At 46.0% G+C, this 60,907-nt stretch overlaps 1 protein-coding gene across 3 annotated transcripts; it reads left to right on the top strand.

Moving 5' to 3' along the window:
- Positions 1 to 8,194: 8,194 nt before the first annotated feature.
- Positions 8,195 to 50,639, top strand: CCDC50 (coiled-coil domain containing 50). 3 transcript variants are annotated; one of them, XM_021536851.2, is made up of 12 exons: positions 8,198 to 8,370; positions 26,073 to 26,135; positions 27,464 to 27,593; positions 31,435 to 31,525; positions 34,233 to 34,350; positions 37,961 to 38,659; positions 40,174 to 40,280; positions 40,865 to 40,909; positions 41,448 to 41,552; positions 42,468 to 42,547; positions 43,537 to 43,634; positions 44,631 to 50,639. In XM_021536851.2, the coding sequence occupies exons 1-12, from the start codon at positions 8,322 to 8,324 to the stop codon at positions 44,648 to 44,650; spliced, it is 1,605 nt and encodes a 534-aa protein (XP_021392526.2). In that variant the 5' UTR covers positions 8,198 to 8,321; the 3' UTR covers positions 44,651 to 50,639. The 3 variants fall into 3 exon arrangements, with proteins under 3 accessions (XP_021392528.2, XP_021392526.2, XP_021392529.2); XM_021536853.2 differs by lacking the exon at positions 43,537 to 43,634 and having other exon boundaries at positions 8,195 to 8,370; XM_021536854.3 differs by lacking the exon at positions 37,961 to 38,659 and having other exon boundaries at positions 8,206 to 8,370.
- The last annotated feature ends 10,268 nt before the right edge of the window (positions 50,640 to 60,907 follow it).

Raw genomic sequence — 60,907 nt, 5'->3', positions numbered from 1 at the left:
GCTAGGCTTTGTTCTTCACTTGTCTTCCTGCAGAACTGAATCATCTGTACTTGTTGTGGTTTAAACCCAGCCAGGAGCTAAGCACCACAGAGCTGCCAGCTCACTCCCCCCGTGGTGGGATGGGGGAGAGAATCAGGACAAACTCTGATTTGGACATACACTCCTAGTGACTCACTGTGTGTGCTGTTTTGACACCACATCATGCCAGATTACCCAAAATAGCTTCATCTGATGGTACCTGCTCTTCATCTCAACCAAAAGACAGTATCATTTCCATGTTTGGGCTTTTGGCTTTAAGAGCCCAGCTCCCCTTACAACTTGTTCTGTGTCTTGGATAGGTATTGAATGACAAGCATTTTAATAACTCTTGTAATATTTTATTATTTGATATAGTATTAACAAAAATGGAGGGGGAGAGGCTCAGATTTTTTTTTGCGGGATATGCCTATAAAAATGAATGTGATGCCTTCATTAATGAAGAGTTCTCTACTGAGAAAACATTCCAAAATTTTCCCTGGAGATATAATATGTACAAATTAACCAAACTCATGGTTTCCCTCAGACTTGTGAACTAGTGGGCAGCTATCTGAAGTGCTCACCTTCTTCACAAAATTCTGTTTAGACTGAGGGACATATATGTCCTACTGGAACACTTTTCTAGCCACCTCCATCTCCCTAAGGCGCCAGCTGCAAACTGGTCAGAGGTGAGCAGCTCTCATGAAGCGGAGGCCATAACTTGATGAGAACCACCTTTGCACAGGAGTCCAGTCTCCTGGAAAATAACAGTTCTGACTCAAAACTATACCCCTAAGGGAAGGTCAAGTCTGTTTTAATTTAGTGCTAAAGGGCTAAATCTCAATCTGTCTTGAGATCTGCTGTGAAATAAACTTTGCCTGGATACAGAAAGTGAGTTTCTCCATCTCATCTAAGTTTAGGCAAAATCCACAGATCTCTGACTGTTTTTCCCTACCTTTCGATACAAGATCTCATGGGCTATTGGCAGGCTCTTTCAGGAAGTTGAGCTATTCCTGGGATTTCTTCTTTCGCTGCAGAGAATCTTCAATTCTGGATCACTGCAACTGTTCAGCCCCCAAAGCAACTCATGCAGAGAGTGTGCCAGAGCTTTCAAGTGATGGCTTTGGTGAAGGTGCAGAACTGCCATGCTACATTTACGTATGAGAAGGAAAATCCACTGTGAGGAGTGGATGCTTTCAGGGGATGGATTGGTGGAGAGAAACCTTGCAGTTGCTGCAACAAACTGGTGCAATTTTTTTTATTTTTTGAAGTTAGAGGATAATTGATTTGTACTATTTGGCTTCTCTAAGGTTCCCACCTGGAAAATTCCTTTGCTTTTACCCCATTAGTCCAGGTGCTGGAAATAATATTACATTTTATTGTTCTTATGTATTTTATTTTCCATAGGAAAACAGCTCAGTCTCCACAGTCTTTCATTCACTGATAATGCCTGATAACTGATAATGTCATTGATAATCATCCATTTGTGTCTGGAGTTCAAGGATAACGAGAACATGATGTGAGCTCCATCTCTACTTCCCATGATCCCAGTCTGTCCCTTCATGCAGAAGTTTCTCTTTCCACAAAGCTACTCAGACTTCAGGTAACCCAACATAACTAAACTAGAAATTTGACAAGGCTCAACAGCCCAGAGAGCAGGAATAGAGAAGACTTGGTTCAAGCAGTGCCACCAAATCCAGCTGCACCTGCTCTCAGTGTGAGAGAAATGAATAGGAGTGTCAGTGCCTGGAGGGTGTTAATGGTCCTGAGTGTCCTCAGGTGAGCCTCACCACCCTCTCTGCCCATCAGCTCATGAGACCCATTTAATCTCAGCCTGATCATCTGCTTTCAGGCCATGGTTTGCCAGGAAACCATTCTGCTTCTCAGAGAACAAGGTAGCTCCAAAGTGTTGCCCTGGAGTGAGAGGCTGAAAGAATAAATCACAAATCTAAAGGTGTTGGATGTGGGATGAGGCAGCCTAGGGAGAAAACACAGAGCAGGGGCAGTCATGCCCCAGTTCTCACTTCTGTCTCTTAATCCTGAGCTGAAGCACCTCCTCCAGAATCAGCCTCCCTACTGACTTGGCTGAGGTTCCTGGTGAGGAGAGGAAGGCAATATGGAAACCTCTTCTGCTTTGAAATGTGCCATGATCTTCTGGTCTCAGAGACACTTCCAGTGATGCTTCTGAATGGTAAATATTGGTGCCTGTGTAGGACTAGTCTGACCTTCGTGCCAGGACAGTGTCCTGAAGAGGCATGATCTGGTATGACCTGGTTAAACCACCAGATTTACCCTGAGCTTGACCCCTCTCTCTTCTGACTTGCCTTCTCCAAGTTCATCCTGGGTGATGAATGTAGCTTGTGCATGTATTACTTTTAATAAAGACAGGACTGGGTAATTTCCTGCTAAAAATACCAGTAAGGGCACTTTTAAGATTGTAGAGGTATCTGCTAACAGTGCCAACTTTCACTGTCATCCTCCTTTCCCTCTCTTCCTGCTCAGTTACCATCTGGTGTTTTGGTTTATTGATAAATGTTGCCCATTTTTTTTGGAAAACTGTCACTACAAGTCACCCAAGGGATGACTTGGAGCATACACAGAGCTGTAGTGTTTTGCTGAAACCTGTGCAGATAACCATAAACTTTGCCTTTTGTAGAGCCTGTCTTCTAACTTAGCTTTTCATTTGCACCCTGATCTAGAGAGACTCTGTGAGAGTTCTGCACATGCAAAAGGGTGTTTTGTTGAATGAACACCAATATTTTATGGCTGTAGACTTGCACATATAAAGTGACTTGAAATGAGGGTTCCAGCTGAGGCTATAGGACATATTCATGCCTTACCACCCTGCAGCTTGGGAAGCAAAGCTAGCACAAGTGATAACACTGGAAATTTTTTTTATTTTTTTTTTAATCTAGAAGAGGAGGGGCAGGTGCAATCATATTAGATTTTTTTTTGTTTTTAGGTAGACATACATTTTTCTGAGTGGAATATAGCAAAGTCACTACAAGGCAAGAACTGCACTAACTTCAGCCCTCATCAAACTCCCTTTTACAACATCAGTTTGTTGAGGTTTCATCCAGGTAGTAGTGGCTGTGAATATCTGAGAATGACCAAGGTGCTTCATCACTAGCTGCCACATTTGTTATGCTTCTTATGTCTTGATTGCATGGGCTTGCAGGCAGCTCCCTGCAGTGCACTAAGTGAATAATATATTATTCTGGTGGGTTCTGATTTTCTGACATAAGAGTAAGGAATGACACATTTAGCTACTTTCTTCTTCTTTCATCTACTATGTAACACTTTTAATAATACTTTCCTCTAAGTGAAATTTTTGGAAGGCATATCTCACTTCAGCTTGCACATGTTTACTTTCCAACTTGACAGCCAAAAAAGCCCCTTGATCTGTTGTGGCATGGCTCATGATTTTCCTAGTGCTCCTGTTATGTTACATGTAAGCACAAGTTATGTTTCCTCTGCTCATTCTTTGCAATCACCCCATTCATTACCCCTGGTGAGCTTTATAATACCTTAATCCTTGCAGGCTTCTGCTCTCCTTGTTCTTCAGGGAGCCTGAATTCCCAAAGGCACCATTCAGCTACCTAAGGAAATTGCACACCTGCTTCTTGGCGCTCTTTGCCAATGCTGTAATGTTAGCTTCCTCTCATCCACCCCTTCTGGCACAGGACTTCAAACCTCTCTTGAAGTGTCTTAGCTTAGAAATGCAGGGAGGCTGATGTATGAAGTGTTATTTTTTTCCCCTGTCTGTTTTATCCCCTGCATCACTACATCTCCTGTCTCCCTCCCTGGGAGGCCCTGCAGCATCCTAGCTCTGGGCTGGGCACAGGTTCTGTTTGAGCCCCCAAACCTTGATTTTTATTTATCAAAGGGGGGAAACAATGCACTCGCATCCTTCAGGCTTCCTGCAGATTGAATGGAGTCATGCACTGGGTTTTATAGTTTTATACAGGAATTTGACTTTGGAGAGAAAAACCAGAGTCCATGTCCCCAGAAGGAAGTTCCCTGGCATCAGTCATCTCTGACATACTAGTTTTGGATATGGGCTTGTGCAGTGCCTGATAGCATGAGAGACCCAGTTCCATTTTTCCCCATCCCTTTGCATTAACCATTAATGGATGCACAAGTTCCTGCCTGTAGGATTATTATCCTCTGTGTCTATTCAGACAGCAGCCCCATCAGCTGGAAGTGAGCTCCGCCATCATTAAAGAGACTTTAACAAAGGCTGTTCTGTTGAAAGTGAACATCTTGATGAGACTTAATTTATTTCACAGTTGTTGTTATCCTGTTGACCTAAAATGACAGCAGGAGACTTGGAGAGGTGCCCAGTTTATTTAAGAAGCAAGTACAAAACAGTCTTTCCCTGCCTGGAGAAAGAACTTAGCAGCATAAAGCAATCCTAGCTCCTAGTCCCAAAGCCCTGTCTAGCAGCTCCTGCCCATCAAAGCTCACTGTGACTTTTCTGATGGGCAGTCCAAATTGTGTTGCCTTTTTTTTTTTTTTTTTTTTCTGTTTTTAACTATCCCAGCCTATCCTTTGTGCATCCTCTCAAAAGTGTTTTCATTGCTGTGAAAGCTGGGAAAGTGTTGTGTGGTGTACCAGCATAAGAGTCTGGGTTTATTCCAGTGTTTAGGGGCAGATCAGATGCCTGGATGCAGGTAGGCAAAGTGCCTGATGCTGGAGCTCCCTGGCATTTAATTTGTGTGGTGGCACAGTCCAGCTGCAGTGCCAGGTCTGACCCCTGCCCCAGCTGTGTGCTGCAGCACACCCCTCACCGATGTGCCTGGTATATGTGGTCTGCCATGGGGACAGGCAGCTGGAAAGCAGAGCCAGACTGGGCACACAGTGCAAGGACAAGGGTCCAGATTTGCAGGCTGCAGCCAGAAGTCCACCAAGACACAAAGAGAAAAATCACAGTGGGAGGTGGTGTGATCTTTAACCTTGGAGATTTTCAAACCTCACTTGGGGAAGGCACTGAGCAACCTCATCAGATTTTGAAACCAGTCATGCTTTGAGCAGGTGGTTGTGCTCTGCAAAATCTCTTCTAAATTAAATCACTCCATGAGAGAAGAGTTAAAGTCAGATCGAATTCTGCTTTTTTCATGGGAAACAATATAGATTTTTTTTCCTCCAACAGAAGGTCCTGTGAGAATAAGTACCTGCTTTTATAAAAGAGTGAAGGGTCATTGTCTTGTTATCTTCAATAAGAGGAAGTGGTTACTTTTCTCAGCTTTATTGGGATTCACCTACCCACTGCAACACATACTACTTGTCAAGGTAGCTGCTGTACAATTTGCACAGGAAAAGCTGATGACAGTCTCTCAGACAAACACCTTTCATGCTTTTTGCCTAGAAGCTGCATTTTGCAGACACAAGGGAGAGTTGGGAGGGTGATTTGAGATCAACCACACCGAGGAGCCCTTTGGGGGAGCCTAAGATGCAATGCTGCTGCAGTGCTAGTATTACATCAGCAACTCATCCCCTGGTTCCTGTTTAATTTCTTCTTATCCTCAGTCCTGCTGTGGTCATTTTTGGATCTTCTATAATCAAGTGATACATGCCATCTTCCAATCTCAGAGACTTCATCTGAATAATGTCTCAAAAATCAAGCTATAATGAGAGAAATCTGATGTCAAGAAGGCAAAGAAAATATTTGGTGTGTAATAGACTGCCTTAGGGAACAGGTTGACAGTGTTGACAGGGTTTTGCCTGTGTTACCCTTCCCAGGAGTCTGCTCCAGCCTTTCTGTGCTCTGACAGCTGGAGATGTTCCCTGCATTTCCACATTTCCAGCAGCAAGAACAAAATGTCATTTACTTTGTGTTCCCATAGTTTCCTTAGGTTCTAGCAGAGCTCACCATCCACTGGCTATCATTGAGCTTCAGCAGACCTTGCAAGATAAAAAAATATAGCTACAGGAAGGTATTAGGAGCCCATAATTTGTGTATTAGAAACCTGAAATCAGGAACTGCTCTGCTGTGACTTTGAGCACTGGGTACCAGATCTTATTTTAGTGAAGTTAAACACATGCAGGAAGACAGTTTACTCACAACAGCAGCCAAATCCACATCATCCCAACATGGAATCTCTTGAATGCAGTGCAGATTTATGACTATTTATGTTGCTGTTTTGGCCCTAGACAGACAACATGGTATAAATTCATTACTGAAGACTAGAGCAAAGAGCTGTGTGTGTGGAGTAAAGTGTAGGACCATTGGGATGGACAGCTTTAAAGTTTTGTTCATAAATATAGGGCCATAAAGTGGCTCTGTTGCATTAAAGCTCCTGTGTAATGCTCCAGGATTTCAGCTTTTGCTGCTCTGACTTGAATACTTTATAACGAGAGAAGGACAGGAGAAAACCATACTTTTGCTTGGAAAGGTGTGACCTATGTCAGATCAGTACATTCATTGCCACTTCTCCTGTATAGTCCTGGTTGCTTGGCCTCTTTTTTGTCCTCGCCTTTGTCCAATAAAAAAAAACTTATTAAGTGATCAAAAAGCTTGATTATGAAAAAGGTGAAGGATGTCCAGAGGAATATCTGAGTTCAGAAAAACTCTAATTTAGGAGAAACTAGAAATGGATTTTAGACCTGTCATTAGCCCAGAGCTGGCTGAAACCATGGGGATTATTTGCAAGAAGTCCAGTTGTACTGCTTGTGTAGATGGCAGGGGGATTAGAAGGAGGAGCTGTGCAGAGCTGGGACTGTGACAGGAGATCATCTATGTGAGCTGCCCCTTGGAGGGGCTAGACCCTGTGACTAATCCCCATCTGTGTGATCATATGGACAACCTGTGGAGTGGGGCTCAGCTGTGCACTGCTCACCTCTCTGTAAGTGGGTGCTACATCCCTCCAGGCAGGAGGCTCATCAGCTCTGAGTGTGCCAGCACACATGAGAGGTGTACTAGGTGTGTGCAATGTGGGAAGAGATCACAAATACACCCAACTCCATGTTTTTTTCTGTGCAGGAGGCTAAGAAGTTGAAGGGAAGGTGAAGGCAGTCAGATTGAATTTACTCTATGCATACCCACATTGGGGTTGGTGAAGTATTGTTTGAAAGGGGCAGAATTTGGGACAGACAGCTCCTGAGTTTCAGGAAACAGGATTAGAACATTCAGAAGCAGCACAGGGCAAACCTTCTGGAAATAAAATTTTTTGGTCATTTTCTTCAATGTTTTTGGTTTTTAATAAAATGGAGATATTATTCCCTTTGATGTTTTTTTCTGACATCCTCCTGTCTCCCTCTCAGCTCGCATGCCAATCACCCACAGGGCAGAGCTTCCCAGAGCCTGTTGGAGAGGGGGAGCAGCAAATGGGCTCGGTATCCCCCTGCTCACCAGCAGCACAAGAGCCATGGGTCATTGGAACAGATGCTGGGAGAAACTAATTTCAAATGTGGCAATATTCTCCTCAGCATCACGCATTTTTATCAAACATAACAGCTGACATGACTGACTGGTTGTGCTGAGCACAGCCCAGAGAAGCTCAGACATCTCTAAACCCAAAATCCTCTTCCTCTTATCTTCTCCCCGTTGCCCACGGAACATCATCTCGTTCTGTTTCTTTGCTGCCGAAAACCAGGGTGGGCAGCAGCTCTAGGTCCTCCCGTGTCCGCCGGGAGCTGGCACCAGCCCGTGTGCGGCAGAGCAGCGCCGAGAGCCGTGCCGGGCTCCCAGGCCTCTCACGGCGCTGCCGGTCGGGAACCTCTCCCTCTCCTCGAGGTGCCCGTCCCAGCACCGGCACCGCCCCGCCCTCAGGGACACGGTGCGGGGCCGTGACACCGCCGGGCGGTGGCTCCGAGCCTCCCCGGGACACGTCTGCGTCCCGCAGGCCGGCGGAACAGCGCGGGCACGGCGGTGCGATGCCTTGGGCATGAAGGGGCAGAGGCAGCCGGACGCGGCACGGGAGAGCGCCGGGGCACTGGAGCTGTCCGAGCAGTCGTAGCCTCCAAGCGGCCAACACCCATCCCCGCCAAACAATAAAACAACAACAATAATAATAAAAAAAAATTAAACCTCAGGTGTATAAATAACTGCCCTCGGAAGCTACCCGTCCCGCTGAGCCGCCGCCCGAGCCCCGCCGGCCAAGGGGAGGGGGAAGCAGCCCGGGACGCCCCCGCCGCCTCCCCGGAAGAGGGGCGAGGGGCGGCGAGGCGGCCCCGCTCCGCCCCGCCCGGCGCTTTCTGTCCGCTCTCCCGCGCCGTACGGCCCGGCCGCGCCGGCTCCATCCGCTCCCAACTTGGTGGTGCGGGGCGCGGGCGGCACCGCCGCGCTGCCCTCAGCGGGGCCGGCCATGGCCGGCATCGGCATCGACCACTCCAAGCTGCCCGGAGTCAAGGAAGGTGCGGCTCACCCCGGCAAGGGGAGGAGGGGGCGCTGGACGGGACGGGGCGGTGTGGGGGAAATGAGGAGCGAGGCGGGAGAGAAACTGTTGGTTTGGGGTGTTTTTTTTAAACATGATCATTTTACAGTTTCTAGGCGCCGCTGCGGTTCGCGGCGCTGGCGGGGAGCCGGGTCCGCGGGAGGGGACGGGGCGCTCCGTGCTCCAGCCGTGGCCCCGGCGTTCCCGCGGCTGTCCCGCTGCCGGTGCGGGGTGTCCGCTGGCGGGAGGGGACGAGAGGCGGAGGCCGGCGGCGGAGCAGGGGCAGTCTCCGGACAGAGCCGCAGCCGCCGGACAGAGCCGTGGCCGCTCTGCTGGCCTCGCTTCCGGCTCCCCTCCGCGGGCAGCGCGGGGGTCGGGCGGGCAGCGCCGCTTGTCCGCGGGAGAAGCGGAGCGGCGCTGGGGCAGGGCGCAGCCCTTTGTCTGCGCCGGGCCCGAGCCGGCGCCGGCGCCGCCGCCGCGCTCCCCCCGCCGCGCCCGGGCTGCCGGGCTGGGGGCGCCGGCCGGGGCTGCGCTCCCGCGGGGGATGAGCCGGCCCGGGCACCCTGCGGGACATGGGCCGGCAGGGATGTCTGTCTGTCTCTGTGTGTCTGCCCTGGGCACATACGGCTCGGCTGGGGTCCGGAGGCTCCGCTGGGGCCGTTGGAAAAATGAGAGCAGAACTGAGAATATTCACAGATTCGGCGATTTGAGGGGGTTCTGGTGATTTTGAGGCCCCGGTTACAAACACTTAACCTGCTGGTTTTTATGAAGACTGGCCTGCATTGAGCTTGGGAGCGCCAAGCAGCCGCTCCCGCCCGCAGAGCCCCCCTCGTTTTCAGGGGTCCCGCTGGCTTGGCCTGTGCTCAGAGCACGGATTCACCTTCTGTCGGGCCGGACTGGCCCCGGCTTCCCTGTCAGCACCGCGTCTGCCTCACACGTGTGCCTTTGGGCTCAATTAAATGTGCCCTGGAGCTGCTTTGGGTTTAGAAAGCTTTGTAGGAGATAGTTTGTTCTTTCTGACAGTGATTTGTGATATAAACCAGTAGAAGCTCTCTCATAATCAAGTTAGTTTAGATTTACTCTCTAGTAATAGAGAGCAATGGTTTCCTGACTAAAAGAAGCCAAACTTCCTTAAACTTGTTTCTCTTGCCGCTGGTAATTTTTTTTTTCCCCAGATTTCAATTCTTACAAAATAGCAATTGTGAATTTGATGATTTAGCAGCCAAGAGTAGAAAACCTATTTCTGTGCAGGCAGCTGGGGGTTCCTTTTGACCTCCTATCATCCTTTAATGCTTCACTTAGCGTTACTGGAACAAAAGCTGAAGCTGACGTTTTAGGGGTTAATGTTCGTCCTGTTAAGTCATTAGCAGAACTGTTATTGGCCATTTTAGTGTGGTCAAGAGCTCACCCTTAGAGTTTGTCCACACATGGTTGGTAATTCAAGAAAATGAATCCAATTAACCTTTCCAGTGGGTTCATTAAAGTGAATTAAATCCCTGTGTAGATGCTCATATTCACAATTTAAGTAGGCTGGCTTTTGCCTTTGTTAGTTTTTGAATTGAACTAACTGAACTGAGCTAAGGTCGCATACATGCTGAATGAAAGTACATTTACCACGTTGCAGTGTAACTCAACCAGTCCCTGGGAAGTTTGCACCTATGGTATAGTGTGGATTAAGCTTCTAGAGTGTCCTGTTACTGGGATCTGTTGTTACTTGATAGCAATGGGATTAAAGTAGTGTGCCAGAGCAACGTGCAAAGTAGAAGAGGTTTGAGCCATGTTCTGCAAAGCCTCAGGCATGTGTCACGCTTTTAGTTTAATGGCATCACTTGTTTTTGTTTTGGAAAGTGTTGAGACTGAGCTATGGTTTGGATTAGGTCTTTTCGTGCTCTGTGTCAATGCCAGCCAAGGAAAGAAAAGCATTGCCTGCCATACCGAGGGAAATATTTATTGTTCCTGATAGAGAAATCACTGTTGATCTTTCTGGAAAAAGCATTCCCTTTCTTTCCTGGGGTAAAGGTCGGCTTAGTCATTCATTAACAATGAAGAACAACCTTTTGGTTTGAGTATTTTGTTCTTCACCAGCTCTGCATCAGGAGAGGAGGTGTAGTGTCTGAGTTCTCCCTGTCTGCAGGTAGTCAAGACTGCTGAACGACAGTGTCATCTTCCTCTTCTGGAGTGATCTCAAAAGCTCTTCTAAAAGTGGGATCATTTCAGTGCAGCGATGGCAGTGAAAATCTGATAACTAGCTAGGTGCTGCAGGAAGTCTTGTGTTACTTTCCTCTTTTATCTCTAAAAACATTTTTATCACCTCAAGGCCTGATGTTGATGGCATTTTGCTGGTGAAAGTGGTGCCACTTCAGCTGGTCCAGCTTATTTTGTGGGCAGGGGTTTATTGGTGTATAATATACCCTCAAAACACACTTCCTAGTATAAAGTACACCTTGCTGCTGCAGCCTGGTGTTACAGATTCATTTTTCTATGTGTAGTAGAGGGATCTGACTGCTGTGGCCAGTAAACCTCTTGTAAGTTATTTGTTGAAGGTTTTGGTGTTAGTTGCAATCTGTGTCTGTGCTTTTCTGACTGCATTTCTGTTCATCTCCCAAGCGTCTGTGACATACTTGCTTTTCACAAAGCAGCCTTTGCTATTTGCTCTTTTGACCTACCTCAGGAGATTGCTCAGATTTGTGTGTGTAGGTCTTTTTTACTAGAGGTGTCATTTGTGAGCCTTTTGGTGATAAAAACATCCTAGAGACATTATTTTTATTAGCTACTTATAAAGCAAATAAAACTGTCTTGGGCTCTGCTTGATCTCTAACTGCCTCTCATCTCTTGTAACCTGGTGAATTACTAGGAGCTGTGTTTGGGAAGGGCTCCACCCTCTTTTGCCTGCCTGCTGTGAGTGAGCCTTTGGATTTGAGAGGCATTTCTGGCTGCATGGAGGCAGGCTGAGCTGCACGGGAGGTGTTTTGGAGCTGTGCAGACCATACCCCTCTCTGGAGGATGTACCTGTAGCCCTGTCTGCTGTTGCCTTTCCAAAGGTCTGAGGCAACATCTTTGTGAAGGGAATGCCTGTCTGCTCAGGCTGAGGCTCAGTCCCTCATCCATTGCAGTGTCCAAGAGCCATCAGCTGTTGGCAGCAGCAGAAAAAACCCAGGTCCAGGCATTCTCCCAGGGGCTCCTCATCGTCCTGCTAGTTTGAATCCTCTGTGGGGAGAGAAAAGGGAGAGGTGGGGAAGGAGAGGGACTCTAAATTCTGCCCCAGTAGTGTGCAGCTCTGGAGAACTGTGGAAATTTGCAGTGGTTGAAGTGTTTTTATTGAATTTTATTTTTAGTGGTACTGTAAGGAAATACAAGGGCAGTATGTCTGGGCTGATGATTAGAACTGACCCTGCCACTACTGTCTGGAGCTCCAGCCTTGACAAAGGCTGATTGTGGCACCTGTGCATGGAGAGACACAACAATGCTTACACTGCTTTTTACTCTTTGTTCAGCACCTGATATGACTTTTGGGAGTTGTACATTCAAATGCTGCTGGTTGTAATCTGCTGCCTGAGGGGCCAGTATCCAAACGTGGTAGTAAAAAACACAGCTCTGACTGCGACCTTGGGGAAACAGGAAGAGCTTGAATATTTTCTGTCTTGGCAAGGTGTTTTCTGGGGCAGGCAGTCTGGCTGGCTCTCTTTTGCCTCAGCATAAATTGAATAAAAGTTTGCTGTTAACATCAGTCTTCCTCTTCCTCCCAGCTACAGACCTTTCTGCTGACCTGCAGCTTAACATGACCTCTGCTGAGACTCCTGCAATAAAAACCTCCTGGCTACTGACCCTCCATGTGACTGGGGAGGCAGAGGAGGTCTGAGGTGCAATGTGTCAGGCTTCCATGGAGCAGACTGAGGTTACTGGCTTATAATGAGGCCTTTGGTGCCTCTCTGTGCTCAGCAACATGAGAGTGGGCAGGAGAAATTTGATGTCTGCCAGAGGTGGAAGAGGATTGAGAAAGTGTGAATGGCTGGCATGGTGTCTGATGAGGAAAGATTCTGCTTAGAGGTTTTTCAGAAGAATGGTTTTGAGGGGTGAGCTGTCAGCTGTGTTCATCTGAAGGAAGCATTGGCCTTTAACTGGATTAGTATAATCAGGGCAACAATTTTGAGAGCAGCTGAGGGTCAACCGGGTCATTGTGAAGCCACCTGCCCCATGCCCTTTGGCTCCAGCTGGGATTTTTCCTTGCAGCATCATGTTTTTCTGCTTTGTGACTTCCTTGAAATTCAGGCAAGATGGATGGCTTGAGGGCAGCGGGAGGTGGAGAGTGATGGGACATAGACACAGGTCACTGGTTCACATCCAGCTCTTGTGGGTAATAGGAGATCTGTTTTTCCAGCATGCATGAATTCAGTAGCTGAGGCTGTGGCTGTGGCACTCGTTTCACTTCTGGTTAAGGCTGGCTGAAAGTTTTATTTTGCATTGAGTGGTTCTGGGTCTGCAGTGCTTGGCAGAGATGGGCAGGATTAGCATATTTTGTACTCTTGGCTCTGAAAGGCAGCTGAACAAGCAGGTCTGCCTCCTCCCATCCCTAAATCCTTAACATTTGTCTTCTGTGAGCTGCTGTAGAGGTTGAACTGAGGCAAAAAGACTGCTCGAAAAGCTTTGGCAGAAAGACGCCCCAAGACTCCCATTGATGCCTTTTGCAGAGATGTTTCCTTGGCTCCTGACAGATTTTTGGACAGGGGTAAGAGGGGACACAGCCTATTTTTGCACTGATTCCTGGGGATACTGGGATAGCAGTGGGGGGTTTTCTCCTGCTTATGATAGGACATCATGTCGTCCATCATGGTCTGGTCTCTGAGGAATGCTCCCAGCTGAGCAGTGTGTTTACGGGCACCATGGGCCTCTGTTTAATCTTTCATTTCCTGTGGCCATGGGAAACATCAGAGGATGCCAGGCAGAAGTTGAAGATCACTGCTGCAAGGAGCAGGAAAGGCCAGTTCTGCTCTCTCTGGTGCAAGAATAACCTCACTTGGAAAAACAATGGGATATGCCTTGGAGCTGTGTGAAACTTCTGTTTTGCTGGAATAAGCTTTCTTTTTCCTGCTCAGAGTCATCCAGTTCACATGAATGTGCTGATTTATAGGACAAAGTGACAAGTTCCCTGCCTGCTTACTTCTCCCCTTTCCAGAGTGTCCCCAGCTGGTTGGCTTCCTGCTCTTTCACTACTACTCCTGTGTAGTGCTGGTTTGAAGGCTGAAGGACTGAGGGAGGAGGTTGGTCTGTTGGTGAAATTGCTTTAAAACTTGAGAAGCTTTAGGTCCATTTTCTGGTGTGACATTCACTGCTGGCTTGACCTTCAGCTGTTCTCCAAGAAGGTGATAACGACAGCTGCTGTTCTGCTGCTGCTTGGCTGCATTGCAGGGAGCAAAGGCCATGTTTGCTGGACATTTCCACCGGGAAAGCTGCAGCCTCCCCTGAGGCTGACGTGTCAGCGATGCTCTCTGTTCACCTTACAGCACTGGCTTTTCCACAGAACATGTATAGGACTTTATGAAGGTCCCTTGACACTTCATTTATACTTCTTTTTTGAGAAGTAGAAATTGGAGCCTTCCTGTTGTTTTCTTTCTCAGTACTTGAAAAGATACCACAGAACTCGCTGAGTGTTGTGTGGCCTTGACACTGTAGGGCTGCTGGGATAGACTTTTAGCTGGGCAGGGGAGAGAACAGGAGAGTGCAGTGTCAGGCTGGCTGTATAAGGGGTGCAAGGCAGTGCTGTTGTGAACCTTACTTTGAGCAAAGGGGATCAGTTAGGCCTTAGTGCTCATAAAATTTACCCTGTAACCCCAGGCACCGTGTGAATTAAGTTTGCCAGAAGTGTTACGCTTCCTGAGGAGAAAGGTGTAGATGAAAGCTTGCTCAGAGCCTAGCACAGCCCATCTGCACCTGCCCAATTATTTTGTGTCAGGCTCCTGAAGCTCAACTGATGGCCATTTTAATTGCACACCAACCCATGTTGTCACCGCCACAATGCTCTGTCACCCAAACTAAAATAGTGAGATTTTTTTGTCTTCGGCCTGGCTTGTTAGTAGTTTGGTTTATGTGCACTTGGTAGCTCTACCCTGCATTATGTGCTCTTCAGGACAGAAAGTCAAAGTGGGTTTGTGAGTGAGTCACTTTTCTTCACTTCTCTTTTCAAAAGAGGTGCAACAAGTCATGTGCAGTAAAACTGAGTTCCTGTGTGCATTTTCATTCATCCTTTCCCGAGACCTTTTGCTGAACCAGAACTTGGTAGCTAGAGGAGTCAGCTCTAAGGGGAAATGTTATGTGGGCTCAGTATGTGGTGTTCAATAAGTGATGACAAAGGGGAAAAGGACCTAAGTAAGGAAATATTTGCAAATACTGAAACACAGACATTCCATAAGGACACTGACAGGAGTGACATGAGAAGTAATGGGGAAAAGAGAGGAAGGAAGTTTATGCAAACAGGATTATTTCCTGTCAATGAGAAGGCAGTGGTTTTAATTCCTTTCTGCATTATATGTGTAACATTGGCTCATAATATCCAGACAGGACAAGAGGTTGGAGTGTGCTCTGGCTGGAAATGCTCCTTGCAGAGGGGTTGTTGCCACTGACTTGGACATGGGTTGGGGTAATGCTGGTCTGGCTCAGGGGAGCCTCCTCTTGTGTGGTGGAAAGCTTTTCCATTTCTGCACAGCACAATGACTTTGCACTGGAAAAGCAGCTTATTATATCTGTTCTGGTTACAGCAAGCATTACTTGTAGCATCCTGGTGCAAAGAAATGGCCTCTCCTTCTGCTCTGGTATTAGTTTTATTATTGGGATGCTGGCTGGTGGGATGGGAAGGATTTATGACCTAAATTCACCAGCAGCTCCTGAAGCCTTTGGCAGTGCTGCTGAGGTGAGCACAGCACGGTGGTGGAGCACAGCATGGAGAAGGTCTGGGAATTTTCCAAGCCACCAGGGAGTTGGCTGTTTTCATGGCAGGCAGAGAGTTCTGCTGTTCTCAGGGCTGTGCTCTCCTGCAGGTGCCAGGTTTCCAAAGGAAGTTGATGCTGGGAAGAGGCTGGGCTCTCCTGACCCTAATTGCAGTGCTGGAAGGACTGAGTCCTTGGCTAGGGCTGCAAAGCCCTGCCTGGATTCTGCACATCCCTGATGCAAGGTGGAAAAAGCAAGCTTGTCTCCAGCTCGGTGCTCAGTTACCTGCTATTCCAGGCAGCTGACATTGCCCACAGCATCCACTCTGGCTGTGTAACAGGTGAACTTAAATTGGTCCTGATTTAACTGTTCATTTTTTTTACTTTTTCATTTTTTAAGAAGCTGTGAGTATGCAATATCACCTGAAGGTAATACAGTTCCCAAAGCAAAAAAATTTACTTTTACTGACCTGGAGCTCATTTAGTGCTTTTGGGGATGAGAAGAGGCTGCTAGCCTGATTCTTCCTCATGCTTGGCAATGTGGGCTGAGATGCCACAAAGCAGTTTGCTTCAAAATGATGCAGGGTGCTCTGCCTCCTGTCCATCCGGTCTCAAAAGCCAGAGGCTTATTCTTACCCTTTTATGCCAGCGTTTTAAATCTAAAGTTGCACTTAGGGCAAAGTGCCAACACAGGGCTGTGACAGGAAAGGGAACATGTATTGTTAGTGCTGTAACTTTACTGAATTGTGACTTGTAGATGGATGTGGAATTTTGACTGATCTGGGGCCAGCTTTGGTACTTTGTGTTCCCCAGAGCTGACTAATAAACCTGGAGAACTTAAACACAGGAAGCAAGGGGGGAGAGAGGGGAGAGAGTACCCGTGAGGAGCTAGCGGAGCAAAGGAAAAGTGTTTTGAAAGAAACCAAGAGCCTTGGTTGGTTGAGTGGAGGATAGTTGTTCTTGCAGAGTAGCTTTGCAGTGCTTGCAGCAGCTGAACAGGTGCCAGACAGGAGTCTTTGCTTGCATCCTAGCAGCCACCTTTCTAGGGAAAAGGAAGCTGATGGGAATCTGTGCAAGAATTGGAGCTGACTGCAGGGTTAGTTCAGATACCTTCAGCTTTGAATGCAGCAGCTGGCAGGGTTTCCATCGAGGCTGGGAGGCTGCTCAGAGGCTCATCCTCCTGGAGCTTTGCTTCTCTTAGTATGTGATCTGGAGGAATAAAACCTGGCTGGTTGGAATATGCACTGATGCTGTGGTGTGTCCTTTCAGCTGTAGCTCTGATTCAGCTGCAGGCCATGGAGCAGTCTCAAGCTTGGCTCTAGTCCAAAGGCTGAAGAGAAGGTGGCATCTCTGGGGACTCTTTATTCTGCTTGTTTTTTCCAGAAGTTATTGTTTCTCTGTACAACTGCAGGTCACTGTCATGTAACACTGTGGGTTTAGAGAGGAACTTGAACCTTTTTTTGGCACTTGGCAGCTTCTGTGTGGGTGTGAGGTTTCCAGCAGTCAGCCTTTTGTAAGCAGTCGCCAAACTAAGTCAGGGCATGAAGTTGTACCAGAGGGGCGTTCAAACCTCCTTTTTTGCATCCTGTCTCCCTTGTATTTTTCTACATTATCTTTCAGGATAAAGCTAGAGGATACCCCTATGAGAGCTGACACTTTGCATTACCTCTGCTCTCAGCTGCCTCTTTGGAGCTGCTGTGTGAGGTTATTCACTACAGCCTGAGGGCTGAGAAATGCTGGTAAAGTATCTGCAATCTAGGGTGCCACCCTGAACCACAAAGTGGACCTGCCAGCTCTCTGCAGAGAAATTGCTGGACTGAACAAGGGGTTTAACTGTGCATTCATTGCCTATCTGGGAAACATAGTGTGTGTTAGAGAATAGAAATTTTGCTTATCCGGGAAACTCAGTATGTCCTTCTGAAGGATTTGTGTGGTGTAAAATTAGGTAAAATGCTGAAATAAAAGCTGAATTAAACAGATAAAACAACAGAATACAGTGATTGCTATTGGAGATGGGTGTGGGGTAAGGGAGTGTACATACAGTGCGAATCTCTTGAGATGCAAGCTCCATGCCCCAGCAGTTTTCTGAGTGGGTGGCTATTTTGAGTTGCACTTTTTATAAGACACTGTTTTTCTATTACCCCTCCCTTACACCAATTTAAATGAGTGGTGTTGGGCTTAAAGCTAAAGGTGCCATGACATTCTGTTTGCAAAACAAACCAAAATACCTTCCAGACAAGGGGTATAATGTGATCCATGGGGCACACCTAAAGGCATGTCTAACAGTTAGTGATGCTCACAGGGCCTGTATGGGCCAGGGATTTTGACCTCTCCTGGTGAAGGTAACTCCTGCCCTGCTCTCCAGTTTTGTGTATGGTAGTTTGCTTTTGGGGTAAAGTGTAAAGCACAGCTGTTGGAGTCCAGTGTTGTTTGTTCTGCTGTGGTCCATGGTTGGGAGGTAGTGGTTAAAACTGACTCTGAGGAAAGCTCCCTGCCTTTACTGTTGGTTGTTCCTTTTGCACATATGGTATTAGCTGAGTCAACTGAAGCTGTGTCAAATACTGGAGAGGATGAACCATACAAACAGCTTTTGTTCTCACTGATGATTGAGATTATCTTCTTCCATACACAGACTCGGTTACAATATCAGATGTTGTGAGTGAAGTGTTTGGCTGCCTGAGGTCTGCTATTTGACTGGTGTCAAACCAGCCAAACCATCCCTGAGAAGTATACCTACCTTGAAGTTTTTGTAGTAGAGATCCACCTGGGTGTTACTGGTGGGTCCACAGTGTAATTACTGAGCTCACTGGTGATCTTCTGGGTGTAGCTAGTCCTGTCCAGGTAGATGGACATTGGGGCAATCAAGAAATTTCTATAGAGATGAAGCCTGGCAGGTAATGACTTGCAGACATTAACACATATCGTATTATCTATCTGCTCTCTGCTTTAAAGTGTTAATATATTCTGTGTGCTGAGTCCCTGCAATAGAAAGCAGCAGCTGTAACAGCAATGTTGGCTCTAGGACTTGGGAGTATTGGACAGTTCTTTTTACTCAGGGTACTCTGTCTGGGGACCCAACTGGACACGGCTGAAAAGGGTGAATTTTCAAAGCATGGATGTCAATTCTTCTTAAGGCTCAATGCCATTTTTAGGTACATCTGAAAGTCTTGGCACAGAGTGGCTGGAAAGCTGCCCAGTGGACAAGGACCTGGGGGTGCCCAGGTGGCCAAGAAGGCCAGTGCCATCCTGGCCTGGGTCAGCAGTGGTGTGGCCAGTGACCGTCACCCTGTACCGGGCAGTGGTGTGGCCAGTGACCGTCACCCTGTACCGGGCACTGGTGAGGCCACACCTCGAATCCTGTGCTCAGTTCTGGGCCCCTCACTACAGCACAGACACTGAGCTGCTGAATGAGTCCAGAGAAGGGCAGTGAAGCTGGGAAGGGTTTGGAGCATAAGTCCTTGAGGATCTGGAGGTGTTTAGCCTGGAGAAGAGGATGCTCAAGGGAAACATTATTGCTCTCTGCAAGTCCCTGGCAGGAGGTTGCAGCCAGGTGGCCACTGGCCTCTTCTTCTAAGTATCAAGTGATGGAACAAGAGGAATTGGCCCAAGTACTGCCAGGGGAAGTTTATATGGGATGTTAAAAAAAAAAAAAATCTTCAGCATAAGGATGACCAGTGGTCGAAACAGGAAAGTATTTGGGTCACCATTGTAGGAGATACTAAAAAGATGTGTATATGTGGTACTGAGGAGTATCCTTTAGTGGTGAGCTTGACAGTGCCAGATCAGTGGTTATACTTGATGACTTAATGTTTTTTTCAACCTAAGTTATTTTAGGATTTTGTGATTGAAATGTACCAACTCAGCATTTTCTTCTGGAAGTCAAAGAGATGGTCTTTAATATTCTCAACCTATGGGTTGTGTTTTAAGCTTTGGGAATAAGATTTGCTCGTATTTAGAAACATTGCAGATGAAACCAGGTAGATTGGAATTAGTCAGTGATGAAAAGCATGGCAGCCTTCTGTAGAAAAGCAGAATGATAAATCTCATCAAATTTTGTGGCTGGGGCTTGCTCAGAGGATAACCTTTTGTGGTGCCTTATGCTATTTTTCCACTATCTTGAGTATCTCCAGCTTCCTGTTTACACTGCAAGCACATCACCTTCCGCTTTGAGGTCTTCAGTAATACTCTCTCAGCTTTAGGACTGCTCTGTGGTACAGTGTGCAGGCTTCTTTACAGAAGTGAGATTGCCAAATCAGTAGCCTTGGAAAAGGCACTTTGTGAATGTTGATGATTTCTGTTCCAAGGCAGATTAAAAAAATATAATGGAATTCTGAGGGTTTGATTCCAAAATGCATAGTCTTCCCTTCTTAAAGCATTCTTCATTGTTAGGCAGGTGAGAGCTTAATGTTGGAGAATAGTGCAGACAGAGCACAAAAATCTCATGGCCTTGACCTCAAGGCGTTTAGCTTAGAGCAGAGAGGATAAACTCCTTCCCAAATCCCAAGAGGTTCTTAGCTTCCAGGCCAAGACTGCTAGTAAAAAAAAAAAAAAAAAAAGATGGTTTGGTGATTTATTTATTTTTAATTATTATTTTGCATATTTGCATTTTGAGAATTAGGCTGAGACCCCTCAATTTGGTTCCCCATGGAGTCACCCAGTATCCTTGTGCTGCCTCATAGCTCCCAGCTACGTGTGATGCTCTGGTGCTGTGGCTGAGGAGCAGAAATTGTTCCCTTTCCCAGGCTGCCCAGACCTGCCCTCTGTCTGGGATCCACCTTCTCCCTGCATGATTTTCTGATTTCCTTGGCATGATGGGGCCTGGTGAGCAAGGCCCTAGGAATGTCATCTGTATAACAGCAGCCAGACATGTCCTAGCCAGCCTCTGCCAGCACCCACTGTGGTAGCAGGAGCTCCTGGTGTGATGGGAGAGGCAGGGCAGAAATGGGAATTGCTGAGGCTGGGCCATGTATCTCACAGAGCAGCTTTGCTGGGCTTGGGAAGAAAATGTCCCAGCTGTTGCTCTTTATCTGGAAGCTGCCCTCAGGGCAGCCATTCACCTCCAGCTGGGTGGCTACTTGGTCAGGTTGGCTTTGCTTCAAGGAAATAATTCCCAGATTTTGGAGGCTTATCTGTCTTTGAGTGGCCTGACCAGTCCCTGCTGGTACGAGTCTGTAAGAGATCCCAGTTTGCTTTCTAATCTGCAAGAATCTACATAACTCAGGCATCCTACTGAGACTGCTGGTTTATAAAAGGCTGCATTTGCTGCTTGCCATTAATTTATCAGCTCTGTAGGTGCTAAAAATAATTTTTAGCTGATGATACTGCTTTTTCATGTTACTTTTGTCTTTCCTCTTCCTCCTGTCCTTTAGATTAGAATTCAAGAACTGCAGATGCTCTAAACTAAGCATGACTCACACCTAGTTTATTTTGTGAATTACCCAGCACACAGTACTGTCGGGAAAATGGCTGGATGTGGAGGGGGTGGGGAGCAAGAGATGGTTTTTAAGACCCAAAAGGAAATGCTTGGAACATGCATCTGTGGTCCCTGGGTCATTGAACTGGCATGTATCCTGGACACGTTATATGGGCCACGTGAACTGAGGGGGCCCTTGGGACACACAGTGGATGTCAAAACATGATCTAAGACTTCAGGCAGAAGTGAGGGGGGTGTTTTGCTGTGAACCTCACTTGAAAAGCCAGTAGGGGCTGACCTCTTGTTGAGACAGTGCACCACAACACCCATTCCTGGGTGTTGCCTACCTCTTTGTCACATACCTGAGTATCACTAGCAACATCTAAGAGTGCCTTTGCTCCACTCTTGTGGTTACCTTGATCTGTTTGAAACAGTTTGGGGTGGTAAAAATGCTGAGCTGTGGAACTGAGGTAATGCTGGAGAAAGTTAATGAAATGGGTGGCAGAATATAAAATAGAAGAGGTTACTTAATGAAATTTTGCTTAGCTGTGGTACCTAGGGACTTTCTTATGTCAGCCATAAATTCAGGGCTGCAGCCACGTTTCCAAGAATGTCAGATTCACCAATGCACAAAAAGGCATATTTCCAGTGAGAACTGCCAGAGGAGAAGACCTGTGCTTGGAGCTTGCAGATTCCTCAAGCTTGGGGTTTCCTCAAGACAAGTGAGCTCCCTCTTCCATGGCTGGATTTTAGATCCTGTCACTGTTAAGGGTGATGCTTCTGCCCTCATCCTCCCCAGCTGGCACCTCTGCTGGCCATAGCAGCTACTGAGATTCCTGGGCAGGCATTTCTTTATTGACAGCTGTGCTAGAGTGTATTCCTGGTCTGCTCCCTGCTGTGCCAAGGTAGATTGGCTCAATCAGTCTTGGTAAACCTGTTGTGAATGTTCCACGCTTCGCTGGATTTGCCAATTGTGGCTGCTCTGATTGCACCCCTGCTGCTTGTTTGACTGCCTGGTGGCTCCCAGCCAGGGCCCAGGGATGGGAAGTCAAGTTAATTTGCAACAGTGACGGTAATATTAATCTCACCTTTCATTTTTTAGACATACAGTTAGGGAGCAAGGAAATGGATTTTGTTTTTCCCTTAAACACAAAGCCTCTCAGAGAGGAGAAATTGAGTCTGTTGTCCTTGAGGCCATCCTATTTCTCAGCACAAACCCAGTGTACATAATACCTAGTAATGATTGTGCTGTACCCTGCTGAGACTGGGCGGGAATTAGAACTAGTGCTGACGAAACTTCATTTCAGACCATGCTTGGACAGTCCACATCTCCAGAAATTTCATAGTTGCCTCATTGTTGGATGTGAGTCTTCAAGGATTGGTTTCCTTGGCCTCACTTGCAGCTGCTGTCATGCTTGGCTTGGTGCCGTGGGTACTGGGTCTAATTGTGAGGGAATGTTCTGCACTGCCATCAGCCCCAAATCTGCTAGGGAGGTGCAGGTGTCCCCATCCTTTGCCACCTGGCTGTCTGACAGTGCTTCGTTGTGTTCGTAATGGGATGTTCTCATCTTCCATAGCACGTTGTTCTCGGGCTGATGGGGCTTGAGAATAATGTGCTCAGATGAGCTGGAGGCAGCCAGCCCAGCCAAGTTTCTGACAGTGACGAAAGGTCTTGTGCTGCCTGCCCTGCCAGCAGCCACGGCAGCACAAAGAGAGGGCTGTGTGCTCAAGCTGTCTGCTTGGGTTTGTAACAGGAGAGTGTGTGAAGCCAAATGGCTTCTTCAGCAATGCTCAAATAATTCAAAACGTGTGAACAAACCCAAGGCTTTCTGCTGCCCCACCAGTCTGCTCCATGCTGTGTCTGTCCTCTGTGAGATGGGAGCACCAGGGAGCCCAGACACTGAGAAGTGTCCAGTGTGCAGGTAACTGTGCAGCTTCCCTCTCTCTGCTGGTGGGTCAGTATCACTGGTGTAAGACCCAGCCCCTTTATTCATGTCTAAGCCCTGCAACTTGGTGGCTCATCCCAGGGCAGCATTCCCACTTGCTTTGTCAGTGTGGTGTGGATGTGGGACAGGCGGTGGCAGGGCACAGCCCCAGGTCTGGGTGCTGTGTGGCCGTGTTAGGGATGGCACTAGGTGGCTTTGGGCCAGGAGCTTGAAGTTGCACCAGGGAAGGTGGTACTCTGGCCTGTATGTGCTTATTGGCCCAGTCACTGAGCTTCAAAACAACCTAAACAGGAGCCTTTGTCCCTGCTTTATGTCTGTGACATCCAGCAGCTTTCAGCTGTAGCCTGTAAGAACTGAGAATTTGAAGTTTGTTTTGCTTGTTTGTTTGGAAAGCCATGGACTACTTCCAGCACTTCTCTGGAGGAGCATCTCGCAGAAGCAGGCCTGTCTATGCAACACAAGTCTATATGGACTTTGCCTTTTTATTTTGAGCCCATGCTTTCTTTAGGAAGTCTTTAGTGGCCTGTCAATCCAAAATGGTTACACAATCATTGCTGCATTGTAGGAATAAAGCTCAGTGATAGAGGTGAGACTTTTCTGGAGTGGGTGCAAGACTGTCAAAAGACAAGAAACAGTGTCCTACCATGGCCCTCCCACTTTCTTGCCTATGTGCCAAGCATGTTTCTGTAATGTATATTTTTTCAAACAGAGAAATGTGTCTGGGTGTGGGCAGAACAGAGTAAAAAAACAAAAACAAAGCTAAAGTCCTCCTATGCTTGTGTGCCTCTCTGGGGAGGGTGGAGCAAAGGTCTGCCTGCACTGTGACTGACTGACAAGTCAGAACTCTTGAACACCACAGGGATCAGAGCAGTGTGTGAGCCTGTGCAGGATGGATTTGGGAAGGGCTGTGATGTACTTTTTTAAGCATTTCTTGTAGCAGTGATCCTTATGCACAAAAATGTGTAGCTCTGAAATGTTCACCCTTGCTCCTGTGCTGCCTGCCTTGTCTTGCTGGTACAGCTGTTCAGGCAGCTGTGCTGTGGACTTGCTCAGAGACCTATTGCAGTTAAAATAACACTTCCCTCCCATCTTCCCATTCTCTTTTTTGTGTGTTTATTTGTTTGTTTTTAAGCAGTCAAGAGCAAGTGCTGCTTCTTGAATACATGGCAGTAATAACAGCCCTAGATTTGGGCAGACTGGCTCTGTGCTGAGGTGTCTTTGATCAGCTCTGAACTCATGGCTCAAACCTCTGAGTTGGATGTGTTGGATGGATCCTCCAGCAAGCCAGATCATGCTTCTTGTGAGCAGAAGGTGGCTGTTCCACAATCGTTCTAAAAAGCTGAAGTAGTGTTAGGATCACAGCATTAGTCTATAGGGCAAGATTCCCTTGCCCTATCCTGTAAAAATCATGTGTTGGCGACCACCAAGCACTCTGGGTTTGTCACCTGTGAATAGCTCTGCTGCCCATGACTGAGCTGTGGCTGTTCCAGATCTGATGCTCAAGGCAACGTTTCTTTCTTTGTACAAAAATGGCCACTGGAAGCACTCAATGCTATTGCGTTTCATATCATCTTTCCTTTTTTAAAAGAAGTTGCAATGAAAAAAAGCAACAGCAAAACCTTAATTACACCATCCAGATTTATTCATGCTTAAAGTGAGCCACTGTGGGATCATATAACTGTAACCTTTGTCCTCATCTCCACCCTGCTGAGTGTCACTGTCCTTCCCTGAAGTGTTGCTCTGGCTGTTAGGAGCTTTTGTCATCTTAAAACACCTTTCAATGCAGACTGAACCAAAAATTTTATTGAATATGGTAAAACTTTATCTGATCTCTTGATACAGACAACTAGAAACACTTCCAGATATTTTATGAAGGATACCTGGGTGTGGAGTAATGTCTAGATGCTTCTCTAGTGGAACATGTGCGTCTGTGAGAAAAAGGAAGGCTTGTGGGATTGTGGCTTAGGAAAATGCAGCTACTTTCTCATTTCCTTTGTGGTAGTGGAAATGTTTTATCTTTTCTGACTCTGAATGCTTTCACAAACAGAATCCTCATAAATTTCCCTTGTACTTTTGATGCATTCTGGGGGTTTTGGGGTTATTTTCAGTTTATCTTTTAGGCTGTGCCTATGCTCTGCTAAAGAGAAATCTTGGTCTTCCCCAGAGGTTTTGCCAGTAGAATGCAGCGGAAGGAGTTTGTATTTCCCTCTGTGGCTTCAGAAGCACCTTGTAGCTCTCTGCTTTGTGATGTGTTTCAAGTGGGAGATCCCCTCTGTGGGTGCTGTTAAGCTTCTAAGCTTGTCACATTGAGGGAGAAATAAATTACAGACCTCCCTCTGTAGTGTAAATTTTTTGGTGCCACTGTCTTAAACTCCCCTCAAAGCAGGCAGAAGCCCCAGGTCTGGCAGATCTGTGAAAAGGGGCCCCATTCTGCAGTCTGGGGGGACAGGTTACTGTCTGTCTTTGGTTCACAGAGAAGCTGATGTGAACCTGCCACCAAAAGGCTGAGCCTGATGCTATGTGTCTGTCCCTGTCCCAGTATGTATGAGGCTTGTGTTTTGTTGCCCTACTGCCTATCATAACAAGTTAAAAATATACTCTGGTGTTTTTCTACAGCGTAGGTAGCATTCCTTTGAAAGTTCAAGTAAGAAAGTGATAGGCATTGGCAAAAATCTGCTGCTTTTAAACTGGTGCCAAAGGGACTTTGTCTGTTTCCCATTTCACTTATTTCAAGGTCATTTTCATCATCTTTTGAAGAACCTGTCGTTATCCCTACTTACGCTATGATTGATCCCATATCTGGGTGCTAGATGCAAATCCAGCATCTGCTTTTAGACAGTCAGTGAAGCTTACAAGAAACAACTGAAAATGATATCTGAGCTGATAGAAATGCTTTACAGTGAGAGCCATGGAGCTCAGTCTGCTCAGCTTTGGAGAGGTGCCAGTGTGCATGTACCCTTTGTGCCATGAAAATACTATTCTCAGACTCTTTAACCTGGCACAGAAAGTCACAGCAAACACAAATGCTTGCCCTTGGTTTTAGCTTAATGCAGTCAGTGTGGGCATTGGTAAAATTATATAATATATATTCTGTTTGACTGGAATGCAGAAGTTTGTACATAAGGTCTGATCCAGTGGTAGCATGGACTGTTCTGTTCTTGAAGTGGAGGTCGAGGGGACAGTGGAGAAGGCATTTTATGCCAGCAAGGACAAAGAAATGAACGCACACAAAAATAGACATGATGGCAGGAGGGTGGAAAAAACACAGTTCCAGACCTTGGCTAGTAGAAACTGTCAGAAGTTCATATGCTCCCCTGACTGCCATAGTTTGTTTGATGCTTCTTTTTTTGTTTGTTTTTGGTTTTTCTGATGCTAATTCTCTTTATTTTGTTTCCCTGTTCAGTGTGTCGAGACTTTGCTATTCTGGAAGATCATACCTTGGCCCATAATTTACAGGAACAAGAGAGTAAGTAGCAATGATCTTCAGAACAAACTGAAGCAAGCTTGTCCCAACAGATATCTGGCTTTATTTGATTTTGCTAAGAAAAATGCTTCCTGCTTTTATTTAATTTTTTTCCTTTTAATGGAATACAGTTTATTATTGCTGTCTTCACTATCCTGTAACGCTGCACTTCTCTCTGCTCCAGCTCTCATTGTACCCCAGAGATAGCTGCATTTTATATTTCAATTTTGTGCTCTCCTTTAGAGTTGAGTTTGTTGATGCCATTTATGATAAAATTACATGTAGGAGTGCACTTGGGGTTTTGTTGCTGTGCAGGGTTTTTAGAAATGACTAGCAATTTTGGAAGCTTCAAGTTTTATAGTCTGACCTGAAGTACCACCAGAAGAGGTCTGTTTGTTTACTTATTTCAGAATTACGAGTGTCTGCCTTTTGAAAGGAGCCTTCCTTTTCAGACATTTTGAGGTAGGGCAGCTGTACAATAGAAGAGTTTATAAAGGAGGAAAAAAAGGACAACCAGAAACTTCAAAGTGACTGGTGCCTTTTTTTTTTTTTTATTATTTTTTTACATGCTTATCTGTTACTTTGAGGATGTTTACGTTGCAGTTTCACGTGTGGTAGCTTCTCTAATCAGCTTCTCATGGATTTGGTGTCTGCCAGTACCAGGTGCTAATGCCATTCTTGCTGCTCCACCAAGTGTGCAGCTGCTTATGCCCTTGGTGCTGGAACCTGAAACCATTGAATTAAAGAGGACTCTGGACTGCAGCTCATGTAGCCATTTTTTCTGGCAAGCAATATCCATGTATGGTAAAGGACTCACTGGAGCCCTCAGTTGCTCTGTTGCTAAATATAAAAGTAGGGTGATTTTTGGAACTGATTCTGCTGAGAGTAAGAGGAGTTTTCTTCTTCAGAGGTTATTGAGAACAAATTAGGGAAGTATCCATAATAGTGGTTTAGGTCAGCTCATCCTCGCTGGCCTCTGGTGAACCCTCCCAGACCTACTTCATTTGACTAGGGTCATTTTCTGTGGTCAGAAAATGAAATTCAAAGCCTGAAAACCATTCCCTATAAACCTGGATGTGTTTAAGATATGCAGAACTTGTTTTAGTATCAGAACCGTATACAGCCCCCTCAGTGCTGAAAAGAGGCAATCTCAAGCTGCTAGCATAATTTCAGTTCAGGACTTTCCCACCTTTAGAGAGATTGCTTGGTGTTTCCCTGCCAAGATCTGTCTTCCTTTTTAGGCTAGAATCTCCCTCCCACTTGGTTTATCTTGTTCACGCAGTGAAGTTCTGCAGCCTGATTTGAGGCTTCTTGTCTGTGTTTATTTCCAGTTGAGCATCACTTGGCCACAAATGTTCAGCGTAATCGTCTGGTGCAACATGACTTGCAGATGGCCAAGCAACTGCAAGAAGAGGAGGATAAGAAAGCCCGTGCTCAAATCCAGAAACACCAAAAAGACTTGTGAGTTTGTGCTGGAGATCTTGGAATGGGAATGCTAGTTCCATTTGGTCAGAGCACTAATAAAGCAGCTGCTTTGAGTTGACAGTGTGTGAGGTTCATCAGCCTTTTGCTTTTGTTTCTTTTTTTCTTTGGCTGTCCACTGCTGTAAAAGTAGTGATACCAGGCTTTGGCACAGAGGAATGAGAGCAGTGTGGGAGCAGGTAGTCTTGGAGCCCCTTCTGCCTTACTAATACTGTTGCCTGCCCATGAGAAGGAGCCTTCCCATTCTACTGCTTGTTGTGAAAATGGGACAACTTGGTCACTTGTGTTGACCTTGTCCCTAAGTTTGAGAGTGAAGGAACTGTGCCACAGAAATACCCAGTGCTACAGGGAATCTGTCTCATAGGGAAATTGCAGAAATTGGTGTGTTTGTCCTGTGCCTGATGAATGCTTTTGAGGAGCTGGGTGTGATGCTTTTGGTGTCCTGGTGCACCGACAGCCCCTGAGTGTGCTTGCAGCTATTCAGTATGAAGTGACCTGGGAAGGGGAATTGCTGCTCCAGGGCGGCTCAGTGGGGATGGGTGCTGGGGGACTGGCCTTTTCTTGCAGTCACTGACTTCTGCAGTAACTGTGGGAGGTTGTTTAATGACTGATCCAGTTTGCTCTGCAGGTTTGCTCAGTCCCCACACGCCACATCTTAACCCTGTGGTCTGTGGTTTGGCTCTCCGTGTGCCTCAGCTGTGGAGCTGGTGTAGAAGTGAAACATGGCAGCACAGGGCAAAACAAACTGCTTTCCAATCCAGAGTGGACTTGCAGAGCACTGGATGTAACAGATGGTTCATGGGACAGGGCTCAGCCAGATCCCACTCATGAGAGGTGGGTAGATGGGGGTCCCTGCACATACAAGGTCTGCAAGGCAGGATGCATCTCCCAGCAGCTGTGCTGCCTCCTGGCTTCTGTTGGGTTCTGGAATGCCACCCACCAGGTGCAGTTGGTGGCAGCTGATGAGCCTGGGTGGCTCATCTGACAGGACCAGTGACAGAGCAGAAGAGCTCTGTGTTGCAGATGTGGGAGATAGAGGACTGGCTTCAAAGCAGCAGCTCATAAAGCTTTGAAGCTGGGGCGTGACAGATCAGCCACTGTTTTCAATGTTCCCAGCACACTGGGCCAGACCTTGTGTACATATGTATCTCTCAAATCTGTTCTTTTTTTCAATAGTTTTGTCTCTATTACAAATTAGAGATGTGAGTGAGTAAATGACAACATAAAAATTGATTTTGTATGGCAGCCATGATTCTTCTTTGTTACTTGCTGGGAGCTGCAAACAATTTTCTTGTTGTAGGACTCTGTAAAATGGGATTTACGAACTTTGTGAGCCAAAGCACAGGCAGAATTGCTGATGTAAAATGTTATGTCAGCAGCAGTTCTGCTTCTGAGAGCAGGAGCTCTTCTGCAAGAATAGTAAAATAAGTTAGAGGCATCCTTTTGTAATTGGATCTCTTTCTTAATTCTTTGTACGTTTCCACTGTCTCTTCCCTGTCCAAGAGTAGCATGTTCTGGCAACAAAATAATCCCTGTTGTTGCTTTCTGTGTCATCTAGGACAGTTTGATGCTACAAGGTGATGGGAGGAGTAAGAGGGCAGAACTAAGGGGACTTTAGAAACAGGAAACAAAAAAGCTCATCAAATTTATTGGTTTTCTTCTCTTTTTCAAATCTTAATTTCTCTTAGAAAGACTTTGTAAAGATAAATGAGAGAATAGAAACATTTCTTTTTAAGAATTCAGGGAAGCATCAAAACTGATTTTCATGCTTCTTAAAAAGCATTTCTCACATCTAGCTGAGCAGCCTGCACACTGCTAAGCATAGTAGCAAGATTGCTAAAATAAAATAGTGTGAAAATATGTTCTTTCCCTGTTTTGCTCCCAGTGCTGTGATAGTTCTATTGCACTGATGTGAACAGTTCCTTTGAACAGTTCCCTTAAACAATCCCTTTTTTTCCTTCTCATCTGGCAGCAACTAGTATCTGCAGTCCCTGTGAATGGGAGGGAGCTTTCTGATCACACAATCTTTTAGGTTTTTTTCTCTTTTTTGTAAACTGATGTAGAATTTTCCCAACATTAACACTTCTGGCTGCCCAGGAGTGAAGGACACATGAGTTGTATGTTCAGGAATGGTGGTGTTTATGTTGCTCTGGCTGATTTCTGGGGTCTGATTGGCACTTGAGCTCACATTAAGGAAACTGAAGGGCAAGAAGAGCTGTCAAAGCTTTTGAACCTTTTTTCTTACACTCACACAAGTTAGTACATTAGTTTATGTTGACTAAGTAATCAAGTCTCAGTATTTAATTACTGCTGAACAATAAACCCCCAAATCTAATTCCCTGTAACTGTTGTTCTCAGGAATTGATGTGGTGTATTCCAAGACATGTCATCAGAAAGAAAATGCTTCTGTGTTTGCAGTACTTCTGGTGCTTTGCTGGTAACAGAGAGGAATGACCTTGTTGCCTTGGCTCTGAAAGATGATTAGTTGTTTTTCTGTCCTGTTTGTTTTCAATAGGATGTATTTTAAGCATTTAGCAAATCAGTTTGTGCTGATGAACTTGGCACCTTAGCTCTGCTCACAGGTGCCAGGGGAACTGGAGACGTGCAATGCCTTGATGTGTCTGACCTTTCTAACTTTTTTTCTACCTGCTTTCATGTCCTCAGGGCCTGGGGTTGTAAGGGAGCCACTACCACCGACAGCCTGCTCCCTAGGATTTGCTTATTCAGCTATTGTTTTCCTGGGAGCTGTGGTTCTCTGCTGGTGCCAGGTTTGCCAAAGTCCTTTTAAAAAGCAAGTTCAAGAACTAGATTTGCTGCTGTGTGAACTTTTGTGGCTTTGAACAGATCTGTCCCCAGAGTGAAACACACACAGGCATGCACAAAAATTGCCAGGTTTTATTACCTGAACAAAATAAACTCGTATCCTGAAATGTTTGACCTATTGGTAACTCTGGTCCAGAGGTCTGCTTCCAAGGAGCTGTTGACAGAAATAATCTTCTTTTCCTTCCTGCTGTGTGTGCCTTTTTGTTGCCTATGACAAATTAGTTGTTTCTTAGTGACATCTATCCTCTAAACCCTCTTGTTGCAATGTCCTTCCTCTCTACCCTTGCCACATATCCAATCCTTCTGTTCTTGCAGATGCTTTTCAGCCTTCCTGGTCTGTCTGCACAGCCAAACCTCTCATGTCTCAATTGCCCTGATCTCTCCCTGTCCCCTGTAAATGTAGTCTTGTGTTCCTCCATCCACACTGGCACTGTGGCAGTGGCTCCTTCCCCCTTGTTGCTCTCTTGCTTCTGGTCCTGCTTTCGTATCTTGTCCCACCTCTGTGGCATTTCTCATTCATTACTGAGCTGCCACCTCCAGCCTCCACTTGGCTTATGTACCATATTCCTGCACTTTGTTCTTGGCTTACATGTGAAAGCCACTTCCCAGAAGTGCCTACATTAACCATACCCCTGAACCTCTCCTTAGATACCACAAGTACAAAAACCCAGCAGAATTAGGCTGTTTGCAGACTCCTGAGCACTACCTTGGCCTGCCCTATTTTGTGGTACCTATCTCCTTTCTTAGCAATCTGCCCATGAATCTCTTTTACTTTTTACTCTGTGGATGTTTTGGGAAGTATTTTCTAAATTTGGCCACCAGTAAGTACAGGGAGTCCTGGTCCCTGGTGAGGATTCATAGCTCTGCACTAACACCGAGTAATAATTCTTTTGTGTAAATTGGGTGGATTTTTTTTTTAGCTCTTTTATCCCTTTCTCCAGGCTGACTGATGCCTGTGACTGCAGCTGCCTGTAATCCCTGTCTCCTTGCCTTCTAGGGAACGACAGGACTGCGAGATTGCTCAGGAAATCCAAGTGAAGCTCGCGTTTGAAGCGGAGGAGCGCCGCAGGCAAGAGGAAAAAGACGAGGTAACCTTTAAAGCTGCAGGGATGGCAGGGCTATTTGTAGCAGCCCTTTCAGGGCAGACATTTCTTGGCCAGTAGCCACAGGAGTTGACTTGCATGGTGGCAGTCCTTGTCATGACAGATCTCTGTATGCACAGAGATTCTGGGGAGTCCTGTTACAGGAATATGATAACAGTCATAGTCCTCACACTCAAGGGTCATAAGGGTTGTTGATGACAGTGGCCTTGCTAATGAAGAGGTCACGTAATAGGTAAGTCTTGCTGAGGTGTTTATTGCCGTGTTATAGGAAGTTGTAATTGTTTATACACTCTGAGACCTGCTTGCTTTCTCAAATGCAAGACTGCTCTTGGGAGAATACTGGGCCATTATTTCTTTGTCTTTAATGGAAAGATTTTCAGCAGGATTCTCAGCCCAGCCATCTTTTTTCTGGCTTCTCCATTCTTCAGTTGTCTTTCAGAGCCTGAACACCCTGTTACAGTTTCTTGCTGTAAGGAATCTGTAAGCAAATTCCTTTTGTGACTTCAGAATGTTTCTCTGCTCCTTTTGCTTGAGAAGAGTGAGTGGTGTGGTTTGTTCATGGTGAACAAAGGGTTTTGCTTGTTGGCCACCTCAGTGGATCAGCCTGTCAGATTGAGTTTTCAAGAAACCCACAGAGTAGAGAACCTGTGAGAACCTGGAGTTTGTCCCCCTTTTTGATATCAGATGGTTTCTGAGAAGCCCGAGTTGTGTCAAGATGTTCAAGAGGCGCCTGGTGGCATTCTCTATATTAGGAAGACCTTGAACACAAGGCTGTATTTCCTGGCAGAGCCTGAAATAAGAATCTGCCCTTACCTGACAGATGTATTGGGATTTTTTTGCAAGACTTCATATTCTTCTTCTACCATTAATTCTAAGCAAGTACTGAAAGGCTGCCCAGACAGATGGTTAGGGCTTGGCTTGCAAGAGGAGCTTGTGCTAACAGGGTGGGAGGAACACTTTGGCTACAGAATTTCTGTAGTGATCTGTCATATTTTTATCAGGAAGGTGAAGGAGATGCAAAACTAATGTTGACTTGTGGAATTGCACCTTTCCTTCCTGCTTTATGTAGAGAAATTCAGGGATGTCAGTGGTCTGACAACAGGTCCTTTAAGCCTGTCAAACCTCCCTGCTGACCATCTTGTGCAGTTGGGAGCAGACTTCAGCTGACTGTGGCTTAAAGCAAGGAGAAGTCATAAATATTCTCTCTTTTCCTACTAGTGCATGGGAAGTTCCCAAGTGTGTCTGAAATGTAGCTGAGGACTGAGGCAGATCCTTTCTGGAGTGCAGGTATTTTAAATGAGGCACTAAGCCTGCCTGCCCTGCCTGCTTATGAATCCTGTTTGTAAGAAGTAGTTTGTGTGGATTTGCAAGTCCTGAGCTGTCTCAGTCCTGGAGATAATGTGCTTTAGCTTGTATATTTATAGACTTACAGTACTTACTAGAAAGGTTAACCTTGTCAGGGGAAGGAGTTTGTGGAGGTTTTGTTGTTGGTTTTTTCTGGTTTTTTTTTTTTTTTGTTTTGTTTTGTTTTGTTTTGTTTTTTTGGAAGGAGCCTGTGGCGTCCCCATATTTTCCACAAAGCTGGTTTCAGAACAGATCTTACCTGAATCCTGAAATGATGGTTTGTACTTAAGCAGTCATCCAATGTTCTCCAGTGCTGGCTTGGCTCTCGAGGGTGTTGACTCTTAGTTTGCATTTCAGCCATGCCTTTCCTGCCTACAGTGTCCACTTTACATGCATGGCTCTGTAAAGGTCCTGAGGATTAGGAAGGCTTAAATGAATAGCATTCTAAGGGCAGCATGCCCTGCTGGCATCTCCCAGCTTTGCTCTCTGCTCCCTAGCTCCAGACTGGCTTCACTGACTCACAAGCTCGTGGGCCTCAGAGGAGCAAGCCCCTGGGAGCTGTTAGCAGTTCCTAGGCCTTGTTGATCCATTAGTCATCTCAAAGGAAAACCAATTAGAAAAATGGAGTGCTCTTCTCTTTGGCATATCTACCAAAACTGTGACAGAAGACAAATGGCTGCAGTCCCCACTGTGCTCCTGCCTTGTGCCTAGTTTGCTCTTCCTAATGTCCTTTCGATTTTCTTTTCCTTCAAGTCTCTGTCTGTCAAACTGATGCATTTCCCTGCCTGGCATCCTGTAGTCCCTGCAAATTACAGCCAGTGTGAAGTGAGTTCATGGTTTGCTCTGGGAACTCCTTCCAGTCAGAAGTGCCATTAGCTGGACAGTCTTTGTCTCTGTGCTTTTCTTTCTCTGGCAGGGTGCAGGGAGGAGATCAAGCCCACTGCCATTAGTGGCTGTGCGCCTCTGTGACTTCCAAATCCTTGTTGAAAGCCTGAGGTTGCACATGTAGTCTCTTCTGCCTTGCTTTGTCCATTAGGGCTTATCAGGCTTGTGTGCAGAGGAGTGGGCGCCTGGGAGTTTGCCATGACGTTGGAATCTCAGTACTGGGCTGAGTTGACTATTGGTTGAATACTGGCTGACTCCTGGTTGCTGACATGGTCCCTTGTGTCACTCATTAATTTGAAAGCCTCATCCAGTCCAGGGGTTGAATATGAGTACCTGTTGTGTCTGAAAAATTAAAACTTTTTTTTTGGTAAGGATTTTAATAATTGAATAAAGAATTTGACCAAAAGAATCTGGAGATACTTTTTAGTGGTGATTTAATGTCTGTTTTCTTCCATCTCTGCAGGATATTGCCCGTCTCCTACAACAGAAAGAGTTGCAGGAAGAAAAAATGCGCAAGAAGCACTACCCAGAGTCCCAGGGACACACATGCTATGAAGAGAGCTATTATGCAGAAAATGGAGGTATGTTTCTGCAAGATAAAAGCTCAGGATCGTGGCAGTGTAGGTAAACCTGGTGGTCTGACAACTCTTTATCCCTCAGACTCAACTTTAATCTACAGTCTTGCATTTAACACTGCAGCATTACATCAGTTTCCGGAGTCAGAATCAGATTATTTTATAATTGGGAAGTATTTAGTTAAAAAAAAAAAAAAGCAGAGAAGACAATTTAATAGTTTTTATTGTCCTCAAAGGTGGCCTAAATGACAGGGGCAGGCAGTGTGATTTGTGTATGTGCAAGTACAGCCACACATGCATTTCTTAGAAGTGCTTGTGGAAGAAGACAGTGGCTGATAAAGTAGTTACTGCTGTGTGACACCAAGGGTGTGGGGGAGAAATGTTGGTGAAATTCCATGCTTCATTTGAAGAGAGACAGTTCCATGTGTTCATTTGTGATGCTGGCACAGCTACATGAAGGAATAAATGCTGGTTCATGGAGATGTGTTTCAAAGATAGCTCCTTGCAGGTATGTACCCAAGCTGTAAAATTAGCACAACTGCCTTGAATGACTTACTGAAGAACAAGGTCATATCCACAGAATGTCTCTAATGTGATTATCATCTGGGACTATACAGTGTGGAAATGATTTGATCCACAGTTCTCTATTGCTTCTTTTTGGTCAGCTTCTGTGATTGAATACAGACATTCTTTAAACTGGGAGGAGAGAATCAGGGTGTATTTAATTATGGAGCAATCTGGGGATGGCTTTGCTATGCTGGTGGTGGTTCCTATGTTCTTTCTTCAAAAATGCGGTGGGGAAGATGGGTTGCTTTTGATTAACAGATTGTGAAGATGAAGATCAAACCTCATTTCTCATTTTAACGTCAATGCCATTGGCAGTTTTAAAGTCCTTTATTTGAACTTACATAAAGTATTTTAGTTTCAATTTGGAAGAAGTTCAAAGATAGCCAAGAAAGTACAAAGCACAAAGTTCAAAAGTGCAAAACAGTAACCAAGTGGAAACTTCATGATCACAAGCCCTTCTACATGTACAAAGCTGGGAAAAATTGATCTTGGATTCCTACAGCCAACGCACTCTTCAGGTTTTCAGAATTAAATGGGAGAAGTCTGAAAAAATACAACATAGGCAAAAACTGTGCATGCAGAGATGGTAGGACAAGATGGATTTTTGTAACAAATCAGCTGATAAAGCCTGTGACTTCCTGAAGTAAGACTGTGGTTTGGATTTGGAGAGCAGGATATCTTGGGGGTCTAAGTTTTCTTCCTGCAATAATCCATAATTTTGAAGGTGAGGCAGGAGGTGTTTGCCTGACCAGTCATAGCAGTGCTGCACTTGATCTGCACTCCTTAAAAGCTATAAAGAATTGGAGTGGATTTTATTCCTGGATCATCTAGCTTGTTGTTCTGGGAACTCTTAATTACTTGAACACCATTTGATTAGGCTTCAGCAGCCTTGGTTTGTCTTGTCCTCGTTAGTTTGTAAATTGAAACAAATAAAAAGCCCTTGCTTTGTTTAAATTGCTTTTGTTTTTGTGGGGTGTGGTTTTGGTAGTTTTTTTATTGTTTTAGACTGAGGTAAAATTTATCCACATCCAGGAGGAATGTGGATTAGGTCTATTGCTCCAAAGCAATCTGAGCTCTTTAAAAGTGGAAAAATAAACATGAGAAAAGGCAGAGTTCCTTCCAGAACTGCCTGTGCCATGAAAAACATTTTGGTATTCACTCAGTCACTTGCTGCTTCAGAGAGTAACACCAGGGTCTGTGGAGTGTTTACATGGTCCCTGCAGAAGGTGCCACAGAAACCAGCACCTGTTGATGAATTAATCACCCTGAAATACCCCAAAAACAAATTATCTGCTTGGGTTGTCTGGCATGGTTGTGTTACCTGCAGCAATCCTTTCCCAGCACAGCCAGGCTTTGCTCTTTCGTGTTTTTCTGCTCTCTGCTGTTGTATTTATTGAGATTTTCTCAATGACAAAATTGAATTAATTTTTACACTCTTGTGACTATTGTTCAAAAACTGACTCTTGCTTTCAGGCTCTGGTCTCTGTTGTTCAGTAAGTCACTTGGATTGTTTGATTGGGTATTTCTATTCTGAAAATCATATGTATGATCTAAAACTGAACAGAAAAAATCCAAGCAGTTAAAGAGCAACCACAGCAGTTCCTATTACACTTCTTGGACTTTTAAAAATACACCTGTTCTGGATAAAAGTCACACAGACTTGTTTTGAAGGTGGACTTTCTGTAGGCTCTATTTTTGCTGGCCCTGAAAAAGTTTTTTTCTGAATAGAATGAGTCGAAGGGAACATTCAGTTTTAGTGTGAAGTTTGTTTTTCTCTCTCTGAAATCTAGATAGATTGTGAGACAGAGCTATTCATTAAAACAGAATGCAGTTCATGTGCAGTGAAATCTATTTTAAATATTTTGAGATACTATAAAACAAACTCTTCTGCTGCAGGGTTTTTCTGGTGGGGGGTTGTATGTGTAGTTCTGTTTCAAATCAATCTGCTTCAAGGCTTTTTTTTTTTTTCATTTTGAAAAGCTGCTGTAGAGAGATAATAGTTCACTCAGTGCAACGATTTTTCTTAGCAAATAGGTTAGTTGAAAAAATAAATCAATTAGTAGATTGTATGCAGGCACATTGCCTTCATCCTCATAGCTGTTTCAGGTTTATTACTGAAACTAAAAGCAGAGAAAATTTCTACCTGCTTTCTGGAAAGCACAGAGGAAACAACCCCTCCAAAATACCACGTAAGCAGCTTTTCTAGCTACAATGCTGAGGTCAGGAGCCTGGGTTTTCTGAAGTCTTAATCTGCCCTAAAATTTCTATCCATGACTCTCTTGCATTCAGAGCTGAAACTTCTTTTTGGACAATGAATAAGTGCAGGCCCTGAAACTTGCGGGTGTGCAAAAAATAACGTGACAGTCTGGTGGAGGATGTTTGGATGCAGCTATCCTGTTCTTGCTTTTAAAGAAAAAAAAATTCCTATCCTACCTGTTCTTTTCTGCTTTATGTGCGACTTTCCCCCAGTTAGGTGAGACTTTTTTCTGTTGAAAAACCTTGTGCCTGAAGTCAGGGTAAGGCTTACCTGTGCTTGTAAGCCACGGTCCAACCTGACCACTCTGCTTGGCCCCTCCCGGCCTTATGCCCCTCATTGTCTCTCAACTTTTCAAGCATCTTGTGCCTTTCTTTGCAAATCTTTCCCAGGTGGTTTCACGATCCTGCAGCAGTGATGTGTCATCATCAGGAGATGAGCTGCTCTCTTGGCAGTTTTTCAACCCCAGTGGCATCATTTAAAGTCATTTGTCTCTGTATTGACTTGTCCTTGTCTAGGAAGTGCTCAGACACTTTTGGGTTTGACCTGTGCTTTCTGCTTCAACCTTGTTGCCTCTTGTGCTGCCCTGTTAGTCAGGCTGCCATTTCACTGTGTCCTCTCTTGTATCCTGCAAGCCTTATCTGTCCCTGTTATTATTCTTTCTTTCATCATGCTCTGCCTGCATTTTCAGCGCCTTATATCAGGCTCCTTCCTCTCCCTGCTGTGAGTCTGGCCTCAAACCTCCATTAACCCCTGCACCACTAACCCCTCCTTGTTTGTCCCCTCATTGCTCAGAGCAGCCCTGGGGTGACCCCAGAGAGCAGATTTCTGAACCTCCCAGAGCACACAGTCATGGCAGGTGCAGGCACCAGCAGAGAGAGCACCGAGGACCCCCCTCGCCTTTGCCCGGCCGTGCCCCCAAGCATGGGCACTCCACCTCAGAGGGCCACCAAAGGTCTCCTCAGCTGAGAGAGGCCAGCAATGGCCATCAGCAGGAGCAGAAGACAGCCAGCCAGGGAAGGTCCAGGAGACATCTCAGCCTTGACCTGGAAAGAGAGACCGAGCCCCGTGCCTATGATCACAGCAATAGCTGGGAGCTGCAGGAGAGGAGGACAGCTGGCAGGGAGAAGGAGAGAAGACTTCTCAGTCCTGACCTGCAGTTGGAGCATGGACTCACAGAGGAAGAACAGCACAGCAGAAAGCCACGAAGGCAAGGCAGGGAAAAGCACCTTCCCCTCCTTGAGATGGAACTGGAGGCACAGCAGGACACCTGGCATCGGGGTGGCAGACAGCACCCTGAGAAACACAGATCTCACCATCAGGGCCACTCATCACACAGGATGGCATATGACGAGAAGCTCTATGATGCTGAATCTAGAGATGACCATAGGAGGGGTGAGGCAAGAGCCTACAAAGGGGCAGGACACAGGAGACACTCCCCCTCCCCTCATGCTGTGAGCCGGGGGAAGGTTGGAGACTGCCAGCGAGACCCAGGTAACCAAGTGATGGGGAAGGTGTGCTTATATGTGGGGATGGACCTTTGTGTGCCCCATACTGGTGTCTGAGATGTTTGGCTTCCTTGAAGATGCTTCTCTTCAGTATCTACCTGCAATGTTTATGCAGGGAATCTTGCCTGGCTTCTTATCCATTAATGTTCTTGCTCTATATCCTGATGTTCCATGGCATTGGAGAGGATGAGTAAGAAGATATTGTTGGAGATGGTGCCCTTGGTATCCTTTTGTTTAAGAAAACAAATTTCTTCCCCCCACCAAAAAAAACACCACACCATCTGCAAAGAAAGACCCCCTCCCCCCAGAAAACTCCAGCCAACACCCAGCTTTTGTTTTTGAGATACATTTTGTGTGGTGGCCTCCTTGTACAGGAGAAAAAAAAAAAGGAACTAAACCCTGAATGTTAGGTTATGGTTGTATTTTGTGGAGTTAGGATGCAGGACTGTAAGTGAGGACACTGTGCTTAAGCACTAAAAAACCCAGTAATTTTCATACACTTATTACTTGAAAACCCTGCTAACAACTTAATTCACTTTGGGCAAAGTTCACTAGTGGCACTGGACATCCAACTGGGTTCTATTTGAAAGATTCTTGCCAAATTCTGTGTAAGTGGAATTTTCTGGGAAACGTGTACTTTGTAGTTCTTGCTCAACAAGCACTAGGCTTTAAAGATCCAGATCCATCTTTCTACTTTTAAAGCCACAGTGGAGTAGGGGTGACCTAGTGAAAGTAAGAGTTTAGAGATCTATATCTGTCACAGTGTGGGGCAGCTTATGCTTTAAGGCATTTAACTAATCTTCACATGAATAAGGTGAGGAAGATAATGTGTGTCTGTCTCTGGAGATACTGGGACAATTATTCTTCTTTCTCATGATACAAACACTTAGGGAAATAGAAGGTGTGAATCAGGTTTAGGTTTAAAATAACAGAACTTTATACTCAAAACAAGAACTGAACTTCAAAAATGCTTACTTTTCTGTTTTCTCATTGAATTGTAAAATTCATGGGTCATCCCAAGGAAGAAATTGTCTGAAAACTCTTATGAGCCTGTCCTGGGTAACCCTTGCAGCCCATGCTACTTCAACAGTGTGTTCAGACTCTGTTGTGCTCATATCAAATGTTGGGCTGCTCTCTGCTGCCCAGTTTTGCCACTGTATTTGCATCAATGCAGAGAGAGACAAATTATAATTCCTTTGCTAGTACTGCTGTCACCAAAGACTGCTTCAAGGGACATGGCCTGTTCTGTTGGGGAGTTGCATTTGTTATCTGAGACAGGGTGTGGCCGGTACTGCTGTGTCCACAGAGAAACCTCCCTAAGGTGTGTGCTGCACCTCAGCTGAAGGTGCTCTCACACCAGCGGTGTGGCACATACACTGTGGTGATCTCTGGTTCTCTTGAGGGGTGGGGGGTTTGCAGGTCACTGAGGAGATGGTGGGGATCTCCTTACCAAAGAATTTGGAGAATGGTTGAGTTGATTGTTTTCTCTCAATTCTGTAGGCACTAATTTGAGGGGGAGGAAACAAGCCATGTACGATGGACCCCGAATGGAACAGGAGTTGTCTGATGCAGAGATTGCTCGGAAGCTGCAGGAGGAAGAGCTCCTGGTAAGGAGAGAGGGTGCAACTCAAAGGAACTAAGGCAACAAGCATGGACAACTTTACTTTGTAAACCCTTAATATATAAGAGTGACTATAAGACCTAAGGTCTTGTTCCTGTACATTCTGCTAATTACCTTTGTCTTCCATACATACAAATATGAAGTGACAGCTGGCTTCTAACTAATTTTTAAAGCCCTATTTTTTGAAATAAGCACTCCAAAACAAAAGTACTGAAGCAAAGTGATATTAAATGGATGTTTCCAGGGAGCTGAAAATGGCATGTAGTCAGTTTAAGCAGCTCACAAGTGAGACAGGCCATTGCCCATCTTTGAGAGAGAAGGCAACAGAGTGGGAAATGCATTGTGGTGTGGCCAGGCAGATACATGAGGGCAAAATTCAGCTGAAAAGCTGAAATGGCAGATTGGAGTTGGGTTGTGAGGTAAGTATTGGGGTAGCTAAGTGTATTTGGAGAGGATGATGGTATATTTGTATGGGCACCTACTTGCCCTGCCCAGTAGGTTATGAATATGATTAATTCAGAGATGGTAATTTTTTCTCTGTTTTACTTCCCCACTTTTTCCCCCCTCCAGGCTAATGAAGCAGATCAGAAGGCAGCTCAAGTAGCCCAAGATGAGGTGAGCAGCAAGTCAAATACTTGTGGAATTCCTTTACTTGCAGAAGCTGCTAAACAGCCGTTGTTTTCTCTGACCCTCCAGTTTGTTTCTTTCCTTGTAGGGGAACCCTGGGTCTCCAGTGGGATTTTCTCCCAGATGGGTTTTGTGTATATGCTCAGGCTGGCCAAGCAGAGAGTTGCACTGCCTGTTGCAACCATGACAAAGGCAGGAAGTTCATGGTTCTTTAAGAGCATTTCTTGTAACTAAGCCCATGGGAGACTATCCAAGATGCTGTGAAATGAACCACCACCCCCTTTAAGGGGAAGGGATAGAGGGTAGATGGCTTTGCAAGTGCAGTTCTGGTAAATCAGGGAGCTGTTGGACATGCTGTATGTCACCAGTCTTAATTTTACCCTGTCATTTGATTTCTGATCACAGATGGATGAAATCCTGGATTTGCACCCTTCCCATTCAGCAGCTGTCCATGGGAAAGGGTTTGAATAGCTCAAACCCACAAGAGCAGTAAAATAGCCTGACAGAGTCTGTGTTTCCCTTCTAGGAAATTGCTCGTCTCTTGATGGCTGAGGAGAAAAAGGCTTTAAGAAAAGAGAAAGAAAGAGAAAAGTCTTCCTATGAAAAGAGGAGGCATGATCAAGATTGGAAGGTACGCCAGGCTTCAGGAGACAGCACACATAAGGTGCTATAATGTTATTTCTATTTTCAGAGGGAGGTGAGTGTGTATGGTGAGAGCAAAAGGTGGTGATGCATCTAAAAGGTCTTGCTGTCTGTTACTCACCTGCTTCCTGAGCCTTTTGGAGACACCTCCTTGCTTAGATGCTTTTGGCTTCAGCCTCCATCAAGGTAGTTCTTGGGGCCCTGGCCTTGGAGGATGGCTCTGGATGTCACAGCACCTTGTGGCCTTCCTTGAAGCACTGTCAGTCCCTGGTGCAAGACCTTCCCTTTGCTGAAATCTTGACTGTAACAATAAAAGCAGTAGCTGGTTCTGTTTGTGTAAGGGCAACGAAGCTATTTCAGTTGTCACTCTGCCTCATAACTGGCTGTGTAATGAATGTCCCGAGTCTTGCTATACAAAACATGCCTGGTTTTGGTAGGAGTAACACCAGAGAGACTTGGCTGACCAGCATGGAAGGGGATAGGAAACAGCACTGCTAAGGTACTAAAGGGTATGTGGTGTTAATCTTGGGGCCAGATGGCAGCAGCTCCGGTGTTTTCTGCCTCCTTGCTGAGTTTCAGTGGTTGCAGGAGCACAGCTGCCTGCAGCTGGTCCTTTCTGCTCAGCCCAGCCTTGTGCACAGTCATTACACTCAGACTGTTCAGCCCCAGCTTCAGAACAGTCCCTTACTGCTGTCACGTTTTAGTGCAAAAATGGAGTTTGGCACAGCGAGGCTAAGTTTTTACTGCAAATGAGTCCTTATGCTGCCATTTGCATGTCTGGCTGTAATTAATTTTGTGTATAAAGCAAGCACAAAAGGGCTGTGTGGAATTGTGGCAGTCCCAGTGTACTGGCTGGTGTCTGGCAAGGCACACAGATGAGCTGATTTCCTTTCTTCCCCATCAGCCTGATGCAGGCGACTCCACGCGCTCAAGGTCAAGAGAAGGGCCCGAAACTCAGCGACACAGAAGTGACAGGCCTTCAAGGTGAGCTTGAACTGGTTGGCAAGAGTGGGGAATGCAGTTGGGAAGCTGCTGAGAAGCTGAGTCCTAGGGAGGAGGTGTGGGATGACCAGCCTGACCCACCCAGAAGGAACTCGGTGGAGAGCAGTGTGATGGGGGACATGGAGCTGATGAGGTGTTCGGTGACGTGCGTCACTCACCGTGCTCGTGGCACTTGTCCATCTTGGCCCCCGTGCCCAGTGCTGACAGAGATTGATGAGCTTGTGCAGTGACATTTGTTAAATGGCAGAGAAACATCTAGAGGGTTAAACAGTTTCTGGGGATGTGAAACCAAATGTCATCTCTGGGCAGGAAGGAGAAATCACCATACATTTGCACAGCTGCTGCCTTGGTCCTTGCTCCCAGTTAAGCCTGTGCACAGCTCCCACTGGTACGTGTGAACACCATCCTGCAAACAAGAGCACTGTGCTGTGGGGTGTCTCATCCCAAACTGGGAATATGCTGTAGCCCAGTGCTGCTTCTGAATCCCTTTATACTCTGGCTCAGTGCTCTTCATGAGGTACTAAACCATGAAAGTGACCCCAGTGGCCTTGATTTCCATTCCAGAACAAAAGCTAGAAATTCTTGTTGAACTTGCAAAAGAAATAAAAAATGGAGGTGCAGGTGGAGATTAAGGGAGATCATATTAAAATACTCTGGGGGTAAGACTGTGCAAGGATTAACCATTTTAAAACGCCGTCCTTTTGAGTGAAGCTTGCAGTAAACATTATAATAGAAATTATTTCCTGATAACTTAAACCATTATTAAATGAAAGAGATTCATGACAAGCAGTAAATGCTTTGCTTTTCTTGGGCTGTGCTCAGAGGAGCTGTTCTGCAGGCGGAAGGTCTGGGCCAGGCAGGGCTGGCATCAAGCTGACAGTAACAGACCAGACAGCTGAGGTGTTGCTCTTGCTGCACTGTTGTGACTTAAGAGTTATTTCCCAGCACTCCTTTGACATTTTGCTTGGCAGGTCACAGCCTCTCCTCGATGACTTTGAACACTCTCGGTATTACACGAGCCAGCCCAGCCCCTTGCGCCAGATCCCCAAACCTGAGCACTCTCCTAAAGGTAGGACCAACCCTGGGGCTGCCCAGCACTTGGGTTATTGTCAGCTCTTTTCCTCACACGAGGAGCCTGCAGGGGACAGAGTGATAGAAAGTGATGCAAATAAAGAAGGGGAATTAATGCCCCAGCAGGCAGGTGATGCAGGGCAGTGTTTGGGTTGGACTTGCTGAGCACATTGCAGGCTGTGACACTAAAAAACTGTACTGGTTTGCCTGGAATTTGTCAAGGTGCTGTCTGTATGTCCTCTGTGATCTCTTAAAGATGAATGACTGTAAGTACAGATAGCAAATGACAAAGAAATATGAAGACAACATTATGATGGATTTTAGGTGACTCACTATTCTCAAACAATCCAATGCAAGACAGAACCTCACCTGTCTGGCGAGCAGATGGCATGATCAGACAGAAACTTGTCCTGAGAGCAGGCTGATTTTATTCCTGTAGCATCGCAGCACTGGTTTGTTGGTTTGTTTCCTGAAATCACTTGGCACAGAGCAGTGTGGGTAGGGTCGCCCCTGCAGTTGTTTTAAATCTGAATGCCCATTGTCTGAGTTGTCTGTAGAGCCTCTGGGGAAGGAAGGGGGGCAGTCTGAGTTTAACTCAATCTCAGATTTCTTCCAACTTCACTAGTGAGACTTAAATGTGGACACTTTCCCTTCCAAAATTTAGTTTGGTAAACTTATGTTCTGTCTTCATCAAGCAAGCTGGAAGCTGATGGCACTTTGTAGGGCCTGTTTGCTTTAGTGAGACTGTGCAATGGTGCTGCAGCACCATTCATACCCTAGAAGAAATGCACATTCTGCTTGTTTCATGAATCTGTCCTTCCTTTTGCTTGAGTCATGTAACATGTAGTTCCCATTTTGTCCTTTGACTTTACTAGTACCCTAGAAGTCAGACAGACAGACAAGAGAGCAGGCCAGGTAAAATATGACTGCAAGTAGTAATTTTTTCACCAGGTTCTAGCCTCACAGACTGTTTCCTTTCTGTTTTGTTTTCCAGGTTCCCGTAGGAAGCACTAAACTGTGCTGGCCTTTGCTTTGGTACTGACTCTTCTGTAGCAAACATTACTGGAATTGCCAGGCAACTTTCTCGATTCCTGACCTGATGGGAGGCCCACCCTCCACTCCCAGGATCATCTCTTTAAGTGTCATCATATTAAGGAAAATTGTTTGTTTCAATTTCTTACTCATCTGTGATGACTTGAGCAGTGCAGTATAATCTAGCTGCCACTGAGCTGTGCCAATCAACCAGCTGGCTCAAAAGTTCCCTCATGCATTCTTTTGGGGCTTTTTTTTATTTTTAAGTTTGGCTGGAGCTCTGATGAATAGGACAAATTGAGATGCATGTACAATGGAGGAAAATTAAATAAGTGAGTTGGGTTATGGCAATGCAGCAGAACATCAGAAGTACAAGTCCTTTTTACGTTTAGGATAACTTACAAAGAGAACTATAAGAGGAACTGAGTTTCTTCCTGTGTTGGATAGGACAGCTGAGCCAACCTGACAGTCATATGAGCTTGCAGGAAGGAGAGAATGTTGTCAAACATATACCAGCAAAAACCAAACCCTGAGACTGATGAGGCAGAAATGGCCTGTGAAACAGATTTTTTTTAACTGCTGTATTTCTTTCTAGGGTTTTCAACAATCTGAGTAGACTGTGTATAGGCATTTAGCTCCAGGATATAGGATAGAACAGTTAAAAGGAAAGACAATTCTAACTGAAATTAGACCTTGTGTGCATGACTTAGCATTGGCCAGGGAGTTCAACAAGCTGTGAACTGTGGTTTGGGAAGACTCATACAAACAGATCTATGTGTCTGAAGGGACCTCTGTGGTCACCTGCTTTGAGCTTCAGTGTAGTAGAAGCCAACTCAGATCTCCTGTAACTCTTAGCTCAGTTGCTGATGCACTTGAGTAGAGTAACTTGTTGCTGAACTTGGATATGTCTTGTAAACATGGGGCTGATGGAGAGAGTGCCATATGGGCATTGAGCATCAAATTCAAAATCTAGAGTTACAGGCAACCTGAGCTGGACATGGAGTGCTGATCAGTCCACATGATGTCTGTGCTGACTGCTTTTCCTCTCCACTGCTCCATCCAGCACCCCAGGCAAGCTCCAGTCAGGAATAAAAAAATCATTGCTCTCTAGGGCACAGCAGGCTCTGCAGGTTTGTTGTCTGTACATATTTTCCCATGCAGTGATTCTGTCCTGGCTTGTTTTCCCTCCACTCTTTGTAAATAATTTTTTCTCTCGCACAAAAAAGTAGCCTTTTCCCCTGGCCTCCTAGCATTTAAATTCTTTGGTCTTTTGAATAACTTTTTTGACATAATTTTCAGGTGTATTTTTAAATCACAAAGCTGAACATCTGGATACTGTCTTGGAGGGCAGGGCAGGCTGGTTATTCACGGGCCAGCCCAGTTCATGGCAGAGAGCTTGGCTGCCTTGCCCCTGCAGCCCAACCTTAATGCCAGCACCGAGTCTGTCTCACCATTCTCTCTGTTGTCTCTGGCAGCTGCAGTCCTGCCTCTGGCTGTGCAGAGGAGGGGAGACACCCATGTCTAGGGCAGGAAACATGGACTTGTCCTCTCCACTGGAGAGAGAAAGGGGAAAGACAGCTGCCTGGGAAAGGAGCCTTGGCAGCTCTCTGGCAGCTCTCTGTTTGGGTGTGGGGAGGAGGGAGCACCTCTAGGAAACAGGAAGAGAGCATGGCTGTCTGTTCTTCCTCTAGTGCACAACTCAAGCCCCAAGGCAGCTGTAAGGCTTTATCTGTGGCTGTTCTTGGTCAGGATAATTACTGGGCCAAATCACTGGGAAGACAGGGGAACTCCTTTCTCACGTAAGTTGCAGGGGCAGGTTTAATAGCACATAACAAGGCCATGTCTTGCCTTGACCAACAACTCAAGAGACTTCCATCTCATACTCCTACTGGCCTGTTGGCAGCAGTTCAGTACCTGTGAAGAAGCACATAACCCCAGTGGATCTCTGCTCCAGGGATACCCTAACCAAAAACCTTCCATGTAGGACTTTGTGTATGGGCAGAATCCTGCTACCTGCATACCTTTGCTTCCAGACTGTGGCTTTCCTGCCTGCATAGGCTGCTAAGTGACTTGCAAGGTCTTGCTTGCTGCTGCTTCTCAGGAAATATCCCAGTCAGCAGCTAGATTTTACTGTCCTTGCCTTGTTCCCACTTCTCTTTCTGTTTCTGTCAATTCAGAAGTGTTCTTGTTGTTTAAAAGGATTTAGTAAAAAAAAACAACATAGATGCTATTTTTTTCTTTCTTATTTGATAACTTGGCCCAGTGTGGCAACCTCATGTATCCATATTTTATTTTGTAAGAATTTATTTTTGTATTTCGTGTAACAATCAAAACTTCTACTGCTGAAAATGCCTTTTTTTTTTCCTGTGGACTTCTTGCCATCAGAGTAATTATTGTTGTGAAATGGATGCCTGGTGGGTTTGTAAGAATTAATACTTTGTACAAACACCCTAGTTCAGGCACTACTGCTTGTACCACCTGGTGCACTTCTGAAAACTGGATGGAGAAAAGTCCTGCCAAATCAGAAAGAGGTTGAGCTTTGTACTGGCTGTGCTTGCAGAAAACTGGTGATTCTCTGCAGAAGGCATGGGGAAATCACCAGCTGGGAATTCAGCCCTCCATGGGCCTCTGTATCTGGCTGTGATGGACTTTCTTACACTTCAGTTGGCTGGTGTAGCTTTTGTTTTAACCTAGTCAGAGAAGTCATGAAGACCCTAAGCCCTCTGACATTTAAAGAGCCTGTCAGTTCAGGAGGCATGCTTGGGAGTATGCAAGTTGTTGGTGTCAATGGGAGTGAATAGAAATGTGAGGGAAAACTCTGGTAGATTTAGTTTGGAAGCTGGGTAGTCTGAAGAACACCTCAGTCCCTCTTCTGTGGAGGAGTAGGATGTCCTTAGTGGCCAGTCATGCTCTCTGGTCAAGACACCAAGAGGCAGAGCCCAAGAGAAGGATCCCAGGAGCAGTTGCTGCTTCCTTGGATGCCTTTGGAGGGTGCTGAATGCTTTATGGGATATTTTGCTCTGTATCCTCCCTTAGTCCTCATCCTTTTTTCTTTCTCCCTACCTTTATTAATTTGCTGTTCCTTGTGTTTCTCCTGTTTTGTTACTCCACAGTCCTGGTGAAAAGAGGGTTCCTAAGGCTTTGCTAGAAAAGGGAGAGAAATGCTAGAAATGGCAGCTGAGGAAAGCAGGTAGTAAATGGAATAAGAACAGAGCAATTTTTCATCTTGTGCATGTTGGGGTCCTCATGCAGCCCTACAGGTTAGAGACCTCCTGAGGCAGATGTTGCAACTGAACTTGTATCTTTAGTGACCACTTTTGTAAAGGGATTTCATGGTCCTACTGAGGTCAACAAGAGTTAAGATTATGGATGAACAAAGAGCCACTTTCCTTGGGGCTCAGTGGCCACAATTCTGCTGAGAGTCAAGAAGATGCAACTTGCGTAGGTGAGATGCAAAATCAGCACCTTGGACATGTGTTCCTGGATAGAGCCACGATGAAGCTGATCTTTTAAAAAAACACTCAGCAATATTTCTTTCCTATGACATAAAAATGTTTAGTATGTTGGTTTTTTTACTTGTTTACTCTAGCCAAGTTTCAGTAGCTTTGCTCTGGATTTAGTTGCATATTGGAGTCCTTGCTGGGACTCCTGCCCAGGTTGTTTGGGTCCTGCTTCCCTTTCTGACTCTGTGCATTAACAAGGTATCCAGCACCACGTGGAAAATTCATCTCCTTGAAATCCTGGCACTTCCTGACCTTCCTAATAGGCTCATCTCAGCAGCAAGAGTTCTCAGCACCTCCTCACCTCCGTCCAAAGCACAATGGTCTGCAGAAGAGGGGTTGGGTGACCTGGAGGGATCGTGCCTTACACGCAGGGATATTCGATGTCTTCAGCAGGCTGACCTGAGTCACCTTGCTATGAAACACTGTCTTAATGTGGACTGTGCAGCTTTCTGCAGCAAGAAGCAGTTGTCACAGGGATAGATCCAACAGGTTGATTTCATCTTTTTTTTAAAGAACTTCATGGGTTTGAACTTGGTGGGGTGAGGAAATATCAGCTGTTAAGGGATAGATGAATTCTCATCATTGAATTTCTCCTCTTGGGGAAGAAGGATAGAAGTTAGATGCTGCAGTCGGCTTCTCTCTCTATAAAAGGGATCTTGTATGTACAGTATTTTTATATCTCTGCATTCCCATCTATTAGGATTTGAATCAGAATTGATAACATTCTCTACTTATGGAAAAAAATGGGTTGTTATTTTTACAGTGCTAGACATCTGTGTGTTTATTTTGTGCCAAATTACAGCCACTGTTACATTCTAGTGTTTTCATTCAGTTTATTGCTGTTCATCAATGTGTATATTATATATTTTTATTATCAAGGTTTTTATTTTATTTCATATTATCCTGTATGCAAACTAACTGTGGATTGCTAATTTATATATGTATAAAGGGGAGCACTTGGAGACAGTGTGAGGATTCCCCTACTTAGTTTACACTCTTGTAATTGAGCACAGCCAGTCCAGCAAACTCACTGTTTCCTTCACAGAGCAATCTCCTGTGTGCTTGTCCCCTGAGCAGATGGCTCCTGCTGTCCCTCCTGGCAGCACTGGCCCTGCAGGACTGTGTGGGATGCAGCAGGGACTGGAGCACAGCTCCCAGCACAGCCTGAGGGTGCCTGAGCTTGGTGCTGCCCTGAGCCAGGCAGGAATGCCCAGCAGGGTGGTGGTGTCTGAGGTTTGCTCTTTATCTGTCCCCAGCCAGTGGACACTTGGTTTTGCCCCACTCTCCCAAGGTGTTCAGGGCTTAGTTTTGCAGTTGCTTTGGGAGGTGGGTATGGGACATATCCCTCACATGGAGCACATCATGGGTAGCTTGTCTTCTTTTTGTTGCAGAGGACAGGCATAAACCTGCAGAGATCCCAGTTTGCTGCACTCCAGCATATCTGTGGCTGTGCAGCACTGCTGGGGAGGTACTGGCTGTGCTGCACACAGGTGCCACTTGGACTGCCCTGCCCAGGACAGGCGGAGGGACATGGGTTTCATGTTCAGGAGCTGCCCAAGCCTCAGTTTTTGGGCTGGAGATACTATCAGCCATCTCCTCCCCATCAGTGGCACAGGGCAGTTTTGGCTCTTCAGGAGAGTCCCAGAGAGGACAGTGGCACACACAAATGAGTATTTTCTACTTCATGGGAAACAAGTTCCACTGTATCAGTGTTCACTCTAAGTAGACTCCATGGTCTGTCTCCAGCTACATCTGTGCACTGCAATATAGTTAATTGCCTCAGATAAATAACTGCAGTTGTCTCATTTAGCTCTTCAGGGTAAACTTTCAGCCTGTTGAATCTAAATATTAGCCATGCAATGAGGTGGATTAGTCAGAAGGCTTAAATTCCTCAGAGCTGCAAGTGTATCCTGCATTGTAAAAGCTAATCCTTAAATATGAATTGCACACTTACAATAATCTGTCTATGCAAGCCTATTCTTGGTTTTTTTTGACTGTTCACTCTATAATTTTACCAGGTTTGGCATAGAACTTCTGAATGACATTTAACCAAAGTATCATGTCTGTGTGTGTGTGTATAGCATGTTTTGCTTCTTACTCCTGAATTGTCATAGAATGTAAAGGGAACATTGCCTTGCCCCATTTTGTTCAATAAATAGCTGTATTTTGTTATTCACCTCTTCCTTCTGTCCCTCCGTGTGCTTTTCTGGAAACCTAAGTGGGTTACACAGAAGCAGGGGAAAATAAGACTTTGTTCCACCCTTTGTTCCTGAAACCTAGCTGCTTCTACCAACAATTATGTTCTTCCACTGTAATAGATGTAGCAAACAAAACAAATTTGTATTTAATTTGATTATTTTGTCGACAGACAGATGGAAAAATGCTATGTAATATCTTGGAAAAGATCTGGACTGTTTCATTTCCTGAGACTGTGATACTGAAAAATAAAGCAGTATGATTATTTGCAAGGATAGGATGTTCTTTCTTATTTCATTAACATGACTTAAGTTTGCAAAAAGCCTGCTTGAAGATTCCCTCAGACACTATGTACCTACAGTGGTGGGACAGAATGTAAGAGGGAAAAATGGCAAATGCCCTGGGACTGACTGTTGTCTTCAAAGGCATCAGCTGAGGGTGCAGCCACATGCAGCTCAAACATGAGCAGTCATGATCCCATTGTCATGTCACATATTCAGTTTGTGACTGAACATTCTGAAACAGGGAGAAGGTTACACAGTATAAATTCCAGATCTGGACTATTAAACCTTTCTTAAATGCTTATTTACTCATTTCTCTCTGCTTGCCAAGGATAAGCTTTGCACAGTGAAGCAGAGAGTCCTTTGGCATCCCAGCACAGGGTGTACCAGGCTTTCCCTCTGGGCCAGGGGCTTGGGCTGCACAGGTGAGTGCTCTGACTCCAGCAGAGTTCACTTGTGGGTTAGGTTAGGCTCTGTCACAGCACTACCCCAGTGCTTCCAATGCCTCAATGTCATCTTTACCTTCCACCAGCTGCACCTCACAGTCCCTTGGGTATTATCAGTGAGTGGAAGTAGAGTCAGCAAAACACACTTGGCTGGCAGGGGTTGTAAAAACAGGGCTCTTGGGAGTGCCAAGAGCTCTGCCAGCTTACAACCCATTGCAGCCTCTTGTCTGGAGTGACTGGGACAGCCTGTTTTCTCTGAAAGGCTTCTTTCATGCCAGCCTTGGCACTTGTTGAAGCACTAGGCTGTGGTGGGAGCAGGGCCAGCTGGAGCCCTGAGAAACATCTTCCACCTGGTGCAGTGATGTGCACATGGAACTGGGTGTAGGGACCACAAAGCAGACACTGAGGAGCCCCTGGGGACTTTTTTCTGTACCAGGAAACTTTGGTCTCAATTTTCAAGTTGCATGCAGCTCCCAGGCTGTGGGTGTGCCATGGTGGGTGGGTCCAGTGTGCCACTGGTGATGGATCAAGGTTTCCCATGTATCTTCCTATTGGTGTTGGGATGTCTGACATGGAAGAATGATGTGTAGGACTAATGATTTTAGAGGGTTAATTCATTATTTATTAACTTATACTAACAAGACATCACTAACTAACTAGAAAACTCGTGACTCCTGTGGGTCCTGACACACACATGGATTTAATTGGTTAATGAATTTAAAACACTATTACTAGAATCTAATTAAGTAATTTCTTTGGGTAAACAATCTGTATACTACATTTTACATGGGTGTAAACACAGGAGTAGCAAATGAGGTAAGAGTTGTTTTGATTTTCTTTGCTTTTCTCACAGCTTCTCTCAGGAGAAATCTTGAGAAAGCTTAAGTCTCTCTCTGTTCAGAGGGTATCACATCCTCCATCTGTGAAAAAAGTTAAGCCAGTGGAGCTTGCTAAAAGTCACCATTGCTGGGTGCCCAGCAGCCTGACAGCCCCTTTGGCTGCCTCACACTGCTCTGCTCAGTGGGAGTTGCAGGTGGCAGCTGCAGCCTCCTGCCTGTGTGCATGCCCACATCCTCACCTCCCACCCAGCTCCATGCTGGTAGGGCTTCCCTACCTGGGACCAATGCTCCTTTTGCTCAGAAAACAAATACAAATCACAGCTGCAGGGACCCAGAACATTAACCAGGTGAGGTATCTGAGGCACAAATGACTTGCTGTAGTACACATGGTATGTATGTACCATTCCCAGTTCATTTTCCAGAGACCTGGTGGGTTACAACGTAGCTGGAGGTGGAGAACATCCCCTCTGCCCTGTGAAACCCTGGTTTATTCCTGAAACTATTCCTTCTCAGTTTCAGCACTGAGCAAAGCTAGTCCCTACATTCTTTGCACCATCCTGATAGCAAACAAGTGATAGCTCCTGGCACCAGTCAGTTATCTCAGGTCTGAGGTACATGTGTTCATCACTCTGATTTTTTATTTTAGAGACAGTGGTCCTTGAACAGTGCCCTGAGTCAATCCTGAATCACTCTGGCCAGAATTCCTGTCACAGTTAAGGGCAAAAATTAGATTTACTAAATGAGACCTGGGATCAGGCTGCAAACCAAGTTTAAAACAAGCACAGAACTTGTGTCTGGCATCTGGGTATTTGTTGAATGTCAGTGCTTCCCTGACCCCAGAGAGCCCCAGACAAGTACCCAAGCAGCTCTGCCAAAAGCTGCTCCTGTTTCATGTTGCTGCTGGTGAGTGGCAGTTCTGAGTACTGACACCACTTTTCACAAAGTCTCCTTTCCCCTGGCTCTGCTTTTGCTTAGTAATAGCTCCCAGCCTGCCCTTTTCCCCCAGACAGACCCTAACTCCCCCTGGGTGACTGACCTCGTGGCCATTTGAGGCCAGGCCAGGCACAGCCAGCCCCTGGCTGCCACTGAGGGCTCCAGTGGCATTTCTACTGCTGTGCAGACTCATGCCACCTCACAGGACAAGCTTTTCCTGCCTATTTTAGATTTGAATGGTTTCTCATTTTACTGCAAACATGGTTGACATATTCAGGATTTGATTGTGAGCCAGAGGAACCTGTGTGTATCTCACTGGTGGGGTTTATAACCAGGTGAGCAGAAGTGCACCAGCATCCCCTTCCCTGGGCTGAGCTTGGAGCTGGGACAGGTTGTGACCTAAGAGGGCTCCACACTGCTTCCTTCCTCCCCTCTTCATCCTCCCCAGGTGCAGACAGTGCCCAGGGAGTGACGACATGTCCATGCATGTGCAGGACACCAGAGGGTGCTTGAGGACTGTGAGTTTTGTCCCAGCAAAACTGAAAAGGAGCTTTAGTAGGTGCTGGTACTGCAGTAGGAGGTTTGCGAAGGGGAGAGGATGAGATGCCCACACACACAGGGTTTATTCCCACCACTGGCACTGACTGCCTGTTACTGGCTACACAGCAAGTTATCCCAAAAGGTTCTGCTCAACCTGCCAAAGGACACATAAACCCCAATCAAGCACCTCACTTGTGTCTTTTCATTTAATTGTTAATTGCTCACAACTGATGAAACACTGGAGACCAGCCTGAAGGTGCCTGTTAATGTCCAGGAACATCCCTCTCATCAGGCAGGGCTGTGGGAAGGGGCTCCTGCAGTGCCCTCTCCTCCAAAGGCACAGGGAGGCACCCAGAGCCAGGCTTCCCAGTGACTTTCCTAGGCTGCTAGCTAACCCAGACACACTGTCCTACTGCAAAAGGTCCCCAGCCTTAGGCTTGAGTCCTGTGCACAGACAGGACTGTCACTGGTGCCACAGGGAGCCTGGAAGAGTCGATGCAGAGCACCCCACAGGAGGACAGGGATGCATAGCTGCACACCTGAGGCAAGAGGAGCCACAGCTGCTCCCTGTGGCCATGACTGCAGATCTGACAGCAGCTATGTCCTGTTACCATCCCCAGGGGACAGCAGGGACCAGGAGCAGCGGTGCAGGTCTCTGCTCAAGAAAACTGGAAAGGCCTAACAGCTAGAGAAAACCAGGTTCTGCTGGTACTTGCTCCACCAGGCTCTCCTGATGTCAGGAGTTAAACCAGCTGTGCAAAGGTGCACATTAATGCCAGCCTGTCTCATCCACAAGGATGCTGACACAGCCAGCCAGAGCTGAGCCCTCCCAGCCCTGCTGTTTCTGTTTTCTGCTTTTAGCTGTGGAAATGCCAGAGCCCTTCTGGGCCCAAGCTGATAGCAGGGGCTCCTGTTGGAATCAAATAAGCCAAGAAGGGGTGGTTTTCTTTTCTGTGGGACACAGTGGTAGCTGGTCTTGGGAAGGTGTCTGCTTGAAGTTAGGATGTCCTGCTTGACAGGACCCCAGCACCAGCTGCAATTTAGAAGTTACTTTAGTCCTAAAAACTTTTGTTTCTATAAAAATTCTTCTAATTTCATGAATGCCAGCTGTGCAAATAGAGCACGTGCTCCCTGGGAGAGAGGGAGTCCCCAGGACCAAGGGAAAATGTCACCAAAGGGTGGCCAAACCCTATGACCCAGTTCAGCCCACCGGAATTTTGAACAGAAAACACTCAAAATGAGCTAGTAAACCTAAAAAACAGAGTGTTGGCAGTTCTTGCAGAAATAAAACAACAAAAAAATTAAGTACATATGGCCACCATTTTAGTGGGTTACTGGAATATTTATAAAAGCAGTACAAACCCAGGCAAGAAGCTGGAGGCCTTATTCTTAAATTCTGTTCCTTGGAAGCACACAGCCCAGACTGAAGTTAGTGCTTCCTCAAGCTGTGCAGAGCATCACTCTGTGCAGGTTTTGAGGCAGTCCCAAAGTGGGAGCTGTGTGAGCAGAGCTCAGGGCTGCACCATTCCAACCCAGCTGGCAGCAAGGCAAACTTTAAAATGTTGTGTGGCAAAATAAAGTGGTTTTGCCTTCAGATAAAACTCCACCAGAGCTCACAGTGATACCTCTGCACTCCCAAGCTCCCATGGAAATGCTTTGATACCTCTACCCCACACTTAGTGGGTGTATTAACAACCTTTGCATTTCTCACACAAGTGAACCTAGTTTTGGTGCCAGCCATGGTGTGCAGTCCAGTCCTTCCTGGTGGGATTTTTTTTCCCCAACTATCCTTTACAAGGGATATTTGGCAGTTTACCTACCAATCCAGCTGTCCCTTGAGAAATTAGTAGCTAATTAAAAACAAAGGCTTGAACATTAGCTTGCATTAATAAATATAAAATTCAACAATTTTTGGGGAGGAAAAAAAATTAGTCAGGAAGGCGAGAAAATGCTTTATTCTTCTTCTAAATGATTACTTTTGCCTGCGTGCCGGGCTCGGGATGCTCCAGCAGCATCCAGTTCTATCCCAGGGTATCCAGTTCTATCCCAGGGCACCCAGTTCTACCCCAGGGCATCCAGTTCTATCCCAGGGTATCCAGTTCTATCCCAGGGCACCCAGTTCTACCCCAGGGCATCCAGTTCTATCCCAGGGTATCCAGTTCTATCCCAGGGCTCTCTCTAGCGGCCAGAAAGGAAAGGCTGGGCAGGAGCTCAGCGGAGGCGGCGCTGCACCCGCACCCAGGGACACGCACCTGTCTGTGGGTTTAGGGATTTAGGACACACACCTGCACCCAGGGACATGAACCTGTCTGTGGATTTAGGGACACACACTCCTCTGTGGATTTAGGGATTTAGGGACACTCACCTGCACCCAGGGACACACACCTGTCTGTGGATTTAGGGACACACACCTGTCTGTGGGTTTAGGGACACACACCTGTCTGTGGATTTAGGGATTTAGGGACACACACCTGTCTGTAGGTTTAGGGACACACACCTGTCTGTGGGTTTAGGGATTTAGGGACACACACCTGTCTGTGGGTTTAGGGATTTAGGGACACACCCGTCTGTGCACCCAGGGGCTGTGATTTTGGGTGCCAGCACACGGCAGAGAAGCCACAGGCTCCCCTCTTCATGGATGTGCCTCCTAATGGGACCAGAGGGGCACAGGGAGATGCAGCCCACGCTTTTGGGGTGTGCAGAGACAGGAATAAACCCAGAACTGGTGGGTCGATGGTGCTTTAGTCCTGCAAAGTCCTCAGGGTAGAAACAAAGCACAAGGGGGTTGGTTGTGTTGGAGGAGGGCATTTGGAGCCCCCCAGGAGTGGAGCACTGCTGGGCTGAGCAGCCCTTGAGCAGCTGGATGGAGCCAGCTGTTCTCTGCAGGGCCGCTCACACACAGAGCTCAGTCTGAGCTCAGTTTGAGCTGCCCCTCTGCCTTTCAACACACTGCAGCTGGGAACTGACAGCCGAGAGAACTCCTCCTCTAGGCTGACCAGCAGTCTTTGGAGTCCTGTGTTCCTTTAAATTTGTTTTTATATATAATTTGGTAGCATAGGTGGTAGTAGCCATTGGTGCCTAAAGTATTGAAAGCTTGCAGGGTAGTATTTAGGCAATTTTCTTATTTGAAGTATTGAACACCTTCTGTTTATTTCATTACAGAAACTGTGCAGGAAAATGTGGATTTTAATATTGTTGAATATGTGGCAAAGCCAAACACCCAAAAACTTTAAAAAAAATTACTAGAATTGAAGTAATAGAAGGCCCTTTCCCTGTACACAGTGTAATCCAGGGAAGATTAGGGGCAGTACTTTTCCCTGGGCTCTTGCCTCAGGCCCAGGGCAAGCTCACTGTGTGATGAGCTGTGAGTAGAGATGCCATGACCTCAGACTTGGGGTGGTAGCCACAGGAATGCTGCTCACTACCAATGCTGCTCACTACCAATACAACACATCAGCTACTAGGATATTATGGGGGAAAAAAATTGGCACGTTTTACAGCATTACATGAAATCAAAACTCTCAAAAAGAACAGGGAGTTCTGCTTGACAAATAACACAACCACTCACACCCAGCTCCAGCTGGGAACCAGAGTCTCCACCACCTTCCCCTATAAGCTCTTAGTGCCCCGAAGCAAGTGACTCCTTTTACCACCAGCCCTTGCCAGCTTGCTCTCCTGGCAATGGGCTTTTTCACACTTGGAAAGACTCTTTCCCATCCTTCTGATGGATTTAAACATTTCTCTCCTTTTGTTGTGAAGTGCTTTGGTTTACTCTTCAGATGATTCAAAATTGACTCTTGCATGCTAAAATTAATTCCCTAGCTTACCTCCCCCATGTTTGTTGTAACTTTTGGTGTGAAATACTCCAGCTTGTGGTTCAAAGGCAGAAAAAGGTTTTCTTGGACTTGCAGTGCTTTCTGTTTGGAAGACTCTTACCATACTGTGGTGTGAATCCCAGAGAAACCCGTGGCTGCAGCTTTGAGGCTTGCAGTGACTTTTGGATGTGTGGCACCTCTGTAAGGCTGTACTGGGTACCCAGTATCCAGCTGCCTGCCTGAGGACTTGGCCTGGCAGCCTCCCCTCCCAGGGGACAGGGGTGGGTGTCCTGCAGTGCAGGGGGGTCTGGATGGGGCATGGGCTGGGACATGGTTGCTGTAGTAAGTATTTTAAATGTCTTACTGAGCTACCATAGCCTGTGGAGGAGAGATGTTCTGTAGCAAAACTGCCCCTTAGTGCTGAAGGAAATCTGTTACTAACCCATTCCCCTTTTGCTGGGCATAAAGGCAGGAAAAGCATCACTGCTGTGCAGAAAACTGGGAAATTCCCTTCAAAATACCCATCCCACTGTGCTGGTGCTGTACAAACCTGAAACAGAAAACCAGTCCTTACCTCAAATTGCTTGAGGTGCACTTGTAAGGAGAGGAAATCTAGCTATAGAATAGCATCTTAATAACCCCAGATTTTTCTTCTGTTCTGATTTTGTTTATTGTTTTCAATGGTTCTTCAGAAGCACAGCTGTGTCTATATTCCAGAGTCTTGTGGACTTAGGCACATCACTATTCCTGCATCTAGTCCTTCTTTAGCTTTTTTTGTATGTCAGTTTTTATCCTGTACAGCTTAATTGGGTTCTGTGTTACTGAAAGCTGCTTACTACTTAAAGAGCATTGGAGAGTTGCACTGAAATATTTATGTCCAGTGCATTACTTCATTAAGGAAATGATCTAAAATGAATGCAGATTGAATTATGCCCAAAATGCCTATAAAACTGGATGCTGACTGATTACTTAATGGTTCTCCTGATACGTGATGCATTAGAGGTCTCTGTTGCCTTTAATTTTTCATGGGCTGAGCTCAGGCTTGCAGCAACCCCAGACTACTGGTTAATGGCATTTCCTTGTAGCTAAGCATCTTGCTCTTTTTTTTTTTTTTCCTTGCCATAAATGGTGTTTTCATGATATATGAATTGAAGTGTCAAAGTATGTTTTGCGCTTGAGAATGTATTTGGGGTCACTAAGGGGATTACTCCTGTTCCAGTGCTCAAAAGCCAACCTGCTCTGAAAATATTGCAGCAGCTCAGGAGAGTCCTTGTGATGGCTTCTGCCTTCAGCCATTTGGAGGTAACTGTCTCAAAAGTACACTGGCTATGGTAAGAAAGTGGTTCTGTGGTTAAAAGTGACATAGCTGAATCTGGTGCTAATCTTTCAGACGCATATTTGGACAGCAGAGAGCTTTTACCAAACCTTTGTTTTCAGGGCTTATAGAAAGATCAATTTGGTCTTCAGTAACAGAGAATGAGTTCTTCCAGCTGTGATCAGGTAATGCAAGCAGCAATAGAAATGTTACAGGATGCAAAGGAGCACTATTACAGGTCTGTCAGACACTGCTCTCCTCACTTTGAAGCATATTGCATATTCCATTCTCTTCCTGAGCCTTCCTCCCATTTGTTTCATTCCTCAGGGTAATTTCTGTGTGCTCCCATGGTGGAGATGCTCCAGCCTGTGTGGGCTGGGCAGGGCTCAGAGTGGCTCTGGGGACAGCAGAGTCTGCAACAGTGAGCTGGGACCTGGCAGCTCTGCCTTGTTTGTAACACTTCTGCAGCATCACTCCTGCTTCTCAGGGCCTGCAGGACCAGTCTGGACAAGCCAAATTCTTCAGGACCATTTTCAGTGCCTGGGAGGGATTTATTCACACACAGACAGTGTTGGCCTGGCCTTCTGCAGGGCAGGAGTCCTTTGAACCTTCACTTGCACAGAGGGAAATGTCCGTGATTTAACAAAAATGCCTTTTTATAACAGAATTTTCAGCTCTGTTTCCCTTTTGGCTTGTCTGTTAATCTGTCTCATGCACTAGGGAAATCCAATCCTTGCAGAGTTAATTTTATTAACTGATGCTTATTGGATTGTCTTTGAAATCAAATAAGCTTTAGCTGGGTAAGCTGGAAATAAAGAACAGGCAGGGGCTTAAAGGCAATTCAATTCATTAGTATCCCTCTGCTAGTAAAAAGTAGCTCCTGAAGAGCCCAATTTCCTGAAACATTGGGGATTCCTCTACAGGTAGGACAGTAGTAGCAAAAAATGGGAAATCTGGGGCCATCTTCTAGTTCAGTGGAAGTGCAGTGTTGGCAAGGCTGAGGGTACCAGTGAGAGGTGCCTGGTGCCAAGCAAGGTATATGAAACACACTGCCAACACCAGGCCTCCCCTGGGGAAATCTGGGATTTCAGCAGCATGCCTTGGAAGTTCAGTGCATTGACACACTTTGCACTCTCCACCAGGAAATGTGTGGGATGTGCCTGGCTCAGGCTGGCATCAGCTCCCATGGCTCCAGGAGATCAGGACATGCTCAGGCAGCCCAGCAGCATTCTGCACCCAGCAAGGAGGGTTGGCTGCTGAGAAGCTGGGGTTTCTTCTGCCTGCAGGCTGAGCCATGTCTCCACTGAGCCAGGAGAGTGTGCTGGCTGCACAGCTTTGCTCTGGTACCACTCTGCTCTCCGGGCCCTGCTGCTCAGAGCTGCTGCTGCTTTCTGACGAGCTGAGCCCCAGCCCAAGGGGAGCCTTGGTGTCCTGGGAAGGGAGGGAGCCCTGCATCAGTCCTGCCTCTGCAGTGATTCCAGCACTGACAGAGCCACTGGATTCAATCCTGAAATACCCAGGCTGTAGGGAGCCAAGCTCAGCACTGCCTGGATGTGCAGTCCTGGGGCTGCCTCACCTTCAGCTCATGGATGGAGTTGATGCTTGTGAGCATTCCATGGATCTGCTGGGAGCTGTGTCCCTCTGGATGATGGCAGGTAGTGAGCCTGGGGCCAAATGCAGCAGCCAGACAGCAAACAACTGTGTGGAGAAATAAGCAGAGGGGGATGCAGGGAAATCAGGATTACTGTGGAGTTGAGCATGGGGGAAAAGGCCACAAATGCAAAGGAAAAAGAGCAATTTTGTTATGTTTTTTCTAGAAGAAACTGGAGTGTTTGCTTTGCCTTCCTGGGGAAAAGGGAATATCTTACTTAAAATACTCCCTGTCTCACAATGCAATGAAAACCCAAAGCAAATCTTCTGACTCCTGACAGCGTGAGGTTTTTAACACAGTAAATAAACCAACATGTTTTCTCAAAGTCAAAAAAAGGACCTGTGGTTTGTGACAAAAGTTATTAATAAAAAGTGTTCTCTTGGGCAGTGAATTCAGAGGCTGCCTCATCAGACAATTATTACCAGCCCAGCACCACCATTCCTGAGACAACTGAAATTTAGCCTCCTGACAAAAAATTGATTGTGAAGATTAATTGTCCCCTATAGCACAGTTTTAGACCATTCTGAAACACAGAGAGGACAATTGTCCTTTGGGTTTAATAGAGTTGTCTGTCTGACACACACAGAGCTGGAGCAGCTCGGTGCAGTTCTGTCCTGACTTACAGACAGTGGGGCAATTTCAGAGAGGTGCCACTGCCAGAAGAGGGAACACCCATGGGTGATGTCTCTCCCAGCTGCACTCCTGGGACCTGTGCTGAGC

This window comes from Lonchura striata, chromosome 10 (genome assembly GCF_046129695.1).
Source record: "Lonchura striata isolate bLonStr1 chromosome 10, bLonStr1.mat, whole genome shotgun sequence".
Classification (NCBI taxonomy): Eukaryota; Metazoa; Chordata; class Aves; order Passeriformes; family Estrildidae; genus Lonchura; species Lonchura striata.
Note: the sequence above shows the minus strand (reverse complement) of the source record. Positions and strands in the feature narration are given on the sequence as shown.

What these genes read in the sequence shown, in the direction of transcription:
- CCDC50 (XM_021536851.2), top strand. Translation starts at nt 8,322, where the DNA reads ATGGCCGGCATCGGCATCGACCACTCCAAGCTGCCCGGAGTCAAGGAA. An exon ending in AGACTGCCAGCGAGACCCAG is followed by an intron (nt 38,660 to 40,173) that starts GTAACCAAGTGA and finishes TCAATTCTGTAG; the next exon opens with GCACTAATTTGAGGGGGAGG. An exon ending in AGAAGTGACAGGCCTTCAAG is followed by an intron (nt 42,548 to 43,536) that starts GTGAGCTTGAAC and finishes TTTGCTTGGCAG; the next exon opens with GTCACAGCCTCTCCTCGATG.